Source organism: Primulina huaijiensis, chromosome 2 (genome assembly GCF_012295235.1).
Source record: "Primulina huaijiensis isolate GDHJ02 chromosome 2, ASM1229523v2, whole genome shotgun sequence".
NCBI lineage: Eukaryota > Viridiplantae > Streptophyta > Magnoliopsida > Lamiales > Gesneriaceae > Primulina > Primulina huaijiensis.
Window position 1 is genome coordinate 24,911,711 of NC_133307.1, and position 61,873 is coordinate 24,973,583.

At 33.7% G+C, this 61,873-nt stretch overlaps 9 protein-coding genes, 1 non-coding gene and 2 pseudogenes across 10 annotated transcripts; 5 read left to right on the forward strand and 7 right to left on the reverse strand.

The window, feature by feature from the left end:
* Positions 1–193: 193 nt before the first annotated feature.
* LOC140970884 (uncharacterized protein At4g37920) lies at positions 194–2,872 on the reverse strand. Its single transcript, XM_073432844.1, has 6 exons — positions 2,656–2,872; positions 2,277–2,554; positions 1,737–1,902; positions 1,135–1,379; positions 828–1,015; positions 194–746 (listed from the first exon to the last, which is right to left on the reverse strand). The coding sequence occupies exons 1-6, from the start codon at positions 2,813–2,815 to the stop codon at positions 542–544; spliced, it is 1,242 nt and encodes a 413-aa protein (XP_073288945.1). The 5' UTR covers positions 2,816–2,872; the 3' UTR covers positions 194–541.
* A 2,721-nt stretch (positions 2,873–5,593) lies between these two features.
* Positions 5,594–12,535, reverse strand: LOC140970893 (probable cytosolic oligopeptidase A). Its single transcript, XM_073432858.1, has 16 exons — positions 12,206–12,535; positions 11,790–11,957; positions 11,565–11,688; positions 11,303–11,379; positions 10,816–10,959; positions 10,472–10,702; positions 10,320–10,410; positions 9,711–9,832; positions 9,040–9,147; positions 8,692–8,937; positions 8,111–8,256; positions 7,157–7,274; positions 6,507–6,698; positions 6,319–6,384; positions 6,077–6,148; positions 5,594–5,988 (listed from the first exon to the last, which is right to left on the reverse strand). Exons 1-16 carry the CDS (start codon positions 12,344–12,346, stop codon positions 5,911–5,913), a joined length of 2,124 nt encoding a protein of 707 aa, XP_073288959.1. The 5' UTR covers positions 12,347–12,535; the 3' UTR covers positions 5,594–5,910.
* A 5,599-nt stretch (positions 12,536–18,134) lies between these two features.
* Positions 18,135–21,500, reverse strand: LOC140960526 (MADS-box transcription factor 23-like). Its single transcript, XM_073418832.1, has 7 exons — positions 21,091–21,500; positions 20,621–20,699; positions 19,395–19,456; positions 19,198–19,297; positions 18,994–19,035; positions 18,762–18,803; positions 18,135–18,498 (listed from the first exon to the last, which is right to left on the reverse strand). The coding sequence occupies exons 1-7, from the start codon at positions 21,270–21,272 to the stop codon at positions 18,340–18,342; spliced, it is 666 nt and encodes a 221-aa protein (XP_073274933.1). The 5' UTR covers positions 21,273–21,500; the 3' UTR covers positions 18,135–18,339.
* Positions 21,501–25,840: 4,340 nt separating this feature from the next.
* On the forward strand, positions 25,841–28,349 carry LOC140970885 (GDP-L-galactose phosphorylase 1-like; annotated as a pseudogene).
* A 788-nt stretch (positions 28,350–29,137) lies between these two features.
* LOC140960536 (probable calcium-binding protein CML18) lies at positions 29,138–29,775 on the reverse strand. The gene has a single exon (XM_073418841.1). The coding sequence runs from the start codon at positions 29,728–29,730 to the stop codon at positions 29,287–29,289; it is 444 nt and encodes a 147-aa protein (XP_073274942.1). The 5' UTR covers positions 29,731–29,775; the 3' UTR covers positions 29,138–29,286.
* An 862-nt stretch (positions 29,776–30,637) lies between these two features.
* On the forward strand, positions 30,638–30,719 carry TRNAS-AGA (transfer RNA serine (anticodon AGA)). Its single transcript has one exon. It is a non-coding gene; the product is annotated as a tRNA-Ser (tRNA).
* Positions 30,720–32,228: 1,509 nt separating this feature from the next.
* Positions 32,229–34,785, forward strand: LOC140970886 (uncharacterized). The gene is made up of 2 exons (XM_073432845.1): positions 32,229–32,685; positions 33,751–34,785. Exons 1-2 carry the CDS (start codon positions 32,408–32,410, stop codon positions 34,565–34,567), a joined length of 1,095 nt encoding a protein of 364 aa, XP_073288946.1. The 5' UTR covers positions 32,229–32,407; the 3' UTR covers positions 34,568–34,785.
* A 3,557-nt stretch (positions 34,786–38,342) lies between these two features.
* On the reverse strand, positions 38,343–40,761 carry LOC140970887 (uncharacterized). Its single transcript, XM_073432846.1, has 4 exons — positions 40,499–40,761; positions 39,945–40,297; positions 39,634–39,676; positions 38,343–39,015 (listed from the first exon to the last, which is right to left on the reverse strand). Exons 1-4 carry the CDS (start codon positions 40,620–40,622, stop codon positions 38,558–38,560), a joined length of 978 nt encoding a protein of 325 aa, XP_073288947.1. The 5' UTR covers positions 40,623–40,761; the 3' UTR covers positions 38,343–38,557.
* Positions 40,762–42,440: 1,679 nt separating this feature from the next.
* Positions 42,441–44,354, forward strand: LOC140970888 (protein PIN-LIKES 2-like). The gene has a single exon (XM_073432847.1). It carries the CDS (start codon positions 42,866–42,868, stop codon positions 44,225–44,227), a length of 1,362 nt encoding a protein of 453 aa, XP_073288948.1. The 5' UTR covers positions 42,441–42,865; the 3' UTR covers positions 44,228–44,354.
* A 481-nt stretch (positions 44,355–44,835) lies between these two features.
* LOC140970889 (eukaryotic translation initiation factor 5-like) lies at positions 44,836–46,519 on the reverse strand (annotated as a pseudogene).
* Positions 46,520–48,587: 2,068 nt separating this feature from the next.
* Positions 48,588–50,650, reverse strand: LOC140957826 (protein DETOXIFICATION 14-like). The gene is made up of 7 exons (XM_073415220.1): positions 50,408–50,650; positions 49,756–50,300; positions 49,573–49,659; positions 49,439–49,495; positions 49,114–49,352; positions 48,787–48,992; positions 48,588–48,647 (listed from the first exon to the last, which is right to left on the reverse strand). Exons 1-7 carry the CDS (start codon positions 50,636–50,638, stop codon positions 48,588–48,590), a joined length of 1,425 nt encoding a protein of 474 aa, XP_073271321.1. The 5' UTR covers positions 50,639–50,650.
* A 6,012-nt stretch (positions 50,651–56,662) lies between these two features.
* LOC140970890 (protein DETOXIFICATION 14-like) lies at positions 56,663–60,233 on the forward strand. The gene is made up of 7 exons (XM_073432848.1): positions 56,663–57,022; positions 57,904–58,448; positions 58,552–58,638; positions 58,725–58,781; positions 58,865–59,103; positions 59,491–59,696; positions 59,796–60,233. Exons 1-7 carry the CDS (start codon positions 56,771–56,773, stop codon positions 59,877–59,879), a joined length of 1,470 nt encoding a protein of 489 aa, XP_073288949.1. The 5' UTR covers positions 56,663–56,770; the 3' UTR covers positions 59,880–60,233.
* Positions 60,234–61,873: the final 1,640 nt, after the last annotated feature.

Consider the following 61,873-nt stretch of genomic DNA (forward strand, 5'->3'; position numbering starts at 1 on the left):
GTTGTTCAATTCAAAGATAACTTTGATGATAAATCAATGTAATTTTTTAATTTGATTTTCCCCCACGAAATTTAGTAAAAGTAATAGACGGAATTAAAGATTCGCCTTGTTTTCTTTTATGGCCGTAAAACCCACCACTGTTACTTTTCGTTATGCACGAGGGTTTTGATATGCACGAGATAAACTCCGAACAAACATTAAAGATTCTTCTTTGGATGTACTGTATTTCGGTCTAGAGGATGATATAATTTCAAGAGGGATGACTCAGGTAAGATAAAACAATAACTTTTTCTAAAATACGAAGTTAAATTTTCTGATTTGATCAGAGTAAAAGATGATCCTCATGGGCACGCCTAGCCCTTGTGAGCTTTTCTGGCAAAATCTTGCAAGTATCTTTAATATTCATCAGCACAAAACAGGTATGGATCTTACCCTACTTGCCACACCCTAAACATATGGGACTGGTCGCATGTTGCGATAGAATCAAAGCTCCAGCGATTGAAGCACCATGCTTAGCAGCAACAAGCCAGGAAGTAGTTGTTCACAACTCCTCTGAGTTTGCATCTTTTTCCATTGTATTATTGCGCTCCAAGTACTCTTCTTCGATAGTTTCTTTCAATATGAAAAGTCTCTGGATCACCACAGGTCGATTCATTTTCTTGGCTTCCCGAATTTCGGTTTCTTCTTTGTTCAGGTGGTATGCGTCGAGCATGATTTTAACCCATTTGTGCAGTTCCTTAGGTGTTCTATCATATTGAAACATGTTAAAATAATGAATGGAAATACTTGAAATATTTATCAAGATTTGAACAGGGTATGCGATTTACGTGTATATGGCATTTTCTTCTTTGACATCACGTTCATCACCAGGAGAGAAGGCTGTGGCTAGCGCTGAAAATCGCTCTTCAGGATCAACTATGTTCAGCAAATACTTGAGGAGCTTGATTTCTTTGGGTACAATACTCCTTAAACTACTTTGTGTCGTCTTGTACAAACGGTACATTATTTCTTTCACCTGTTATTTTTGACTTGCAGTACTTATTCATATAACACTAAGCATATTCTCGAGTAAATAAGAATACAGTAGCACAAAGAATGGCATTTTGAAGCCAAACGCGGTTAAAACCATACTACCTCATTTTTCATGCTTGCAGACTCCTTTGCAGATGCCCAAGCACCATTAATCAGTAGAATCAAGGATGAGTCGAGTTCTTTCGCCTTAGCAAGGCTTTTGATCTTTTCGCAAGCCACATCGATTGAAGGGGAATTCAAGATGTCATCAAATTTTTCCTGGGCGGTGTCTAAAGTGCCCACAATCTCCAAAGTGTTATCAAAAGCACTAACCGCTGCTAAGCATCTAGCACCGAGTCGGGCAACCGCTGCCAAATCATAGGAACACATGCAATGCTCTTTAGACATTGTTAGCCAAGTAGAATCATACGGAAGTTTTTGTAATAATAATAATAATAATAAAATAATCATACGGAATCTTTGAGTAGGTGACATAAGCATTTTGCTAAGGACCTAAGCTACCTCATTATATGAATCAAATATTCTGCCTAATTAAACAAATTTAACTAAACTTTAATCATATTAAGCAACTATTATTCTTATAGCACACCCTCAAAATGTTTCTCCAAAATACAGAATACCATTACTCAATCAAATAAATAAAAGTAACACAAGAAATATGTAATCTGCTATGGGGTGGGGTGTCAAATGGTAAGGCATATTACTATCTTGGTCCTCCAACCCATCATAGGTTTCCGCAAGTAAAGTGAGATGCCGAAAGAAGTCTCCTGTGAAATCCTTTCGTCGCTTTGCTACAATTGCGTTTATGTCAAGGGGACTATCTTGTACCTCCTTAAGAAGTTGAGTATGCTCTTCCATTTCATCGTCAATCTGCAAACACGCATGCATTCTTGAACAAGACCTAGCAAACAAACACTCTTTTCTAAAGCAATGCACATCCAAAGCCCAAAATTCATCCCATCAATTCTCAGAACTTTCAATTTTTCAATGACTGAACACAAAATTTGACCCTTTTTTTTGCATTCGACCCAGTACTTCTACCACCACAAACCAGCATTTGATAAAGTTCTAACAACGTGGAGTGAACTATGAGGCCAAAAATTCAATCTTGGAATGAAACCATTCAAATTATATTTACACAAATTCACAAGAAGGAATCTGGTAAAGTATAAAGGCAGCCCAAATAAGAAATCGTAATTTCTATCAAAAAAGAAAATAAAAGAAAAGCCATTCACTAACAATACCTTTCTAACTTTTCTTGACAATTCAATCAATCTTTGCTTCATTTGAGCATCATTTTCAGCATCAGCCCTCGCTTTACACCGAGTATAAAACCTTTCCCGGTATTTTTTCCACTCATCTCTGAAAATCAACAATCTCTTCCAATCTTTAGACTTAGGTTTCTCATTTAAGAACACATCAATCATCTTGTCACAAAATTGGGTCATTGTGCATCCTTCTACTACTTCGATATCAGTCTCAACATCTGCTTCTGCCTCGGTAACAGGACTGGCCAAGAACCCTTATTTAACACCAAAATAAAAAAGGAAAACTGAACATTATCCAAGATTGTAACGAAAATCGGAAAGAATCAAAGCATAGAAAAACAAATTAACAACTCACGAATATTTCTCTTTGGTTTGTGGGAAGTGGAGTGGTGGGATTTAAAGTATGATAGCATGAGAGGGGAAGTAGATATAGCGGGTAATTTAGACGAAATGGAGGGTAATTCGGCAGGAAAGGAAGCCATGACAGCTCTGAAGATTGAGGGTTTAGCTGCCATGGTCTAGCTCCTCTGTCCTATCCTGAAATTTTGTTTGCTTAATCGTTTTTGTTGTCAAGGCTTCATGGGAAAATTTAGGGAAAAGGGAGTGCGACATGGCATATTTAAAAAAAATTTATAAGTCAATTTATTTAAATGTTCTTGTGTTTTAAGTATAAATATATTATTAAATTCGATTACATATATAAATTTACTTTAAACACGTAATTCATTCTCATCAGTCATTCATTCTATTCTCATCAGTCGACTCAACCTAAATTCTCTTCGTCGACCCTTTTCCATTTCCTTTTCGGCTACAATTCTCAACGCAAATCGACACAATGACTAACAGTAATCTGATAATATTAACGTTTATTTCGATTTATTATTTATTTTCGTTCATCGATCGACTGGTTGAGAAAGAAAATTTCGATCAATTTTTGGTCGACCCAAGCGTGGACATTGTATGGTCAACCATACAGACCAAGCAATGGTCGACCATTGCTTGGTCGACCAACGACCAAAGCTTTGGTCTTTGGCCAAAGCAATGGTCGACCATTGACCAAAGCTTCAAAGAATTGGTCGACCAATTCAAATGGTCGATCAATTTTTTGAAATGGTCGACAAATTCTAAGCTTTGGTAAAAACCAAAGCTTTGGATGGTCGACCAAAGTTGGTCGACCATTGATAGTCGATTATTGTTGATTGTTGGACATTGTATTGATCTTTATAATTATTGGACATTGTAATATGTTTGATAATCATTCGACATTGTATTGAACTTTTAATTATTGGACATTGTATAGATATTTTTTATTTCGATTTAAGTATTAAGTATTTATGGTAGAATTTTGTTGTTGATCAGTTTTTTGGTCGACCATGGTGATTTCTGGGTCGACCTTGTTGATCCATGTTGATATTTTGGGTCGACCATGTTGATCTCTGGGTCGACCCATGTTTATTTTGGGTCGATCAAGGTTACTTTTGGGTTGACCTTTTTTCTAACACATGAATCCATATATTTGACAAATATGACCGATAATTACTTAATTTTGACGGATAATTACACAATTTTGACCAATGTTACATGTTTTTAACATATGAATCACATAATTTCACAAGTATATTCTATAATGTTACATGATTTTGTTACATGTTATGACATATGAGTCACAATTTTACAACTATGTTACATGTGTTTTGACATCTGAGCCACAATTTCACAATTATGTTATATGTTTTAACATATGAATCATAATTTCACAACTATGTTACATGTTTTTAACATATGAATCACATAATTTCACAAGTCTGTTCTATAATGTTACATGATTTTGTTACATGTTATGACATATGAGTCACAATTTCACAACTATGTTACATGTTTTAACATATGAATCACAATTTCACAACTATGTTACATGTTTTTAACATATGGATCACAATTTCAAAATAATGTTATATAATATTACATGTTTTAACATATGAATCACATATTTAGCTGGGTCAAAACAAAGTAGACCTTGTTGTTTTTGGGTCGAACCTTGTTGCTTTGTTTTTGGGTCGACCCAAAGGTATATATTACAAAATTTAACAAAAATTAAGATAATAAGATAATTAAAATGGACAAAAATTAATAATAAAAACAATAAAAAAACATGACAGGTTTCTTCTTGGTCAACCAAAATTATGTTGGTTGACCAAGAAGAATTTCTTCTTGGTTTGGTCGACCAAGAAAATTAATGTTGGTCGACCAACTTAATTTTGGTCGACCAATTTTTCTGAGTGGACTATTAGATTTTCTCAAAATAGAATCTGTGTCGACCGAGAAGAAAAAGAAAAAGAGAATTAATTAAGTTAAAGGGTTTAATTGATAATCAAAAGTCAACTCTTTGTTTCTTAAAAAAAAAGTCAGAGTCCTTGTTTTTTAAATATTTTCTCTCTCACTCCTACTTTTTTAATTGGCCCAGGCTTCATGTCTAAATAAATATTTAAAATATAATCAAATTATCAAACAAATTTTATTTTATCTTTTAATTTTATTAAATCAGAATATAAAGTTAACGAGTTTAAAAATAATAAAATATCTTACGTGTGTGATTCAAAGACGACCTAAATTCATATACATATTCTAGAAAAAAAATAATGATCAACGAATTTTTAAATAGAGTCATACTACATCCAATATGATTAAACAAGTATGAGAAGTTCTTTAAAGGAATTGCTTTCACATTATCATTTTTCTAATACAAAATTACACAAATTCTTGAATCTTGACACTCATTTGTTTGGAGTTGGTATCTTATGAGTCGATCTCACGGATCTATATCGGTGAAGAGAGTCTATCTATTTTATATTTATCATGAAAATTAATTAATAATTTTGACATAAAAATTCATACTTTTTCATTATTTAGATCGAGACAGATTCATTGAGATGATATCATAAAAAAAAAATTGATTTGTTTATTTTTGTGTGTATATCCCGTCACCTATAAATTCATATTCCCAAGCTAATATAAGATTTGATAAAATCCACCCATTAACATGTTTCTCTAGATGACCACCCAATCAGTTTGGATGGATTAATTTTAATTTTAATTTAGACGAGGTTATTGATTTGATAATATATATTTCAAATGATATCTTGAACATATTTGAAATTTATCATCATTACGCATACAAGCCATTGAATTCGTCACCACAAATCAAATCAAACTATTTTAAAATCATGGAATTGATTTCAAAATCTTTAATCCATATGACCCTCAAAAGATTTTCAATTCCCACAAATTTACTAAAAAAGGAAATCATACTTTAGTGACTAAAATCGCAATATCCGCACAATATAGTAATAGCACATTCGCCATAGTAACAAACAAGTAGTCTCAGCGAAAAACAAAAGGAGAATTCTGACTAAATGTAGAGAAGGGGCATTCAGATGTCTATAAATACGACAGTCACAGAACCAGAAACATTTGAATCTTGACTATGCCTTATTATTCATGCCATTCTAAACAGTGATTTTTCTCACTAAGCCCGGCAATACCAGAAATTCTGTGTTCCCTTATATCTTTAAGTGACTATGCCAAGCCTAAATCACAACCTGCTAGAATCTCATGAAACTTGCAATAATCCGTTGTGCCTAAGCAGTGCCTCTGGTGATGGCTCACGCCCTCTGAATTCCACAAACACCTGAAAGAAAACAAGCATTCCAGCACAGTCAGAATTAATTTTTTTAAAAAAGGCAGGTTAAAATGTTGAATCAGTATCATTTATATACCTCTAGGGGTGGCTTACCGCCTCCAAGAGCAAGAACTGTCTCTCGGAATCTATGGCCTGTTTCTTTTACAGCCTGTTGTAAACATCAGTAATCAGTTGGATAGATGTGGTAATTAAATATGCAAAATTTTGATGTCTATGTATTTAGCTAGGTGAATTTAATCTTTGCATATAGACAAAAGACACCGGGATATTCAAAACTACAGCTTTTTAAAAGAACATTCACAGATTTTGCAGGCATACCTCATCATTGTTCAACCCAGCATCCTCAAATGCTGAGAAAGCATCAGCGGATAAAACTTCAGCCCACTGCACAGTTTTAACATCAATTACCGTTAGAAAGAGAAGCCAAGAAGGAGGGTGTCAGTATGAAAACATGGCCGTTGGATATCATTTGTCATCCAACAAACAGAAGGCAAAAAATATTTCACCTTGTAACTGTAGTATCCAGCTGCAAATCCACCAGCAAAAATATGACTAAAACTGCAGAGGAACCTATCTTCAGGAAGTGGAGGGAGCACTTGTGTTCTTTGAGAGACCCTTCTGTCAACTTCGTAGATGGACTCTGAACCACTAGGTGCATACTTTGTGTGCAATTCAAGATCAAGAGTTGCAAATCTTAGCTGCAGCACTCAAGAGACGACAAATACGTGGCTGTCTATCAAAAGGCTACACCATCACTAAGATAGGCAGAACTTAATCGTGAAGTTAGATGAGGAAGAATGTCTAATAAATATTCTCTCTATTGATGGAAATTGTGAGTCATCATCGTAGAAGAAAAAACTCCCATGTGCAGACTTAAAACACATTTACCATGAAAAAATTTCCAGATGTTCCGAAAACATTAACTCAAAACAAAACACAAGCATACATACTACTTTTCAATCTACAAGGATGCCACAAAGTAGGCATTAGATACAGACAGAGAAGCTTTAATTTCACCACTTGAAGCAAAAGAATAGATCAAACTTAATTAACAAAAAAAATATCAATAGAGTTGTCAGACAGAATAAAAGTTGGAAAACAATTTTGAATACCATACACTTAAGGAGTGCTGATAAAGAAAACTAAGAGGCCAGACCTGTCTAAGACTCATAGAACCAGCACGGAATGTCCTGGCAGCAAGAAGCTTTTTGTAAATGTCTTCTGGAATAGCTTCTCCAGTCTCATAATGCTTGCCAATACTCATCAAGGTATCTCTGCAATAAGTATCAGCAACAAAAGCATCCATCACAACATCAAATTGGGGGTCATGATCATTGACACTTTTTAGAGTCGTAAAAATGTGAAGTGCTCCAAATAGACTTCAACTTTGGGAATATAACCAACGGTGACAGACTTTTGGAGACATCATGTTAATGCACAAAAAAAACAGTAAGACGAGGACTCTGATATTAACCCGCAACAGTGGCTTCAGAGTCGCCCAAAACCAAATGTATCCAAGTGAATTCTAGCATAATATCATTTAAATTGGTCGTGTACCACATAGCACAATTTAGGCAACAATGAAGAAAAACTTGTAATTGGTCAACAGCGGAGATGTTGATGGAAGAAATTATGCAATTACAGCCATGGTTTGCCTTCGCAGTCGCGGAGGTTGTTGTTCCAGTTCCAATTACATTTCGCAGAACGGTCGCGTTTGTTGTTGTGGTTTTTTAAAAAACAAAAACAGAATTAATTAGATGGTTTGGAAATTTTGATAAATTTTTAATGGATTTTTTTTTTTAAAAAAAGGAAAAGGTTGAAAAATTTGTAAAAAAACGTTTTGCAACGGCCGTGAAATCGCCTTTCCGTTCCGTGACAGCTATGAAAATGGCGTTATAGTTATACATCCATTTTAGCTTGGAACTTTAACATGGCAATGGCCATTCCCGTTCCACTTGCAGTGCAAACCAGATTACAGCTGCTCTTGGGAGAGAAGAAAAACAAGATGATTTTCTCAGAGAACTTGCACTAGCACGCATTCAATAAGAGGAAATGTAAATTGAAAATTAATTAAAGCCCATGGTGGACAGTTGCAAGACAAAATCCCTACCTATGGTAGCACCAATTTTCCATAAATTGGGAAGGCAATTCCACAGCATCCCACTCTACATTCTTTATACCAGCAACCAAACCTTCATCCTGCCTCGTTAGCATATGCTGAAGGGCATGACCAAATTCGTGGAAGACAGTCTCAACCTAACATTAAATTATAAAAAGCAAAATTACTCATTTAAACATATAAAGTTACAGTCTTACAGAAAAACAAATCATATCCTAATGCATCATAATCAAGAGGTAAGCTTCTTGTTTCATATGATGCCTGTATAAATGAGGTAGAATATATTCTGGAGCATAACTGGATATGTTAGAACAAATAAGAATGATTTAAGGTGTCAATAATCAGACAAAAAACTAACTTTAAATTCAGTAATCAAATAGGAGGCTGACAGGCCAGTTTTAACAAGGATAGAACCTATATTAATGATTGAATAATATTTCATCCATCATATAGGCACACAAATAGGCCTCGCTTTAAGCATTATGTTCAAATGGGTACACTAGTATGATTTCACGGTCAAATCATTTTAAGAACCAGAGTTTAGACATATGAGCAAGTATGAGCGCTTCTACCTCACGAAATGTCATAAGGCTTGGCTTGTCCCCTACTGGTGGCATTTGGTTGCAAACCATATGAGCAACTGGCAATCTAGCAGTACAACCATCCCGCGACATAACACGACTTCGACCTACCACTTCATCCATCCATGCTCCTCCTCGTTTCTCAGACGGACGAGAATATGGATCAAAATAGAAGAACGCAATTGGGGTGCCAAAAGAGTCATTAACGCGGTAAAACCGAACGTCGCTGTTCCATACCTATTGATTATAATCATGGCTATTCAGATGGAAAAAAATGCACCACCAGCTAAAAACTCTCCCTGGAAGAAAACAAAATGTAAAGAAGATGGAAAGTCATACCGGAGCTGTACCATCTGACTGTTCAATATTGATCCCAAACAGGTGTTTTGCTAGACTGAAAAGACCATCCATAACTTTAGGCAATGAAAAGTAAGGACGCAATTCTTCCTGTTGATATTATAAAAGGCAACCCACCTAAAAATCTTATTATTTGAGAAAGGCAAATGGCACTAGAAACAAGAGACGGTGGTATAAAATTAGTAAATTAAAGAAGAAGCCAAAAGCCAATGTAACCAAGGACTCTGTTCAATAGAAAATGCACCTTCAAAAACTAATATTTAAAGGGAACATTCCAACAACTGTCTATAAATTGGAAATTTCAAAATGTAGGACATCGATATATAGGAAATACTACAAAGAGACCTAAACAAGGATATAGTGAGGCCCTTCCAATACCAAAAAAATACCATTAACACATAGCAACTTCGTCCATACAAATTAGGACTACAATTCTACAAAGAAATAAATGTGCAATAATAAGACCTGTTCCCTCTGCTGCGCAGAATATAACTGTATTAAATAAAATAAGATGATAAATAATATCATTGATTCCCTAGGAAGGAAAAAAGGAGATTTAAAAGATAAAAATTTGCTTTGGAATATTACAAAAAATGTTTCGATAAGGAAGCTACATAAACATAACTCGATATTAAACCAAGGGAGCACAACACCTCATTTATTTCGTATTTAGATTCACGAAGTCTCTCACTCCAGAAGCTAATATCCCAATGGTTCAAGTTATCAGCTTCTGGAGCTCCTTGGTTCCTTGAAAAAAATTTGAGATCCTCTATATCTGAAAAGATTATGAAAGGAAAAACAAATTATCCAGTAAATGGTGATCAGAGAACAATATTTTGCTTTACAAATAACAAAAAACAATGGAAAAAAGAGCTAGAGCTACCGAAAACATAAATAAGATGGAAAATGCTCATTTTCCAAAAACTTGCATAGATTAATCTCATATTTAAGAACTAGTTTTTTCAACTATTGTTCGCTACTCAGATTTTGATAAATATTGCAAAGCATCATCATTCTTCCAATGTTTAAGAAAACAAAGAACAATTCATTTTTCTATTTTCACAAAACACAATGAAGGGTTGTTAAATTAATGTTGAAGATGGGAAGTTGGGCATGTAGCGTGTGTGTAACTCAGTATATCACCAGATGCCTTCTCTCTGTCTCTCATTTATTTTACTTCTACCAAAAATGCTAACTAAATTCCTGGAAGAAAATAAGGGGAAAAAAAAAAAGCACACTTGCATGGTTCAGAAAGGCTGTACCTTGAACAGCAGGATCCCAAGATGCACTACGTAGTTTTTCGAGGAGCTCTCCTGCCTTTTCAACAGTTGCCATCTTGGTCTCCATACTTACCTGATAAAGCTACATAATCACGCATATCCAACAGACTGATAAATAAAATAACAAGTCATACCTCGGCATAGTTATTGTACCCAAGAAGCTTAGCCTTTTCCAATCTAAGCTTCAAAATTTGGTCAATAATTGATGTGTTATCCATATCTCCACTAGAAGCACGGGTTATATAGGCTTGATATACTTCCTCACGCAGTGTTCGATTTTTAGCATGCTGCATAACTGCCATATAGCTTGGGGCATCCAATGTTATTATCCATGGCCCACTCTCTGCAGTAGCATTTTCATGTCCCTGTAATCAATAGAAAAACACAAATAATGTAATCACTAGATGAAATTATATCCAATATTTCAATTCACGAATTGGAGCTATTACTTAACTCATTGACATAATTACATAAATACCTTGGACACTGCTGTTTGTGCAGCCAACCCGAGAGCTGTAGCTGGCAACCCTTCGATGTCTTTCTTCTCTGTTATCAAATTTTCAAACTTCTTCGTCGCATCCAAAACATTCTCTCCAAATTTTTGAGATAGTTTTGCCAATTCCTTCACACTCATTTGGAGAGACAAAATTAATGATCCTTAAAATAGATAATAGATAATACTTTAAATAATGGGAAATTGAACTAAAAGCATAGAGTAACCTGGAAAAAGTGAAAACGTGAACAAAAAGTAGATCAGCGTCATTTCACAATTTATGCCAGTACAACAATAACAAATCCACTTACAATATGGAACAGGCGGGTTCATAAACTTATAAAAAATGTTCCCTTTCATAAGCTACCAATATAATTCCAGAGTTAATTTGACATTTACAGATAAGTAGCATCAAATACAATAGTTACATCCATCCAAATGGCCTCCAGCATCCTCAAAAAATGAAATATACCTGTTCAATCTTGTTGAATTCCTCTCTTTCATCATCTTCAAGGGAGATACCCCTCAAAACCGCATCCTTTAAATGTGCTGCGAAAGCAGGTCAGTGAGAACTTTAAGATCAACATTTAAAATCAAACCTCTGATGTTAACATGGAACAGTAAAGTAATCCAACCACGAGAAAGCAATTCAGTCCACACCAACCCAAATCAAAACCTCCACATGAAGATCATAACTATTGAAATACTACAATAGAATGGTTGCAAATACTTACACTCAACAATCCTTTTTCGAGCATCACTCAAGGTATCCCATTCAGACGATTCTCTAATAGCTTTGAACGCATGGTAAATAGGCTTACTCTGACCTAACTTAAGCTCAAACGCTACTTTCTCCGGCTAGATAGTAACAAAGAAAAGAAAAACATTTAGCAACAAAAATATTGTCTAAAAATAGCCATACACAATTAAATCACAAAAACAAAAGCAACAATATGCACCTGGACTTCCTCAATGGCAGCACGAAGGTCCGCATTATCTTTAACTGCCTTGATATGCGAAACCGCACCCCACACCACAGCCATCCTGTCAACTATCCTCTCCAGTGGATCCACCAGTTTTGGCCACGTAGGTTCCACTGTTCTCTCCAGTTCCTCTAGCTCTAATTCCTACAATTCCAAAATTCAATTAAAGACACCGCAAGTATAACTCACAAAAAGAGCACATCATTTTTAGCACGTCTTCATTCACACATCACCGTTTACATATGTAGCTTAAACACATAATCATCTAATAGAACGATCAAGCCAAAATACAGGAAAAATTATTAATCCCTATGTAATTGCTCAAGGAGCCTGGGACAAGTAACACGAAGTGAATCACAAATAACACAACCAATGATTTGTCAATAACTTACAAGCTGTTTGAGCAACGCGCGGATGCCGGGACGGACATGCTTGGGTAGGATCGAATCGAAGGGCGGGAAGTAAAACTCCTCCAAGAGCGGATTACTTCCGGACTCCGAATCCATTATCGCGTCACTAGAGCGAGACACCATTGATGAAGCGGAACCGGAGAACGATCGAACCGGGGGAAATGAACCGATGCGACGCTTAAAAGTGGTTGACTTGAGAAGAACGTTGGAGCGTGATGGGAGAAGGCAGAGGGAGAAGGAAGAGGACCAGAGGGAACAAGGACGGGATTTGAGAGAAGGGAAAATGGGTTTTAGGAAACAAATGGGCTGGATTGATCGAGATTTGGTTGGACGGTTGGGATCCTCATTCGATGACCTTGTGAACTCGCCCCGCCCCGTCCCGTCATATCATAGGGGTCTAAGCACATCAAAGGTTAGACTATATTACTTGTTGGGTGTGACACTGATAAATCAAATTCACAGCGGAACTAATAGAAAACCATCAAATAAATTAACTTAAAATTTCACCAAGCACAATCAAGCGAAATAAAAGACACGCAAGTGATATTAACGAGACGTGCATCTACTGCACACATAATTTTTTGATTCAATCAAACAATAATGGTGTTGGTTATATTACATTATCATAACTATATTATTAAGTTTTTTTTATCAGTTAATTTAGTTTCTTAGGAAAGCATTGGATAGGTAGTAACAAACGCTAAATTTCAATAATCAAATCGAGTATGCTGGGCTTGGCTAGGCAGTAAACGCCACAATCTGGCCCCAAAATCGGTCCAGCTCATATAGATAATATCAAATAGAAAATCCAATGAGGTCCCAGATAGTTAACATTAGTGGCGAGTTGTAGCTTTACCAGGCCAGGGCCTCATAATCTCGGGGCATGGTGGTTGGTTTGGCCCATTGACAAATACAGGGCTAATAATTTAAAAGAAATTGAAAAAGGTGGATTGACCTATTATATCCAAAAAATTTTAAACAAATTTAAGGAGTGATTGATCTCACTTTTTTGAAGACTTGAATAAATATCGAGCTAATGTATTAGGTGGTTGATCCCATGAATATAACTCGCATCTATTATTTTTTTAGACTAAATATGTATTTCATTCATATATTCTGAAATCATGGTTTGCAAAAGAGCTTAAAAATAAAGGGCGACAATCCCTAAATTCTTTGGTAGCATTAAGATAATAATAAGCATGAGTAGCCAATGATTGTGGAACATGGTTTGCAGATGTTCGGCAGAAACGGATTTCCCCATTTGAAGCCTGTGTGCGTTGGTTGATGATAAAAGAAATAATCGGTGCTTCCGCTGCAAACTGGGACAGCTTTGAAACAGCCAATACCACGTTAAGTGCATCTGTTTCAATGATGACATTGGATCAGTGATTATGCATTGCTATCAAAATGGCCTCTCGAACAGCTAGAAGTTCCGCAACAAGAGGGGAGAATATCCCCGAAAAGCTAGAAGATCCTTTGCAGGGTTTGGTTACATTCTATGTTCGGATATATTCATGAACATATTTTATATTGAAAAGAATCCTTTGGTCCAACCGGTAATCAGTAGAAGAGCAGATTACATATCTATATTGGAATATGTAAGATTGAGAGAATAATGGAGGTCCCCCACCGGACAGGATACAGCGCTGGCAATACCCTTCTTTGTACTCAAATGATCACATGCTTCCTACATAACTTGTCCGACCCCATCCCCCTACTATATAATAATAAAATTATTATTTTGTAGTTATTCTTGTTTATGGTCGAAGATTAACTAAATCAAAATAACTCCGCTTACGTAAATAATAAGACATTGATTGATTTTTTTTTTTTAATTCAATATTTGATTCTAGTTTTGTAAAATATTAGTGTCATACATCATTGTCTTATACGCAAATTGAAAAAATTGCAGTAAAATTTATATGAAAAATTCCAATTAGTCAAGAAACTCATGAAAGTCGCTCCTACATACATACATATAAATTACTCATCACTGTTACCCTTTGTCAAGGATGGGGAAAACTATCGATGAAGACAAGCTAGGAATAAGTAGACGCATGATAGTGCCTAGAAATAGTTTTATGTAACCGGTGTCCTCATCCCGTAGAACAAAAAAAAGTTGACAAGTTCCTAGAATACGGAAAACGCTAAATTTTATGTCGGGTAAATATATAGTATTTTATTTTGAGATTGAATTAAAATAATATATAAATTCGGGAGAATAACGGTAATAATTGTTTGATGGCAACAAAATTATTTTAGGTCAGGTTAAAATAATAAATTTTTTGTATATGTACCAATTTAATTATTTAAAGAAATTTGTAAATGAAATGTACATTATCAATAACTCATGTACTTAAATAAACTTTGATATTTAAATTACAATTAACAAAATTTATGATAGCTCATGCATTCAACCGAGTACCAACTAGTAATAAATACTGCCTTGTAAGGTTTCAGCAACGAGTCCCTACATCTCTTCAAAAATAAACATCTATGATTGGGTGAAAAAGATACATAATTCAACGTATTATAAAATCATTATATATTTATTTAACCATTTTTTTTTTCCATTTTTTAACGAGAAATACACAATGCGCATTTATTATTTACTATAAATGCAGCTGTGTAAAGTCTAGCTAATTTCAAGCCTAAATTAATCACCAATTAATGGCGCGACACCTTCGTCAATGAACAAGGATTTGGAGGCAGTCTTGTGTTGAGTATAATACCTTACCTATGTCGAATATTAATGTTAAAATTTGATGTATTACATTACTAGCAAATATAAGATAACAAACACTTTAGAAACTAAATAAATGAATTTAAAAAGATATAATCATTAATTAAAGATTTAAGTTTTAGACCAAGTACTAGATAGAGTAATGTCGTGAAAACATAAAAATAAAGATATCAAACATACCAAAAAATATAGGAAGACCAAAGTCACTCTTGTTACTTTTCATTGGAGGTGTCAAAATGGACTAGACTCGTTTCTTTCCCATCATATAAAATAGATGAGTTGGGTTGACAATTTTTCAATCCACCAAATGATGGCTCCACCCTCCTAACGAAGGGTTGTGGGTCAGCTCGCTCTAACCAGCCAAATTGCAGATAATCATGCTAGAGGGAATTGTCTCGCTATCTAAAATAAGTAAGTTGGATTGGTGTTTTTCCAACCACCTAAAAGGCGAGCGGACTGCCCAGCCCCTAATGGTGGGTTGAGGTGGGTCATGGGTCGGTAAATCCCGCTAGTCCGTTTTGATACTTTCACCTTTTATGGTCATTTACTTGATTAATGAGGAAGTCACTCTTATCAACTATATTTAAACTAATTTATTTTTTTTCATTTCCAGTTTCACGCCAATATTTTTCATGAAAATGACTAAAATTTTAAAATAATCCAAATGAGTGAACTACAAATATGAAATGTGAATTGACCAACAACATGACAAAAATAAAAAAACATGACAAAAATATATTTTATCTCAATAAAAAATTGTGTAGTACAGTATACACTGTTATATTTAATTTAATATTCACATATATATCAGATATTGGATAATACATACGTGCCTGTGTATGTAAGGATTTCACACTTTTTTTTTATGAGAAAGTCTAAATAAAATAAACGTGAAATGGTAATTAACTAAATATGTCATGCAAAACACCATCTGAAAATTGTAATAAGAAAAAGTAATGCTATATATATACCCAAATTAATACAATAATTTTTACAACATAAAAAATTAAATACAATAATTTCATTTATCAAACTTTACGATATAATAACAAAATCTAACGATATAATTGATGTAAATATTTTTATTTTTAACATTATTTTTTTTAAAAAATAGCATCTAAAATTATCAATCAAATAAAAAATCTAAAAATATTAAAAACTGGATGCCGAAAGCCCCAAGTGAGGATAAACATATATCCCCCAAATCGGATGCTACATTCCCTCCCCACAACACTCAAATTCTTATCTACATTAACAAACTTGCCAAACCACCATCGCACTCTCTCCTCTACAATGGGCGGCGGCGAAGTACTCTACCGGCGGCCTTCCTACCTCGCCAGCTGTATGTCACCGTCGTGTGTCCCCGTACACGAAGACTACTCCCACATCACCCCAAGCCTCGACAAGGTCGGCGGCGGCCTCCGCGACCGTCGCCTGCGGAAACTCCTCCGTAAGATCGTGAACGAAAGCAAGATCAGCATTATTGGGCAGCACAAGCCCCTCAATTTCCAGTACGACGCCTTAAGTTACTCCCAGAATTTCGACGATGGCTGCCATAGAGATGAGGAGATGTACGCGCTGTCGACGAGCATGTCAAGATTTTAGGCGGTGCCTCCGCCGTTCCTTGTGTATATACGTGGTGATTGGTATTAAACTCTTGCTTCGAAATATTTGGATCAGTACTTAGATCCACTGCTTTTTCAAGAGGGTTACATATTATAACTACATATACTCGCATTTATAATGTGACGCTTATTCTCCAAATTTTATATGAACGAAACAGATCAAAATTACTCTTGTTTGATTAACAAAAAACTCATATACAGTCCGATCCATGCCACTCGGATTGAGTTTTAGAAGTTGGATCTTTCTTGAAATTGAGTTTGTAATTGAAAATAAGTAGTAGGACAGCTTTGTTCAACGAAAACAGATTCCAACAAGAGCCCGCATTAGTTTAAAGATCCGATTGTTAACAACGTTCTTCCAATTGTAACTGGATTTGGTTTAAAAAGTTTTGACACGACAACCATCGTACTTACCAATCAATAAAATATCATTCATTAAACAAAAAAATGTATAATTTAAATATGTTTAATCACAATCAAAATAGTGACAGAGTCATGAATAGAAAGGTGGGTGAACTATCAGTATAAAATCATCGACGTAGGTGCTAAATTTTATCATTTTCTCGCCTTTTGAGAAGTACCATTGAATCTTGATCTGAGCTTTTTTCTGAAGAAAGTAAAAGCTGTAATATCTGATTTAGTTGAAGTAGCACCCGACAAACCTATTAATATCATGATTTTATACAAATATATTCTATTTACAAAGTCCAAAAAATAATAGTCCAAATTTTGCTTTAGTCACGACAACAGTATAATTGATATATAGTCTACTGTGTCTTAGAGTTATCAGTATGTAATTTCGTCATCTTTCGAGTCCATAGGAAAATACACACAAGAACTTAGAAAATATTAATAATAATAACAATAAAAAGACAAATGACGTTAGTTTATATAGGGGTAATTGTTGGCATGTTTTTATTAGTTACTAGTCTACCCACGTTCTGATTTTTTTATTTAATTTGATTTATATTAATAAAATCATAATTGTGTAATTTGAAATGATAAAAAAAAAATAAATAACAAAAAAAGAAAACTTCAAATTTGTCTTTATTATCTAGATTTTTTAATAATAATAATAATAGATAAGTTGTTTGTACTATCTGACCTAATTGTATAGACTTGTTTTTTTTTTTTATAAAGATTTAAGAAATTCACTAGAAATAACAATTATACAAACAACTTTTCAATTTTACTATTATTTAATTAGTGTTTATATAAATGGCTTGTTATCTTTTCAATAGTTAGTTAATTATACGACATCAAATTAAATAGCAGTATATTAGTAAAGCAATAGAAAAAATATTTATAATATAATAAAGACAAAAATATATATAAATATTGAAACATTCAAGAGGAGACTCCATCACACCGGATTGGCTAGCTAATCTTGTTACACTAAGTTAAAGTTTTTTGTTCAACGTATCGCAAATCTGTGGAACCATTTACTTTTGGCAATGCTTGAAGTACAAAACCAAAAGCAAAAGGATTATTATCTGTTTTAAAACGAAATCATATTTTTAATCAACACCAGCCATGTATAAAATACAAAAATTCAAGAGGCTCATATTACACCAGATTAATTAGCTCAACCATAAGCAACGATATCCAATGTGTTTTCATTACTAGCTAGAGAGGTTTTTTTTTTATTCAACTTGGTAAATCCATGGAATCATTTTACATACATATATCGACAATCGCATGATCTCCGATAAATAGGACATGATTATATGAAGTTTCATACTCGAACTTTACCTTGATTTTCTTGATGTTCTTAATGCTACTCCCGAACTCTGTGTTGCGGGGCTTAGTTGAAGCTCCACCAATCCATCCAATTCCTTATTCATGGTGAAATTGTGGGGAACAATTCCAGGAATTCCATTTGCTGCACATAAATTCCCTCCATATGCCTGATACATATAAGAGTTGCAGAAAAATTAATCGATCAATTTCTCATGGGTCGCACAAGATTTTAGAGAGAAAGACGGCGCTTATACGTGTTATGATTTATGGGGGTTTTAATCGAATACATAAATTTTCAAACAAAATATACTGCGCATGAAATTGGATTTTTTTTAGAGATGGAGATATCTTCATGCATGTATTGATAGCACAATTATACGTTTCAATTTGCATGGTTATATAAATTGTTAGTTTAGCAAGATTTACGTACCTTCTTATAGAGCTCCACATTTTCTTGATGGATGAGAGTTCCCTGAAATTAATCCAAAACAAACAAGGTTATGCATTGATTGGATAATCACTTTTTTCGATTTCAAAATTTTGTACATAATTGTAATATTAAATCGTCTTCACCTAATTAATGCTAAATGCTATAATACTATAGCTTAAACATAACCAGAGTAAATTTGTAATGCTAAATGCGGGATATATTTAAAATTTACCTTTCTACGTAGCTCATGAATTTCTTCTGTCAACATCTGTTCCTGCATATGCAAACCACATTACATTATCAATATTGTATAAGCTCTATATTCTTTTTAAAATTAATATAATTATATATTACGGTGGATAAAACACACACAGACACACACATATATATAAAACTCAAGTCCTTTCAATTAAAATCCAAGGGTTTGAAATTCGACTTTTTTAACGCGCACGCCCTTCAAACTCATTTCCAGTTGGTTTTCTAATCTTTGTAGTTCTTCCACATTCAAGCCATGAAGTTCTTCTCCCAACAATCTCCTGTCATTTCCATGGTAAATAAACAAAACGAAAAGTACATTATAGTACGTAAAATAATTTCATAATTACTATTATATTGTTGGAAGAATGAATTTACCGATGATTATCTCTCAAATCCTGTAATTGTTGCTTTAGAACTGCAGTCTCCCTTTGCCAAAACTAACAACCACAGTTGCACTTGCACTTGTTAATTCATAAGCATGTAGGGTGGAAAATTGTATCATTCTACAATTACAAATCAAAACTGGAAAGAAAAAAAAAAGGAGGACAAAATAATAAACGTAATTAAAAACAACAGTGATCATGTAACTTGATTAATGCATATGAATGCGTAAATATAGACTTGAATCACGTTTATTTCGTATAATTTTCAATTAATCGATTACAAATTTTTAATTTATAATTATTTCGAATTACAATATCTACTTGCAATTATAATAATAGTATAATTGGCAACTTATAGTGCTGGAATGTACATCAAGAATTTTCAGCAGTAAGTTGATAGAAAGAGCAAATTAATATAAAAAAAGTGATTTTCATGTCGTTTTTCTGTATGATATTTCAAATAAAGTTGGAAAAATGGAATGAATTCAACAGACTTGTAATTAGCTAGGGAATGTAATTAACTTTTACACTTACTTAATTTCTTTCCCATTTCCTTCGTCCAAGCGAAATTTTTTACATTACAACTTCTTACATTATCCATGACATACACTAGATTAAGTTGAAAGAAAACTAGCCGATCGATCACCCGACTTAACGTATTTAGTTGAACGAGTACATAGACGCTTGGAATTATTCATCAAATACATTTAACGCGAGATTATAACTATAGCAGAAGGTTTATAACCGGTACATGTAGAGAATTTGGCCGGATTCAAAATAACACTCTTTCATGTCCTAAAAATTCGAAATGGATACGGTGTTGTGCGCAACACGGTGCTGCGTAGTATTGATTATATGTATTATCTCATTAGTAAAAGAGGCTAAATATTCTATTTAAATTTATCTGGATTAGTTTTGAATTGATTACAAGAACAAATCTAGTTGGTTTAATCCTATTGTTTGTTTAGCTAAATTTAAACGAATCTAGAAATGTTAACCATACACAATGACTTCTTTAAAAATTTCACTAAATAATTTTGGAATAGGATCGAACGTAAAATGGTCTAGCCTCGTATTAATTTAGTTTCAAATGCTTCTAATCGGATATCGTCGAACCCTTAATGGATCGCAAACATCGTTCGCCATAAAATAGATTCAAATTGGATTTAAATAAAATGCCTCTGATTAACAATAGATGTGAGCCTTAAGTGAACATACCTCGATTTCGGAACCTGGATTAAGCAGATGATAGTGTTCCTCTTTTGTTCCATTGTATCGTTCAATTATCGATTTCATGCTGATAAAATTCAGAAATCAAAATGAAGGAAAAAAATCTGTAAATTTGATTATTATTATTTTCAATCTATATATGTGCACATTTTCGGTATGAAATAAAATTTTGAATCTGCTCCTACTTCTGTTTATTCCTAATCGAGACATGAAACCGTCATATATATGTTTGATAATCTTAAATATGATCTTGATGCAGGATTATAACTTATCCTTTCTTATTTTGAATGTTGTACTAATTTTTCCGCTCTGAATAAAATTCATACAAAAAGTCGAAAAATCTGATTGCTTTAAAATAGAAAAGCACACGCATATCTTTGTCGACATAGTAATTTAAGTCATCATAACATGAAACAAAGCAATAACAATCTCAAAACATTTCAGAACCAGTTTCTAACCTGGAGTTTGAAAATTCATTCAATTTTCCAGTGCTTGAAAATATGATGACTCCAACTTCTGCATCGCAAAGGATTGCTAGCTCCTTGGCCTTCTTTAGCAACCCACTCCTTCTCTTGGAGAATGTCACTTGCCTACTCGTAGAATTATCAATTCTTTTTATCGCGATTTTTCCTCTCCCCATCTTCCAATATCAAGATCCCCAACTAGGGTTGCAGGCTTCTCTGAGAAGGAAGTTAGATCTAAACACAATTAGCTCTTATATCCAATTATTAAGAGTAAACTTTTCAATATAATTTTGATCTTTTTTGAGCTTAGAAACGAAGGCTACGCAATGAAATAAGGTAATTAAAAGAACTTTGTTATCATAGAGCTTCGAATCAAAGTCAAGCCCTTTATAAAAACATATCAATTTTTTTCTTTTTTTTAACTAAAAATTGTCCTTAAAAAGTGGGGTATTGTGTATATTATAATTGTTAGCCACTCTAGGATCAATGGCGCCGTAGCTTATAAAATATTGACACGTGGGAATCTTAGTCTTTCCTTAATATTTCTATAAAGGGAAAAACTTTATTCCCATTTAAGTAAATTTACGAACCTTAAAAATGACAACCACAGTACAGTGAGTTTTTGGCTGATTTTTGGGACTTTCACGTGAATAAAGTTCAGCTGCGCCTTTATATGGAGTATTATATTTGTGCTTTAAGCAACCAATATCAGGATCAAAATTAAAGAAAATTCTGCACCAAAAGACGTTTGATGTAATAAGTGAATATTTGACCAGTGGTCATAAGTTCGATTTCTCATATCAATACCTTTTCCACGTACCGAGCATCTTGCACAGAGCTTGTCCAAATGTGGTTTCAACTTTCATGGCTTGAAGGTTATTACGTTAACTCGATGGTTTACCAAGTACACAACGAAGAGTAACGAGTGTATGTTCTCATATCATAAAAAAAAAAAAGATAAATTATATGTTGTATCGCTAGAACTTCACCCAACGTATTGTCAATTATTAAAATAAAAATTATGTTTGTCTAAATATTTTTGAAATTTTTTTCAAGTTTTTCATTTAAAATTAGGAAATTAATTATAATCTTTCCATCCAATAAAAACATTTCTTGAATCGATAACGAATTTATTATTGTTCATATCTTACATGATCTTGTGCATATAATCAATGATATAATTTATCAAAACATTTACAAAATAATATTATCTCCCTGGCCGTACCAAACCAACCTTATCAGTTATCACTAAAAAAATTAACAATAATTGAGACCATGAATTAAGAAAATTCTTTAACGTTTGATTGTCAGATGTTTGATACTCAAAGTTGTGTTTTTAAGATCTGCATTATTTTTTCGGAAAAAAAAAAGATCTGCATTATATAAATTATTTGTTTATTCTTTTTAAAAGTTTGTGGAGTCTTTAAATATATATAGGGGCACACGAAAACGATGTCCATTATAAAAAGGGAAAGTCCATAAAATAATATTTCTTTTTATATTACACAATCATAGTATTTCTCCTAATTGGCTGTAAAGACGAATTTCTGTTGGCTGAACCCAACGTAATTAAAATTTGTTAAACCAGTAAGAATCTTCAGTAACGAGGGATTATTTCATGTTATATTTGGAATATTTCTCTTTTATTCAAATGTCAGTCTTTGAATTATCAAAATATAAAAATTTGAAAAACTCATTTAATCTAATAGTATTAGAATATAGAGAGTTACGAGGCCTAGCTCGCTAGGGTTTCCAGGGATTACGGGTTTTGAAGTACGCGAATATACAGGTGTCAAGTACGCGAATATACAGGTGTCGATCATCAGAAAATCATATACTCAAGGACCAAAATGATAATATTTTTAGGCTACGTTTGGTTTGGAGGATAAAATAAACTAATGATTAGTATGTAAATGATACAAGAAATTATTGTGATAGAAATATAATATATAATGTAAAATTGTATTATGTTTGGTATGATTTTTAAGTGTGGGATAATTTTGAATTTTTTGATAAAATGACAAAATTGCCCTTTTTTTTTTTTTTTTTTTCCTCCTTTACTCCGGCGGCGGTGTGTGATGGTCGACGGAGACGGTAGTCGACCGGCCGGCTACGGCGGTGGTCGACCATCAGTAGGCGGTGGCCGACCGACGGCGACGGTCGACCTGCGGTGGCTGCGGTATTCCGACGGTCGGCCAGCAGTAGGCGGCGGCGGTCGTCGTCCGGCGGCGGCGGTCGTCCGGCTGTCGCGGCGGGGTCGGCCGGCAGCGGCGGTGGTCGGTCGTGGCGGTGAGTTTGAATATGAGAGAAGAGTAAAATTGAAAAAATAGGATGGATTAAGAGTTGGATAAATAATCCTAGGATGTGAGGAGTGATTATTTTATCACACCTTATACAACCTAATCATTTATAGGAGGGATTGAATTGGTTAAATAAAAATCGTATCAAACGCTTGACTAAGTGGGTTTAACAATCATAAACCCACCTAATCACATGAATCAAACGCCCCCTTACAATAAATTGTTTTATGTTTTCAAGTAAGTTATGTGCTTTCAAGATAAGTTTAGAGAGAATTTAATACTTCATGTGTCTCTAATTTAATATGATAATGTACGTCATTTTATCAAAAGTGTTAATATTAATAATGCAACTTAAATATTTTTAAATTGTATAATAACTCAAATATCACGTTTTAATTATTCTCATAGCATGAGTAATTTGCACACCAACTATTATCTATCGTTCGCTTTGATTAATTTTAAGTGTCAAAATTTAGTGGAGTATTAATTTATCGAGTGTTGATTTATAGAGCTTGTATTGTGTTGCTTAAATTTTTTCACAAAAAAATGTAAAATTATTGAGGTGTAAATTTTTTATTTAACCAAAATTTTGCTAAATCTAGAGATAAGAAAAAAAAATATTAAAATTAATTTTTTTGGTTGTTTTGTATTATTTTTTACAAAATATTTTGTAAAAGTTAATCTCGAGATTTTAAAAAAATATATGGCAGTTAAGCATGTTTTAAAATAATAACTAGAATATATTAGTTTCTATTGCCTTCTTTTACTTTTCCCAATTCTATTTTCAAAGATAAGACTTAATCCCGACAACCTAATCTTCCCAAGAACGGAGATGTCGACGCTTTTTTCTGATTCATCAAACCACATTAGTGATTTCGACATAATTTAATAATTCTTGATTGTATTTAATAGACAATATCTTTTATATGATATATACAAGTTATGATAACAAGATAATAAAGATTAAAAATGATTTAATTAATAATTAAAATTCCTAGCAAAATTTGCTTGTTCTTCCCCTTACCCATTTTATTTGGTATCTGAGAATTTCCCTCATTAGCTGATCAGTCTTATAATAAATAATATTATTTTCATTCGATAAAAATTACAAGATTTCCCCTAAAAGAAGGGTTAGGATATAGTTACTTAACACGAAGTTATTAAATAAGTGATTTAGATATTAAATTTTAATGACTGGACTTAATTTATTTTGACGGTGGTAATTCACAAAAATAAACATAAGTGTTTTTATGGGACTGTCATCATTCGAGTGCTATTTGAGAAGATGAGTCTATGTTACATCGGAAGATATACTTCTGGTGTATTTGCTGTAAAATAAAAAAAATATTGATGGACTCCGATTTTTTATTTTAAAATGAATTGATCGACTGATCGTCGTATACAAAAAAGTAGGAGTAAATATACCAGTGCACCATAGATTTGAGAATACGTCAGAATCTTTCTTTAAGATATTTCTTCTTATTATTTCAATTTAAAGTCGAAGCAGCCTACGATATGGAAGTATGCCCGCATTTTACTTTGAAAAAGGACAGATGAGAACTACTTCTATTCTACATAATAATGTCAATACAAAAACTTGTGTGAGACGGTCTCACGGGTCGTATTTGTGAGACGGATCTCTTATTTGGGTCATCCATAAAAAAAATATTACTTTTTATGCTAAGAGTATTACTTTTTATTATGAATATGGGTAGGATTGACCCGTTTCACAGATTAAGATCCGTGAGACGGTCTCACATGAGACCAATTTATCTTCTACTATTCATTCACTACATTTTTTGCTTTATTCAAATAGAATAATGGAAGAAAATCCACAAAGTGTGTTTGGATGCAAAACAAAGGATACAATTTGATCAGACCACACGACATAATAGATCAGCCACGAATTTATTCATCAATGGTCGGTTTATACATGCATGATCTCAATTTTTCAAGTATTTTTTAGAAGAAAATTAATTTAAAATTTTTTATATATAATGCTATAAAAGAGCTTTTTAAAAAAAAAAAAATTAGTTAAGAAATTGAAGTAGAAGTCTGGAAGCTATATTTTTGGACGATGGTTTAAAGTGGGCCGGCCAACAATCCGATCAGCTAAGCCCATAATAACAAAATGTGGATAACTTGATGAATAAGATTCTTTACTGAACAGAACTAACCCAAGATTTCAAAATCTTCAATCCAAATCCAATAACGAATCTTCTACTTTATTTGAATTTTTTTTTAGTTATTCTATTAAAAAAAATTTAGTGCCACGCTAAATACTCGCCTTCAAAAGAGTGGTGAGGAGAGAAAGCAGCGGAGTACCGATCGGCCCCCATATCCTCCATTCAATATACAAATCCAGAATTAGGACAAACCCTCAAATCTTCTTGTGTTTCATCCCAATTTTGTAGTACTTTGATAGAATTTTCGGTGGGGAAATTTTCAATCACGGCTCTATTTGGATTCATCGGTTGCCACTTTGAAGCTTCAACGGTTGAACGATATCAGGAAGCGGTGGCTTTCAATTGTGCATTGGACGACAAGCACAGGACCCATCTCCTCACGGAGGCCGGGGTGCTCTGCCCTCGGAAGGCGGCTGCCCCTCTGATCTTCTCTTCCTCGCCGGCGGAGGCTGCGTTCCTTTCGTCGACACCCCGGTTTAAACTAATTGTAAAGCAGTGAATCTTCGTTTACTATTGTTGATTTTAATTTTCTTTCGGGATAGAGATAGAAATGTTGACTATAAAGAGGGTGCAACTGTGGTTTCAAACTATAAAGAGAATGCTCCATTGGAGGACCACAAAAGCGTGACGCTGGGCTGCGGCCGCAATTGCCTCGGAAGCTGCTGCTTGCCGGGTATTTTCTTGGATTAAATATTACTGTATTTATGACATTATTTGATAATAATTTCTAGATTTTTTGTTGAGCTAAATTAATTGTATTGGGAGTTCAGCGAAAGAAAATCACGAGCGTATATTACTCAAGTTGTATGATGATTTGCTGATGTGCTTCGCTGAAAGGTTGCTAGGGTCATCGGTAAAAAAATAAAGTCAAATGTTTTATTAGGACAGTATCTAGCCTCTATTTATTTATTGCTTATGAGGAAGTAGCAAACAGTAGGAAACCTCTTGATAAGTCTGAGTTATACTTAGATTACTTATTTACTTTTTTTCCTTTTCCAGTTTCTAAGTTACCCGTATACAAGTTTAAGAATCTTGATCATTCCATAGTTGCGGAAGATAAATGTGAATTTTGTGATGGAGGAATTTCTCAGATGTCCTTTTTAAACAATTTTTTGTTAGGACAGTGGGAGGATCGCATGAGTAGAGGACTTTTTAGGTACGACGTAACATCCTGTGAGACAAAGGTCATTCCAGGGAAGTATGGTTTTATTGCACAGCTGAACGAGGGGCGCCATCTCAAGAAACGTCCGACAGAATTTCGTATTGACAAGGTCATCCAACCCTTCGATGATAGCAAATTTAACTTCACTAAAGTGGGGCAAGAGGAAATGCTCTTTAGGTTTGAGCCAGGCACCGGAAACAAATCTTACTACTGTGCCAGTGCCTCCGCATCAACCCGGGAAAGTTCACCCACAGTGGTTACGATTAATGTGAGTTTGTTTTACCACATGACTGAAATTGGTAAACATCGATGCCACATGTTTTGATTTAAATAATTTGTGCACTTGTTTTTCAGGTGAGCCCGATAGAGTACGGGCATGTGCTTCTGATTCCTTAATAAATTGTGCACTTGTTTTCAGGTGAGCCCGATAGAGTACGGGCATGTGCTTCTGATACCCCATGTTCTTGATTACACGCAACAGAAGATTGACCCAAACAGCCTCCTGCTTGCTCTTTGCTTAGCTAGAGAAGCATCAGACCCCTTTTTTAGAGTGGGTTATAACAGTTTGGGTGCATTTGCCACGATCAATCACCTTCACTTTCAGGTGATTAAGCAGCATTGTGTTTTGTTGGGGATTACGTGTAATATAGCTCTTAAGTTTAGCCACTTAACGATCATTTCAGCATCTATTGTTTGTAGGCATATTACTTATCAGTACCTTTCCCATTAGAAAGGGCACCGACTTGCACGATAATGAACAGCAAGGGATTGAATGAAGTTGGAGTGATGGTTTCCGAGCTACTGGATTATCCTGTGCGAGTTTTTGTTTTTGAAGCTGGATGTAAATTGCGTATGTTATCTGACGTCGTCGCGAGTTGTTGCTTTTACCTGCAGAATAACAACATTCCTTTCAATATACTGATTTCCAATTTTGGCCACAGGGTATTTTTGCTACCTCAGGTGATTTTTCTCACGAAATCGTTTGCAATTTTCTTGTTGTTCAGAAAGATACATATCAAACATATATATGATAAAGATACCATTCTTAAAGAAGTTGAGGCTAACTTTTGACTTTCTTAATGACCATTATTATGTGCTAAGTGTAAAAATTGAATATTCTTCTCTTCTATGAATATCCAGTGTTACGCCCAGAAGCAAGCACGTGGAGAAGTAAACCACAAACTTTTAGATACTCAAGTTAACCCAGCCGTTTGGGAAATGAGTGGGCATATTGTGCTGAAGCGGAGAAAGGATTTTGTTGAAGCATCTGAAGAATACGCTTGCAAACTACTCTCTGAGGTTTCTCTACCAGATGACCAATTTCTTGAGGCGAAGGAGCATATTATTGAGGTAACCAGCCGGCTGTCCCAAGAAGAACCTGCCTCCATACAACAGGAGAGTGACTTTGTTACTTCGTATCTTCCTCAAGATTGCCTTGTCCTGCTCTGAATTTCTTAAATTTTCTGCTTGGCTCGCTAAATTGTAGTTGTTATTCTCGTTCTTTTGTTCTTCTGCTCCCGTGTTTGATCTGTGGCTTGAGTGGCTTGTTAAAGATATTATGAACTGGGAAACGAATGCTTTTCTTATAAATATTTTCTTTTGTCTGATGCTGATTGCATTGCCGGTTGACAGACAGGCAATTAATGAAATGGTTCTGACAAAGAAGCTAGTAGAAATTAAATTCGTTATTTTTTTGTTTGAAAAAAGTGAATGCCCTGGCAATTCAACTGGCTCTGTTTTAAGTTGTTTGCCTTTATTCTTGTGTTTGATGGCATGCATATACCAGTCTGCTACTTGGAAGACAGATTCTCTAAATATGTGTTCTCTTGTATGCGTTTAAAATCGTTTATATTTGTTTAGAGCCCAAGTTTCGGATATTGGTGCTAGTACTCTTTGGGTTATTTGATCACAAGTCATTTTTTGAAATGAGCTGTGATAGTCGAGATTACCTGAATTTTATCGTTAGGAGGATGCCAAATTGGATGGATCTATAATATAGAAAAGTTTCTCAACTCATGAAATTCCTTTTTACAGTATTAAACATTAATCCTTAACGAAGATACGTTGTCAAAAGATCAATGAATCTTTGACAAACCCCCATCTTTATCTCTTAATTATTAATATTTTATGGTGTTGGCAAGTGGCTGAATGCCACTCAAGATTCCACGTACCAAGATTCCGAAATCCAACTTTCGTAGATATTTTTATCATCTTCGGGCCATTCAGCCATTTGCCAAGTCCATCTAATAATCAATTTTGTTAGATGTTGCAAACAATCTTATAATATGTGGATAAAAACATTTTTTTTTTTGTATCAAGAATGATCTATCGTCTACGAAATATATTAACTCTGGATGATTATATCTATCGTATGTACGTACGAGGGTAGTGAATAAGGTGGATATATATGGTTTATCGAATGAAAAAGCAGAAACCCCAACGAAAGTCTGAGACTTGCAGTATCTGCGCAAATGTATATATATTGGTTACAATAATTTACGTGTATGCATGAAAGTTAAACAAGAAACTGAACTGTCAGTAATCACGAAGATCTTCCCATCATCCTTTTGAACTCGTCGAAGTTAACGCACCCATCACCGTCGACATCAACGGAGCCAATCATCCTCCGGCAATCCTTGAGCGAGCACTTGTCCCCTAGTCGGCCGAGCACGTCGTGCAGCTCACTCGCCGAGATCTTCCCGTTCTTATCCTTGTCGTACAATTCAAACGCCTCTTCCAGCTCCTTGTTTCTGTCCCCTCCGCGGCAATGGAACGCCTTAAACTCGTTGAAGTCTATGAATCCATCGCCGTCGGAGTCTAGCTCGGACATCGCGCGTGCCGCCTCGTCCGCGGCGGTGGTGGCGGAGCCGAGGCTGGTGAGTATGGCAGTGAGTTCCTGTAGGGAGATTTTACCGTCGCCGTTGGCGTCGTATTTGTTGAAAATTTGCTGTAGTTGTTGGTGCGTAAGTGGTTTTGCTTTCTCCATTGCTTTCTTATTTTCCTTGTGCCGTGGTTTTCTATTGTGCTTTTGGGTATTTATAGCCCAGAGGGTGGGGGGTAACGTGGCTTGAATACGCGTGGAGAATGAAGCGAATGTGATTTTTAATTTGGGTTTATCGGTTAAATGGANTTCTGCGCATGATGTCCGAAATCGACACCGACGGAGATGGCTTCATTTCTTTTGATGAATTCACAGAATTTGCCAGGGCGAATAGGGGACTTTTCAAAGATGTAGCAAAGTTATTCTAGTCCTTGTCATTTCACTAAAAATGATCACGGGATTAACTAGCTTTTGGAAATCAGTTAATGTCTCGAAATTCATGTTTCGTTATGGTCGTTAAGATATATATAATATTGTATGATATAAAAATTTTCATCCATTCGATGTTTGGTAAGTTTCGCTATAGGTAAAATATATGGCGTGAATGATTCTTTACACTAACTTATATATACATATTATGCATCAAAAGTTTATAAAATATATGTTGAGAAGAAAATATGTCTGTTAAATCTATAAAACCTAACATTTTTAACAAAGAAAATGTAAAAGTTATCACGGACAAAGTTAAATCGTGTCGAATATTTGTTTTATTGATCATGAAAATATTTTATTAGCATTCAAGGTTATTTTTTCCGAAATAATATAATCCAATTTGTATTTGACAATAATTGACTCGATGGTTTAATTATGGGTCAATAGATTGAACCAATGATTTCCTGCTTTGACTGTGTTAAGTATCGGATATCGGTTATAAATTATGCAAAATAAAGTTTTCAGCTACATTATTTAACTTTTTTAATCTGTGCTTTTAATTTTTATAATAATTCGCCTAGTTTGATTGAATAAAAAATATTTTAAATATAAATATTTCTTAGTCACTCTAGCAAGCATCGTGGGCGTGCCGGAGTGGTTATCGGGCATGACTAGAAATCATGTGGGCTCTGCCCGCGCAGGTTCGAATCCTGCCGCTCACGTTTTTTTTTCTCTTTTCAAAATAATAACTAACAATTAATTCTACTTTATTTAACTATTATTATTATTATTTATTCGTTATCAATTATTTGTAACTATGTTGTTAAATTAGAATATATTGTAGGCAAAAATTTGTGTGAGACGGTCTCACGTCTCGTATTTGTGAGACGGATCTCTTATTTGGTCATCCATGAAAAAATATTACTTTTTATGCTAAGAGTATTGCTTTTTATTGTTAATATGAGTAGGGTTGACCCGTCTCACAGATTAAGATCAGTGAGACGGTCTCACATGAGACCCACTCTATATTGTAAATATCAAATTATTTTTTCAGCTATCCGAATGCTTTTTTAATTATTATTTATCTCAACTAGTCCTCAAAATTGGTTATGAATTTTAGTTTCAACACATGAAATAACACGAAAACTATAGTGAGACAGTCTTATAAATCAATTTTGTGAGATAGATTTCCAATACATTTCATGAAAAAATATTATGGTTATACTAAAACTATTACTTTTCAATTTAATGTCACGAAAATAGATATTGAGACCGTCTCACAAGAAATCTACAGAAAAAAAAATAAATGTTGATTTTGAGGTCAAAATAGTTTGTTTATATGAAATACAAGCTTTATTGGATGATGATACAAAAAACTCTAGCTTAAACGTATTTGAAAAAAAAAATGCGACGAATCAAACTTTAATCGTATTTAAAAAGTTTCCTGATTTACTTCGTGCCAAATATATAAGCTCAAACTTGATTTATAAACGTAAATTATGGAATTTAAAGTAAAACAAAATGAAAAATGAGATTATTATTTTATTTAAATTTGGATGATTTAATATCTAAGTATAAATCCATATATTTTTAGATGAATGTTTTTTTAACGGTAGTACTAAAAGAATACTAATCACATGCGCCTCAATTCAAAGTGACAAAGAAACTCAAACAACAGAACCGGTAGTTGATTCGTTTGTGAGATAATTCATATCCCAAATATATTCCCTATTTTTATATTACTCGACTAATTTTGTCTTGTATATTTATTTAATCAAGTTTAATATTGTTTTGTGCCCACTTTCCGACACTGTTATTTAGTGAACTTGAAATTCGTTCTAATTAACATTAAATTTATATAAACATATAATATGTAGATTTAAAGTTTATAATATTATTTTTCTAAATAACAAAAATATAATTAAGGAGAAGTTGGTGAAAAATTTTCAATCAAAATATTTCTTTGGTTTCACTCCCTACTCATAAAATTGTGGTACTATGTCATACAAATTTTGGTACACTTCATGTGGAAATGTGGTACAATTCATGTGAAAATGTGGTACTAAAAAAATATCCAGAGACTGAATACAAAAAAAAACGACGGTTAGAGACTGAAAGCCAATTTACCGAATAATTAAAATGTATGTATTTGAAATCCTTCAAACGCAATCTCAAGGAATTAGACATTAAAGCAACCGAACTAACTACCAACCTAAACTGGCCCAGACCACAAAAGAAGCCGTTGTTGAAAAAGCCTCCACCCTTATCTAACCAACCCTACCACCCCTGTAACCGTTGCTTAACGCCTCCGCGCCTTTTCTCAACGCCTACGCGGCTACGCTTCTCTCGTCTCCAAATCTTCTTCGGACTCTTACTCTCTCCAAAACCCACAGCTAGAAAGAAAGCAAACATGAGATCAGAGGCTGATTCTGAAACTGCGAATTCGCCGTTGTCTTCTTTATCGTCATCCCCCGTCAATCAGGCGCTTCTCCTAGTTCAATCCGACGATCCGGAGTTGCGGCTGCGGGCGGCGAAGGAGATTCGAAGGTTGACGAAGACATCGCAGCGGTGCCGCCGTGTTTTATCTGGTGCAGTGGAGCCGCTTGTCGACATGCTCAGCTGTGACTCAGCTGAATTTAAAGAGGCAGCCCTCGCCGCACTGCTTAACCTCGCCGTCAAAGATGAAATGTAAGAGCAAATATATGCTGCGTATTGTAATTGATCGTGAAGTGTGCTGCCTTTGGCTGCTCCGATTTTGAAACTGAAGTTGGTATCAAGATTGTTTTTTGGAATGTAGTTGATATCAAGATTTTGAATTCGATTAATTGTTCCATATTCCTAGCTTTCTTATGTTCGGAATTAGGTATCTGTTCAACGTACCCCTATCTTTTCTTTGATAATCTTTAATTTCGCTCTTCTTTGGTACTCTGTTAGTAGATTGTCATCTTGTTCCTGTAGTTTGATCATGTTGATTGATTAATGCTTTATTTTAAAAGATCTTTTATTGTTCTCGATCTGTGACTGGTGCTGGAAAATATTTAATACTGATTGAAGATTAAGCAATATGAACACTTCTCAGAAGGGCTCAATTGCTACCTTTAAGTTCACACTTTCTTTGGTACCCTGTTCCCGGAGAAGATAATTTATTGTTCTCTTTGATCAGTGCTGGCAAAAATTAATAACAATTAGAAGGCTAAACTATATTATAATGTGATATTCCTCAAAGGGCTCTTTCTTTAACAATTGTTCTGGTCCAAATGTACGGATATTTCGAGTACAAATAATCAACAAGCCGTTTCGTGTCATGTTGGAAACAGACCACACAGAACATGCTGTGGTTTTTCTTCTAGATTTACGAGGACTTTTTCACAAGGACAACATTTTAAATTTAGTTTTTCTCTTTTTGTTTTTATGCCCTTCTACCAATAACCAAAATTTCATTTTTAGTGTTTATCAAATTAAAAAAAAAAAAAAAAGTTCACTTCGGGTGAAAGTGCGAGTTTTTAACTTACATAATTTATGCAACCAAAGTTGAAATTTTTTCCACCGCCCAGACAGTCACAACCAGTGTTCTGTTATATTCTTCTGTTTCCATGCCATGTTCATTGAAGAAGATTCATGAATCATAGTTGTCGTGTTAACCAAAAGTTTGTTTCGAAGAAATAACTGCTCCTATTTTATAGAACAGAAATCGTCGAGGCTGATCTTTTCAAGTCTAACTTACCGCGTAATCGCGTTTCTCCCTATTTACAGGAACAAGATGAGTATAATTAATGCCGGGGCCTTAGAACCAATTATCTGCTTCCTTCACTCGGAGAATCTGACTTTGCAGGAACATGCAGCTGCTGCTTTGATTACTCTTTCTGCCTCATCTGTAAACAAGCCAATAATCAGCTCTTCTGGTGCCATCCCTCATCTTGTGGAAACCATAAAAGAAGGCAGTCCACAAGTTAGATCCGATGCTATAATGGTGCTTTACAATCTATCAACTCATCAACAAAATATAAGTCTGATTCTTGAAGAAGAACCGATTCCTTCCTTAGTTGAAGTGCTCAAAACTTGCAAGGAATCTTCCAAAACAGCGGAGAAGTGCACCGCTCTGATCGAATCCTTGGTGAGTTTTGATGAGGGAAGAAGGGCTTTAACATGCGAAGAAGGTGGAATACTTGCAGTAGTTGAAGTGCTCGAGAGCGGGTTACCTCAAAGCCGAGAGCATGCAGTTGGTGCGCTTCTGACAATGTGCGAAAGCGATCGGTCAAAGTACCGAGAGCCGATTCTGAAGGAGGGTGCGATACCAGGACTTCTTGAGCTCACTGTTCAAGGGACGCCTAAATCTCAATCAAAAGCCCAGATACTTTTGCGACTGCTGAGAGAGAACCCTTATCCAAGATCTAATCTTGAACCGGATACACTAGAGAATATAGTGTGCAACATCATATCTCAGATAAGTGAGGAGGATCAATCAGAAAAGGCGAAACAGATGCTTGCTGAGATGGTGCAAGTTAGCATGGAACAGAGCTTAAGACATTTACAACGAAGGGCCTCGATGGTTTGCACTCCCCTTGATTGAAATTCCATCAGGTGTGAGTGACCATGGATTATTGCCCTCTCTCTCAAAAGGGAAAACAAATAATTTGCTTTGTAATAGCACAGATGCAAGTCCGGGCATTCGTTATGGATGCCGGGTGACTGGTAAGTATTGTCATGTTTATTTATTTTGCTTAAAAGAAAAAGTAATACTAATTGGGCGAGGCGAACTTTTCAACTGTGACCATGTCGAGAAATAACACGATGCAGTATGCCCCCCCTTGTGAGTTTCACCCCTATATGTGTGGTATGGATATTTTTATTGGTTACGTATTACCATATATTTCTCAAGTACCCATATCAATCGCGAATTTTCTGGAGTATTTGTCTTCCTATAATATAACGAAATTTTAGCTCTTAGATCGTTAACACATGCTATCAACTTTCATTAAAACGCGTCACTTCATTAAATTAAATAAAAGTATCCATCATTAAGAAAATACAGAAGACATTATTGTATCCTGAAACTTATCCATTCATTTTCACCGAAGACAATAACTAAAAATATAAAATATGAATATAGTAAAAAAATATTGCATTTCAATTCACTAATAATATGATATATATTTAAAATTGCAATTTCATTATATTATATATAAATGTGAGACAACTTTATCATTCTTGCAACATATTTTAATTTTCGAAAATTATTGTATCTCGTATCCGTGGTATTACGTATTTTGTATTCGTGCTAAGTAGGTGGCCACTTGTTTTTTCGGTTGGAATCGTAATGAGATTACCGAGAAAAACGTCAAGAGAAGTTTATATACTATTGTTCGAATGTGATTTTCAATATATTTTTTTATATATATTGTTGATATTTATATTTAATTTAAACACATTAATATTTTTAAAAGTACGATATATATTTTATATTAAAAGGAAATAGTACTATAATTCTCCCTTTCGTCCCTTCCAAGATCGCCTTCAACAGTTAGGCGTATAGACCACTCAACACAACTTCCATAGATAATAACACTTCCAATTTGGCCATTATAGTTGACTTTAAGTCAATCGATCGACTCCACTTTTGATAACTGGTAAAACACGATAATCTAGTCTAGTCAAAAATTCATTTTTTTTAAAAAAATGAAACATTGGGGCATGTATTCCAAATACTTTTATAAATTAATCATAAATCTATATGATAATAAACGCCAAATCATGATAAATTAGGACCACACAAACAAAAAATGAAAGCGAAATACAAGATAATCCGAAAAAGGTGATGTAATATAAAGACTAAATATATATTTTTAATTTTATTATATATTTTTCCCCATATTATTCTAGGTACCATCTATATATTATAGTGGCATTCTTGAATTCTTGTTAACTAATTTTGTATTTAAACACGTAGAAGACTAAGTGCCTTCAAGTATCAATTTTTTATCTTTTGGGTTTACTTAATGCACCTAAAAAAATAGGAGCCGCGGATTCTCAAAATATAAAAAATAAAAGGGTGTCAATCAAACTTTGTCGTAGAATTCCCAATATTGGCAAATTCACTAAAAAATGTAAAGAATATCCATTCAATGTTATTTTAATAGTTGGCTACCTTTACTTTACTAAGTGCTCCAACTATATATTTAACTTCACAATTTCTCAACACAACCTTAATCACTTTGCTTCATCCTCCATCACAACGGCCGACACCTCTTCTTCTGTGATCTGCCCATCTCTAATCATGGCAAGACCTATGCCACTACTCCTAACACAGAAAATCCATTTATTATTACCAGGATCAGTCACCTTCTTGATATTTTTAGCAGCAGTTCTTTCTGTGTTTTCCGTTGTAACTTTTCTGTGTGGCTCTCACGGAAAAGAGAAGAAAACTGTGAGATTGGGAGGTGAAAAGAAGCCTGTGATTCGAAAGCTACACAGCGGATTAAGCAGCAAAGCTCTGCTGATGGCGAAAATGATTTCTTGGAGAAAAGTGCAGGACGATCAAGGTGAGGAAGAAGAAGAAGACCCCGTCTATGGCCATGATCAGGATTTTGAGGGAGACGACGGAGATGACGTCGTTTGGAAGAAGACCATCATCAAAGGAGAAAAGTGTCGGCCTCTGGATTTCTCGGGAAAGATTTTGTATGATTGTAATGGAAATCTTCTTCCAAATTAATTTGTTTTATCATTATTATTATTATTGATAATTTTTATTGTTCTATGAATATTGCATGTGTTTAATTTGAAAAGAAAGTGTTTGGACAAGAACTCTCATTAGACCTCACGAACTAATTTGTGCGTCAATTTTTTATTTGAGTTATCAATTAAAAATTATTATTTTTTATGCTAAGAGTATTATTTTTTAGTGTGAATATCAGTAGAATTCATCCGTCTCACAGATAAAAATTCGTGAGTCCGTACTTATTATTTATTTTATTGGCATAAAAATCATAAAATTAGATTATGAGAGTTCCTTGCGTTTTGCCCAATAAGTCGTCACACACAAATGTTCAAAAAAGAGAAATTTGAATGCATATTTTTAAAAGAAGTTTCTTGCAAGATGATAACAATAATTAATACTATAAAATAAAACAAAACAGAACAAAACAAAACGGAAAAAGAAAAAAAAATGCAGTGGACTCGGAAGCTTATAGAGCAGACGACCCGAGTCAATGAACGGGTCAAGTGGGCAGCACGTTTATAAATTACAGTCAACCTCGCTTGTGACTTTGTCAATACTAGACTTGACTCCACCATATATANTTTGATCTTTATTCGTCAACAGATCAACCATGTTCATATTTACAATAAAAAATAATATTTTTTAATGAACGAACGAAATAAATTATTTTCGTATCGTAAAATTGAATCATGAGACTGTCTCGTATAAGTTATAAATCTTTTGAAGTTGGAAATTAGTTTCTAAAATATTAGCATTTTAGAAATTACAAGTTCATGGTGACATATACAAAGAATAAGTCGTGGTTGGGTAGCACTGGCGTGTACAAACCCCAACTGTCTACCAAATCTTTATGAGGTTTAATTACAAGCTACGGCCACCCATCGCTTCTCTAACCCAATTAATGTACCACAGACCAATACTACGATATTTTACTTCATCCACGATTCCGTCCAAATTTGTAGGTGAAAGCAAAGAGTATATCAGTCTTATTTTAACTTTTAAAACACACTTTCCATATTCTCTCTATTAATTCGCGGTTGTTTAGTGCATTACCAACTATTGGATTTTGAATGAAAATTTATATTATCAACTATTGACATAAACACACTAGAAAGATGTGTTAATACAAAGTGGACATTTATCGAATTTGTCGCTTCACACATTTACCAAGTAATACTCGCGTATCTCATTTAAGTGGACATCATACCAATATCAATCATTTTTTTCATCATTTATAAAAATAGACAAAAGATATTTATGCATAAAAATACTTAGTCCTTTGGCACACGATAGATAATAGTTCTTAATCTCGGTTGGAAAAATTATTAAAAGGGACATATTGTAAAGCAAGGTATTTGCATATTCATCCTTTAATTGTAAAGTTACTTAACTCGCAAAGTTTATCTTAAGTTTCTGTTAAAGACAGTGTTACTTGAATACAAAGTAATCGACGATCTAAAATTAGAATAAGTTTAAACAAAATATCTTTCCGATTATTTTATAATGAATTGAATTATAATAATTCAAATGCATTGACATGTTGGACATAAATAATTATTTGCACAGTAATCGCTTTGGTGATTATGTTGCGGTAGAGAGTAGTACAAAAGAATGCATATAAAAGCTTCAATAGTATATGCAATACAAGTTATTTTATAAACTCATTTGGAATGGAGTGTAGTTTACATGCATCTTTGTGTAGGAGTGACAAAAAGGAAAGGGCTCTATAAAATCAAGTCAACAAATATTACTCCATCAGAATAGGAAGCAGCTTAAAACAACCACAATATAGCAAGATTGCTCTCAATATTTTAGTCTTTGCCTCGTTCCGACCAACTTAAGCTTTCAAATGGAAGTTACAGAATCACCGTCACTACTTTCACTGTCGCTACTACTGCTTCCGCTCCCACTTCCACTTCCACTACCACTCCCACTGCCACTGCTCTCACTTCCGCTACTACCACTTGAGCTAGAAGTCTGGCTTTTTCTTTCTTCTGCATTGACCTGTGCTCTCAGTGCTTCAGCAGCATTCGGACCCTTATTGGCTTCATCGTCACTGACATCAACATCGGCAATCTCATCATCTGTATCAATCGGTATATTGATATCAATGCCAGTGTTATACTCTTTTACACCAATAGCACTGCGATCAGCTGCTGCATTATCATCATCGTCCTCGTCAGCATTCATTATATCCAACTGCTCCTCCAGGTCATCCTCATTCTCATGGTCCGGTGATGAATTTGGAGGCTTTGCTTGGGATGCAGGATAATCAACAGGCTTTTCTTGTCTTGGTTTTGTATCTGGTTCAACAATAGCAAAAAACATCACCACCGGATGACGAATATTCTCAACTTCACCAATTTACGAAGATCATCCCCCCACATGCCGATTGAATTTCACATTAATAAAACACGATTTGGAAAACAAAAGAGGATGTCTAACCTCATAAAAAGGAAATATAGTGCTACTTTCATGAAATTATAATCTTAAGCTTCCTCAAAAGAGTACAATTGTTAGACTCATCAGGAAGGATTATCACATAATAAAGTTGCAGAAATAATATTAAAGACCAAATCATAGCCAAGCAATGAAAAAATCACGTTTGCCACACCTAAACATCTCCCGAAATAATATATACAAACATAGTGCATCTCATCCATGTAAGGAGGGAGACGTAAATATTTTGCTGTTTTTCATATTTTGTGAGCGAAGTCATGTGAATTTCCTTAAAAATCAGGAAAAGCATATATATTTTTATTAATTCTAGAAGGATAATTTTATCATTCGAACATAAAGCATATTTTTATGCGCCCCTCAACTATAGGATCAATCAACCATATGGCTTTTCCCGTTGGTTAGTGATAGGCGGGAATCACGACCATACTCTGTCCACAAATTCTGGAGTAACAAAAACATGCCTGAGTTCTTGAAGTCCCCAATGTCAATTCGTTCCACTTCAACCTGCAAGATTATATAAATAAAAAGTTTCAGTCGAGTTCAACATCAACAAACATTTTCAGTCATCACAACACATCGTTCAGAATCAAAATACACATCTTCTTTTTAAAACCACTTTTATAGATAATAAAGGAACCATCCAACTGGGATATTTAAAGTAAAGTTTTCCTAGTGAGAAGACAGTGCACTACAGCCATTTCAAATCTCAAAACTGAACCATAATATTCATATGACAAAACAATCAACAGAAGAGTTACGAGAGAGCACGCACCGGCATTGCATGAATGGCATCTTTAAACGTGGGTTGATGCTTCACCCCTTTCCCAACAGGTGGTGGACTTGCATCAGAAAGTCCAGCTGATGCAGCTAAAGTGGCTGTGGATTCACCCTGCATCCGGTTATGCCTCAAACGCTTAACGGCCCTGTGCAACCGCTCCAATCTGAAGGATTCACCATCAAAGAAAAGAACGGCATCATTTTCCTTGTAATCCTCGCTTATACCCTCAAATGTCACCTTGGGTTTCCCAGGTTGATTATTCTGAAACTCAACTGTAACCTTATTATCCTTGCTCTTATGCAACGTGCCACGCTGGTTCTTATCAATTGAAGCTGGCTTGAATTCATCTGAGATATATAATATTTTTTTAAAAAAAAAAAAGAGAAAACTCAGTATTCAGCAAGGAACCTCAATACAACATCAGAACCAGTAGGGAATAATTTTCATCTTACCAACATCTCAGCAAAAGAACAATGTAACTTAAAAAATGAACCTTGCGTAAAGGGAAAACATTAATAAATGGTTGAATCAAGCCAGTAAACACATACAGCGAAGAGTGCAGAACTTTGAGGAGTGATGAGGATCCTTCAAGGAGGAGCCCAGTGTCAGATTGTACCATCGATCGGCTTGCGGCGCAGTACTGGGCTCATTACTGCTGTTGATCCCAGCCATTTTTGTTGCGATTACTTCCCCAAATCCACAACAGCCTTATCGTCTAGGGTTTGAAGAGGGGATTGGATTGAAGAAGACACAAGATCATGGATGAGGATAATGTTGTCTTTTTACCTAGGACACGTGTCGTTTAACGGATAAGAGGAGGGTGGGATATCATGCTATCTCCAACCCATAAATCTATAAACTGCACTAAAATAGTACAATTTCTGCACCAAATATAATATTCATCTCCAACCTATTTACTTTAAATCTTCCACTAAAAAGTATATTCTAAAATATTTTTTATTTCCTATTTATTTATAAATTTAACAATATAATTATAATTAATGTTAATATTAGTATTATAATTATAATTTTATTTTTATTAATAGTTAATTTTATTTATTTGATTCTTATATATATTAACTCTAATATTTATAATATGAATTAATACAAATGTTTCATTATTAAAATTGACATAATTTTAAATAGATAATTTATTTTTAAACTTAATATGAATCCAAATTCAAACATGTGAACAACTATATTCCTCCCACAAATGATCAATATTCGAATTTGTATTGCAATTATTTATTATCTTTGTATTTGTATTTCAATTGGGTATTATAATTTTAATTTCAAAATTTTGCTGTTTGTTTTTCTGATATTTTATCAATTATATATTTACGAGAGTTAAAAATATCAAAAATAAAATAAAAAACTAGAAATATTTTTATAAATTTTCTAATATAATTTTTTTTAATTTTTATTATGAATTATATTTTATATCAACATAATTTAATTTTACTCATCAATTATATAATATTATTATTAAAAATATTTAATACATATTTATATTAATTAAAAAACATTAACAAAATTTAAAAAAAAAAAAAAACCCAAACCCAGCGCCAAAATGGCGCTGGGTTTCTCCTCTGCGCCGAATTTGGCGCAGAGGAGGGAGGCTGAGCCAGTTTGGAAAAATGGCGCAGCCTCCGTTGGAGGCAAAACCCTGCGCTATCATAGCGTGATAGCGCATGGTTGGAGATGGCCTCGGAAAGCTCATTTGTATGATTATAAATATAAATTTGTGGGTCACTTTAAATAAAACCCTTTTTATGATATTAATTTATAATTTTTTATTCAGGGTTATTTTGGGTATTTAAACAAATTTACAAATACAATCTTTTATTTACATCGAACATATTACACATTATATTATTATTTCATAGTCATACAAATCAAACATATTATAAATATCACGCTAATTTTTTATCCTTATTTATCATCTATTTATCACTCATATAAGAGAGCCGTCACTTTTCCTATCTACATATGCACTACTGGTAGTTTAGAGTGAGTCTCATGTGAGACCGTCTCACACAAGTTTTTGCCGGTAGTTTAACTCAATATTCAGTAAATACTTTAAGTATTTTTTAATACTATAATTGTTTGCGAGTTTAATCGCGGCTTAAAAAAAATACCACATCATATTATAACAAAAAAAATAGTTGGAATTATAATATTTAACTGATAATTTTATAGCATTGAAAAAACATATACATCAATTTGAATATATAATATATCTTAAAATTTTCATTCATTAAAACACAATATAAAGATTTAAGTAGATTTGGGAGAAAATACATAACATGCTTTGACATTATTTGTATACAAAAATAATTTAGTATAAGGACAAAAACAATTTTTTTAAATTCATAAAAATATAATTATATAATTTAAATATCAAGTTAGTTAATAATTGATATTCGAAGTTTATTTTTTTAAAAAAAACATATGTCCACGTGCGGATATATAATTTGATTATAGTTAAAATATAATTGAAATGCTGTCTCCTTGTTAGCTAAAAGGGTGGAGAAACTATTGGCTTCTCGCTGATCGCACCCTAACTCCCGGAGTACTTCCAAATCCCCTACCGAACACGAAAGCTCTGCGTCCTTTGAAGAAATCCTTGTTTTCAATTTTTTGAGTTTTTTTTCCAGATTCAATGATTTAAATTTATTGCTGTTTTGGATGTTATTTTGCTTGTTGATGTTTCAGGAGTTTGGTTACGGTGTTTTGTTTCGAATTTGCCTCAGGGTTTGTTTCTGCTGAATCTCCTTATTGCCCCATATGGAAGTCTCAAAATCTGTTTTCTGAATTCCCGTTGTCGATTAGGGTTTGAATTTCTGAAATAAATATTGTGGGAGATTTTGTGGGGTTTGTTTCTTTTTCTAAAAGTTTGATTTTTGGAGTTTAGGATGGAATCCATTTTTGCTCAAAATCAGAATAGTATGCACTCCACTAGGGAAGATCTTATACACTCCATTCTTCCGTTACTGAAACTCATCTGTCTAACTGTTTTTGGGTTAATTCTCGCTCACCCGACAACGCAATTGGTTCCAAAGGCCACTTTCAAGCTTCTTAGCAAGCTCGTGTTTGCATTGTTCTTGCCTTGTGTGATTTTCACTCATCTCGGGGAAGCTATAACTCTGAAGAATTTTGTCCGATGGTGGTTTATACCTGTTAATGTGATTCTTAGTACTGCTATAGGCTGTGTTCTGGGCTTCATAGTGGCAAAGATATGCCGCCCTCCTCCAGAATTCGTAAGATTTACAGTTATTATGACGGCGTTTGGAAACACGGGCAACCTCCCTCTTGCTATTGTCGGGTCCATTTGCCATAGCTCCGATAATCTATTTGGTCCAGAATGTCACACGAATGGGGTAGCTTATGTATCTTTTGCTCAATGGGTTGCTGTTCTTCTTGTCTATACTCTGGTTTACCACATGATGGAGCCGCCATTGGAATATTACGAGCTTGTTGAGGATGATCTTGAAATTCAGGAACATTTATTAACGAATGATTTTAGCCGGCCACTCGTTGTAGAAGCTGAATGGCCCGGAATGGAAGATAGAGAAACTGAGCACTGTAAAACTCCATTAATAGCCAGAGTATTTGGGAATGCATCGAGCATTTCTCAAATTTCTATTCCGGATCCTGATTCATCGGATGGAGTATGTTCACGTCCTGGGAGTCCAAAATCACTCAGATGCTTAGCTGAGCCACGAATGGTTAGAAAAATAAGAATTGTTGCTGAGAAAACTCCAATCTCTCACATTCTTCAGCCCCCGACATTTGCTACATTGTTGGCTTTTCTGATTGGTATGATTCCGCCTATCAAATCTGTTCTCTATGGTGATAATGCTCCACTTGCATTCATCACGGATAGTTTAGAAATATTGGCTGGAGCGATGGTGCCTTTGGTAATGCTCATTCTTGGAGGGATGCTTGCTGAGGGTCCCAACGAATCAAAACTTGGAATCAGAACTACAGTCGGCATTATTGTTGCGAGACTCTTGGTTCTCCCCTTAGTAGGCGTAGGGATTGTTTCTTTGGCAGATAGACTAAATTTTTTGATCCATGGGGATATGATGTATCGATTCGTGCTTCTTTTGCAGTACTCGACACCGAGTGCCATCTTGTTGGGAGCAGTGGCTAGCTTGAGGGGTTATGCAGTAAAAGAAGCTTCGGCCCTACTCTTTTGGCAACATGTCTTCGCTGTTTTCTCACTGGCAATGTGTGCCATAGTTTACTTTAAGATGCTGCTTCCTTATGCTTGAGCTCTGTTTTCTACTACAATAACTTGTGTGTGTGTATGCTATAGTATTTAATGGAATGAAGAAGGGCGTGGACTTTGCCTGCTAAGCTCGTGTTTAACGTTGCCTTTATTAATCTTTTAATTGTGAACCGTGAGGAGAACGAGCTTTTTCATATGAATTTAGATCGATTTAGGATCCCATTCAAGCTTGAGACTCTACTTAATTACATCCCCAAGCCAACCTATATAGAGCAAAACACCACATCTGAAGTTTCTACTTACGCTTAAGATCAAATAACGGAAATAATTCTAAGAAAAGAACAACCAGACTTCAACCTACGAACCTACGAAGTTTTACTTTCTCGAGAACCAAAAGCAAGGCGACAAAATAACAGTTGACCAGCACGACACCAGCCAAAAAACGTAGGCTTGGTGACGGAGAAGATGAGGGTGAGAAATACAAATTGCCGCAGAGCTGGAAAGGGAAAATTTTAGGCTGAATCTACCAAGTTATTTTTCTGTATGGATCAAATCCAATTTACCTCTGAAATTTTGGGGTCAATAATATATTACACCAAATACAACACAAAAGAGAATATATAACACATAAATATAACATTAGAAAGAGAAAACACAAAATGACAAACATGATTTATTCATAGTTGGTCGTCCAGTTTAGAATCAGCATAGAGCCTGTAATCTAAGTAGAACAAAAATACACAATGCTTCTCCAAACAAGGAGTGGAAATTTGGTAATTTTCTCAAAATTCACGCAATTTATTCATTCACCGCTTTCCGACTCGGCACTTTGGAGCCAATCAACAAAGGGTTTAGCATTCTTCCGGAAAGGCGAGTCCTTGTTGCTTCCAACCGCTCCTTCCTCGTACCACTGCACGATACTTTCTTCGTCCAATACATCAGCATCATACAGAGCTTTCAAAACAAGAGCCACTTCCTTCATAGCTGATGGGTTCTGCTTCTGACAGAACTCCTCAATAGCTCGAAGCAGAAGCAGCTGTGAACCCTCACTCTGACCAACAGCAGCAGCAAGATAATTCTTCTTCTTTGCAACCACCTTCGCAAAGCCTTTGTCAATTCGTGCAAAAAGTGCTTCATAAAGAGCAATCATCACCTCCAGGGGAGAGCCCAAAAATGATCTTAAAAGGGATTGAAATGCGTTGACACTAATTCCCTTGTCAAGCCTTGCTTTCATCTCCTCCACAAGATTCTCGTGAATCACTCAACATCATTGACCATAGATTCATCAACTGCAGATGAAGCAGTTGCTTTGGAAACTTTTTCTTTCTCGTCAGTAGAAAGCATCACCATGCCAGCTGTAACAGAACTCAGTTGCTCATGAACGTGTTGGCGAGCAGCTTCCAATGAAGTATCAGTTTGCCACTGAATATCATCCTCACGTTCATCATTCTCTTCTCTGTCATCTGTTTGGTTTCTGGGTGATTTGTGCTCCTCATCAGAGCCTCCAGCTTTCTTTTTGCTAGAGCTTATTTTTGCAAGTCCTTCCTTGGAAGACCCTTTCTTCTTAACATCTTTCTTGAGCTTATTCTGCTCCTCATCTGCAGCCTCGCCTTCCTTGAGCCGCTCCTTCTCAGCTCTCCTTAAAATTTATTTTCCTTGGAGCCCTTCTTTGGTTCAGGAGGGTTCTTGATTATAAATGTCGCGAGCTTGTCCCGCATGTCCACATTTGAAACGAAACCACAGGCAGCACATTTCATTTGAATCATCTGGTTTTATCAAGATCTCGGTTTCAGGGTTCCCACAAGCATAGCACTGGACATACTTCTTAATAAAAGTTTCAAGAAGACTAGCAAGCTTGGCAGTATCATGGGCTCCATTCACAAGGGCAGTTCCAGTTTTCTCATCAAACTTAGATTGAGCTCCAAGTTCACAACCGAAATGTTTTGTAGCGTAGGAAGCCGGCCTTGCTAAAGCCTTTGCAATGTCAACCATGTTCACAATGTTAGTTTTGATGCCATTACCACGACCCTCTATCTTGGTAATCATTTTGGGCATCTTGTATCTGTAAAAGGCATCATCACTGTTGCTTGCACCTATGTTTTGCAAAGCCATTTTTGCGCCAACACAAATAATCAGATATAAAAGTTCTTATGTTACCAATAAAAAGTGTCTGGATTCAGTAGATAACATCATCCAAAGACTTTGCAGAACGAAAAGACTGATTGTTTGGGAAGAATTAAGGTTGCGGTCTGCTGCAACCTAACAATCCAGTGTATTCCAGCGTCGAGCCGAGATGCATACAGTCAACTTCTTTGAATTTTTTTTTTTTTTTTTGGGGGGGGGGGGGGGGGGGGGGGGGGGGGGTTCTTTCTTCTTGGTGAAGGGCAATATTCTCCAAGCAGCCCGACTGTTCCGAAACAGAGACCTGCCTGTTCGGACATAAAAGAGGCTGCAACTTGAACAAAGTTCAAAATGATAATCTACAGAGAGCAAATGAACCTGAAAGCACGAAAACCGCAAATTTTAAAAAAAAAAAAAAAAGAAAAGAAAAATGGATTCGTAGACAAATAGAAATCTCACGTAAACTCAACAGAGCATTAGCTTCCAAAACTCTACCGAAATAAACCACAGAACAAGACAGATATAGAAACTAACAGAATTTAAAACCCACAAACCACAAACCAAAGGCAATAAAAACACAACATTAGCAACGAAGTGAGACAAATGGACAATGATAAAAATTCATTAAACGAAAACAGCAATCTAGTAAACAAAAATTCTTTCCATCCACACAGAAAAATAAGTCAAAAGCAGCACAAACTTGAAGGAAACGAAAAGTGGGTTACGGAAGGAGCTATACCCTATTGCAGAACAACCCAAAAATACACGGAGGATAACAGGAGGGTCGGCCGAGTGAGATGGCTTAAGCGCAAGGGTTCGGACTTGGAATCAGCAGATGTGCTTTTCTTGCTGTGTGGGCTAACGGCTTAAGCGCAATGATATGATTTCAAACCCGGGCCCCTCTTTTAATTTTATTTCTGCTTTTTTCTCAAATGTTATTAAATATATATTTTTAATTAATTATTAGTAAAATATATGAAACTTTATTTTTTTAAATACTATTATTAATTAATAGAAATAGGAAAGAAATTACTTAATTAATATTATGAGTAAATTTTCTATATTTTGTTAATAATTTTAAAAATGTGAGTTAAAAATTAAAAAATAAAAATAAAAGGAGGTAATTTCAAGGCCGTGATTCTTACTACAAATGTTTAAGAATTTTGTTAAATTAAATATTTTTTTATCATTTATGTTATTTAATTAAAAAAAACAATGATTCTTATCCTTTATATATTTTTAGTAATGGTATATTATTATTATTCCAACAGAGCAAAGGAAAGCCAAGTTTAATTTTTTCTTTAAAAAAAATCGAATTTCGACTTTGAAATGTATTTATTGATAAAATAGGAAGTTTTATTAGTTTTAAGTTATTGAAATACTCAAGATTGATTATTTAATAGATATTTGATGATGATAATAATAATAATAAAAATACATATTGGAATTTGATTAGTTAAGTTTTGACTCTCAACAAGGAAAACACGTTTTCAGCATAGTTGAAGCCTTACTACATCACCAAATACCAATTGCTTTCAAACATGTCTACTAGCAAATGAGCTTTATGACTAGGAAGGGCCAGTAACGAAATAAATATTTTGGAAATTCAATTATTTTAGCAAAGAAATTTTAAAGAGGAATGATAAAAATTCCCTTTCAATGAGTAATTGTTTCGGACTAAATTTGACATTTCATATAGGTTCTAATGCTATTATAAAAAAAATTAGCTTTTATTTATTTTCGAAAAACATGTTATATTTATATTAATATGGAACGGGATATATTGATGTTTAATTTTAACATTTTTTATAGAATGTAGGGAGATATTTACCTTATTAACTTATATCTCACGTAACTGTTTGAATTTTCGTTTACGTAAAAGTATATTCTGGATTAACTTGTTGAGTCAAATATTGAGCAACCAAAATTTAATGGTGCGATATTCCATTAAATTGTAAATTATCGTTAAGATTTAGAGAAACATTTAATTTACGAAAAACTAATAAATAGCAAAATCATTTTATAAAGCTTAAAATGAATATTGATAGTTGGTGAACTTGATCCATAAAAGCACATGAAAACACATGGTCTTTGAATGATTGAAAACAAAGTCTTGACAAGGAAAAACAAGGATTTGGAATGCTACAAAGATACAAACTTTAAATCTTAGATCATATTTCAATTGGTCAATTATTTCTTATTATATTTGGTCAATATAAAGTACACAAAAAATTGATATAAAATAAAATTGAAGGTGTACACATACATGCATCTACCATTATTCAATTGCTATTTTGGATGTTCTCTCCCTCTTGATGTACCCTTTCCTCGGCTTTTGTGGCCTGGACGGATAACCAATGCAAATATAATATAAATGGTCGGAAAGTATTTGCAACCTTTTTATATTTTTCTCAGTAAATTTAAAAATCTAGAATCTGAAATTTATTTGAAGAGAATTGATGAAGGAATGTAGAGCGAAACCTGTTTTTGCCAATTGGTGAAAGCTGTAACAAGGGATAGAATGGTGGATTGTAGCACAGAAGCAATCACTATTCCGATCCAAAGTCCCTTTGCTTTTAAATGAACAACAAAACCCAAAACCACTACCGATGGAATTCCGACTAGATAGAATGCCCCCAAGTTCACATAAGCACCGATATGTTGCCACCCACTCCCTCTAGCAATTCCTGATGCACAAAAAATGAACTTCTTTTAGGCCAAAATTTATTCTTTCTGGATACTTTTTCATCTCTTTGAAGATCTGAATGACTCGGTGGCAAATGTAGCCAAAAACCATACTAGACGAACCCGAGATGACTGCTTGTAAGCTATCTGTGACAATAGAGAGACAAATCAAAGGAGTCATGACAGATATGTCATGCACCACTTGTTTCTCTTTGCTAAAAGCTCGGCCCAGGATGTGTCGGCTGCAGAAGAGAGCTATTGTTACGGCTGTCGTTTCTGTGGCAACAAGAAACATGACGGCCCAAACTGCAACTCGAGCCTTCTGTGGATTTCCAGCACCCAATTCGTTTGAAACCCGAGTGCTATAAAATATGACAAGACGTGTATTATCTTGGTATTTATTAGAAGTTATATATAGAATATTTACAGAGATAGAATCGAAGCAGACCTCGCTGCAACTCCGAATCCATATGGAACGGTGAAGTGCAACGTTGAAATTGTCAGGCTGATAAAAACAAATAAACTTCAAGATCATATTACTTGTCATCGGTCGAATTAACAGTTTTTATCCATAGTGCATACCATATTGATAATACTGATGTTTCAAGTGTCGGATTCGGTAATAGACCAGACAGCAAAACAAGCACTTCCATTAACCACCATTTCAAGCTACAAAAATATAAAACCACAGTCCACAATTGATAACAAATTTAGAAACTCTGTGAAATTATATAAAGAAGAGGATATCAGAGAAGATGAGAATACCAAACCATCACTGCGGAAGGGATCGCCAAACGAAAGAACTCTCCCATAACAAAAAAAGCATCAGTTGTGAATGTCAAACGCGTGTTTTTGCATGAACGTGAAAATTTGACGTATATTGCAAGCATAAGCACATATAACCAATTTGAAACAGAGAAGGCCATAGCTGCACCAATGGTTCCTAGGTGAAACTTATATATGAAAACCCAACTCGCAGGCACGTGGGAACATAGAACAGCAAAGGAACTTACGACAATCGGAAAAATCAAGCTCTGAGTCTGCAAATATCTCACGAGAGGCTTAGAAATCGCAGCTCCGATCAACCCAGGAATGAGCCAAATAGCGTATTTTCGTGCTTCCAAAGAGATAGTAGGATCTTGTCTCATAAACACAAGTATTTTATCCGTGAAAGTCCACAGAAGACAGATCGGTGCACAAACAAGAATCAGCGAAAAAATTGCAGCGTAAGTATATCTACCGAGCTTGTGGTATTGCTTTGCTCCATAAGCCTGCCCACAAAGAGTCTCTAGACCGCCAACCAATCCCGACTAACAGTACGTTCAAAATTTCAACAAAAAGAAGTAAAATGGCTGTGTTAATTTCTATTCGAGTAACATATTTTCAAGAAAATGCTTATCAGCAGAAGGGTATTCACCAGAAGACTGAATCCCGTGACATTGGCTACTGAAGTGGCAATGGCAACGCTAGATAACTCAAGCTGGCCGAGTCGTCCCACCATCATTATCGACACAACTTGCAACAAATACTGCAAAATTGTGACCATCGCCATTGGTGCAGCTATATGACCAGCTTTCTTAGTTTCTCGGACGAAAGCTCCCCACGTCGTGCTCCATTTCTTGGCTTCCATATCTTCTTTCAAGCTCATCTTCAAAATAATAACTCCTGCTAAAATTTGGCTTTTGTTTAACTTGGTTTGGTTACAAATTGATGATATGTCTAACTGCATATAATGTAGCAGTATCGGATGACCATAAGCTACATTTATACAGTCCATGGTATAAAACGTTGGATAAACGAATATATGTTTTGATCGAATAAAATATTAGATATACGAATAATGAATTCATATATTTTGAACGAAGAAAATCATTGGAGACTCACCAATATAAAGTAAAATGAATTTTGCCTTCCAATTAAATGTTAAGTGGTAAAAAACTCAAAAAAAGAAAAAAGAAAAAAAAAAAGAACAGAATACAGATCAGTGTAGCAGCTAAAAACCCATTATGACTTCAAAAATATTATCAAAATCCCCTCTTTTTTGTTCGAATTATTTAATCGAAAATTGCAATTTTATTGCAGATCATGCATCTAGAATTTTTGTTCCACTGTAAAAGGTTAAACTATGTTCCAAAAGTCGCAGTCAAAAGACACGACCACGTTTGCATATTATTGAACCCCGATTAGTTTTGACTAAACACACCAAGAAAATGGACAAAAGAGCAGCATAATATTGGTACAAATTATAAATCTCTCTATCTGGTGATAAATTAGTTTTCTTGAAATCGTGGACTTCCAATTGCTTCGCTTAGCTAAAACTCAAAAAAGCTCATTTAATCTGTATGAAATTCTTGTAGATATCTTCAATGGAATCATAGTCCAATAAATTATTACTTTATAATTAGTATAAATTCGTCGACGCAATCGAATGAATCCGAAATCCACTGTTTCAAATACCTCAGCCACGGTCAAAGAAGAAAATTATATAAGGGGTTTGACCTGCGATCGACCCAGTCCAGTCCAGTCCAGAAAGACGCTAATTGATCAATGTTTTGGCCCAAAAATACAAGGCAATGTAACATTCCAAAGCGTCCACAAGAGAAGGCCAATATCTATATAGGACTGGACCGTTATTTTCAACCATCCAATAGGTCGATCTAGGATTGTGGATTGTGATACTAGTGAAGGAAGCTCGGATTTATCCAAGCCACTCATGAATGACAGTAACATTTTCGGGTATAAGCGTAAACGAACCAAATCGAATTGAATATGACAAAAATTTGAAGGATTGAATTTGTTATATTCGAGTTTGAGCTCGATTCGAAGTTCGAAAATTTTAAAACTTTTGTTTCGAATTAAATTTCGAGCTCGGCTCCACGAATCCAAACATGTTCGCGAACTATTTGAATTTTTGCTCGAAAATAAGTACTCTAAAGGTTCGAAATTTATTTATTCAATATATAATTATATTTTATTAATAAAATACTAAAGCTCGTGAGAGGCTCGCGAATTATAGAACAAAATAACTTGACATCTCGGCTCGAAAAAAGTTCGAAAATATTTGAATTCGATAAGTTCGAATACGAGTCAAATATTTTTTGAACCGACTCAAAAAGCTCGCGAATTAGCTCTATTAGTTTACACCCTTATTTTTGGGGTAACGAGATGCTACACCTAGGAAATTCCCAAAATCTATTCAATGGTTAATATTTTTTATTAATATATGTGGGGTTATTTTTCTTTGGATTTCACATTTATTGATAAATATATTAGAAAATATAATTAAATTTATATTTCAAAGACATATAATTTGAGAAGTCGTTATTAAATTTACTGATAGTTATTTTAGATTAATTATATTCATTTAGAATCGATAGTCATTTTCTAAACATTCAATTCACTTGATTGGAAATTTTGTCGCCTTCTTCCAAGCAATATGTAATGACAGTATAATGCTCATATACTATATTGTTATTATTTGGCTTTTGTATTTTAGTCTATGAAGTGTTCAAGACAACTTCCCAAATTTATATGCCAATCTCTCTTTGATTTTTTCACTTGCTGATGTGATATGGTACGTAAATATTTGAAGAAGTCTTGACTTGTCGTTGTTCTCTAGAAAGTGTTTATCTTGTTGTATGTAGCCAACCTCTTATTAAAAATATGCCAGAAATAAATTATATAAAAAGAGTTTCAGTATAAAGATTTTTATTAATGCGTAAATCGATTGTAAAGATGAAAATATTTTTTAGTCTAATGTTGCGACACGTTTCGATCTTATATTATTTGATAATTTTTAGAGTTCATTTTTTTGTCAGAGAGATTTAATTATCATATCATCATGTCAGATTTCAGACAAAATATTAACATTTAGATGATTAGTCTAAAATTAACATGACATTATTAAAAGAACGTCAATGTCAAACACAACAAATGTGTTGGGAAAAATTTGTGCTAAAAATAAAAAAAAATTCCATTATCTTTGTCTCTTTCGTTACGACTTTTTGGTCCCCTTATGTTATTGGTTTTATGATTTCGCCGCTTGGAACTATTAAGGCCATCTCCAAAGATACCATTTTGGTGCAGTTTACATTCCTCCAATGGGGGCTGCGCTGTTTTTTCCCCTGCGCCAGGTTTTTTTTTTATTTAATTTTTTTATTTGTATTTATTATAAATATTTATATAAAAAATTATTTAAATTACAGTGTAATATTTATTTTATTATTTTAATAATTAGATATTTAATCATAAAAATTAAAAAATAATAAGTGTTGTTTTTTAAAATATTTACTTATTTATGTTAATTATTAATATTTAAAAACTTATTTGATTTAATGATTTATAATTAATATAATTTAATACAAATACAAAAAAATTAATATAACAATACATTAAATAAAATATGATAATTAATACACATTTATTAATAATAAAACATTAATAATAATTAAAAATATATTAAATAAAATATAATAATTAATATATGTAAAATAAAAAGAATATTCTCGAAATATTCTTTTTGGTGTAAGATTTGAAGTAAATGAGTTGGAGATGGATGTTGTATTTGGTGTAGAAATCGCACTATTTTAGTGTAAAATTTACACCAAAATAGATTTTGTGGTTGGAGATGACCTAATAATACCACTCGCGGGGAAAAAATTCGTGATATGGTAAATAAATATATAATCATAAATTGAAGGGGGTAAAGCTATAAATTGAACCAAATCGAATCAAATTATAAAACCAAACCAAGTCGTACAGTTTCAATCGATTTTCAAGTAATTACGGTTTGAATTAACTTTTAAATCAATGAAATCGAAAAACTACTTTTAACTCAATGAAATCGTAAAAATTATTGGTTCAAGTTTTTTCATAAAAATAAACCAAACAAAAACCGATTACATTAATATATAAAAAAAATCATTTGATTTTTTTAATAATTTAATGTGATTTTTCTTGAAAATAAAAAAACTGTATTGGATTTTTATTTTATATTATATCATTAATTAGCTTTGTAATAGCTAATTACATTAATAATTTATTTATTGCAGATCAGCACAACTACAATCCTGAAATTTTAGGTTTTTTCGTAAGATTCAAAATTTTGTGACATGCACAATTATTTAATATATGATTTTTTATTTATAATCATTTTAGTCCACGAATAACTAAAACGTTAATTCAAATTCCAAAAATCATCAATTGATATTTTTCTAAAATATAATATCTAATATACTAATCATTATGAAACACAAATCTTAAAAGTGGTCACTTTAATTAGACCAAGCGAACCAAACCGAAATTTATGGTCTGATTTGGTTTGATTGTAAAAAATTTAATGATTTGATTCGAAATTTTGTAAAATCTATATAAATTGATTCGAATTTTTATCTAAAATCGAATCAAAACCTATTAGAACTCGCCTAGGTGGTGTTCATGACTCGTGCGTCTACTTGGAGGGGATAAAGGAACAAATTTATAATTGGAGAATTCAGTGGATGTCCACAATTTGTGAACGAAAGTAGTCCATTATTTTTTATTTTTGAAGAACAAACAACTCCTTAATTTAATATTCCGATGATTCGACAGCGGCAATCAGAGTCGTATTGGGAGAGTGAGTTATCCTTTCGGTCAAATATAAATGGACATATTTGTATTCATATTTGTACGGTTGCTATTATCACAGCATAATATGGACAAAATTCTTAATAACTCATTAAGTTGGGGAAAGTAATAAAATCGTTGTCGCGTTTTCTATTCTAAATTTGAGAGACGTGATATGTTTGTTTCAGATCGACAAAACCCATTAATTAATCAAAATAATAATAATAAATAAAACTTTGGTAAAATTAATTGAGATAATTAGATTTTTTTATCATGAAATTTTGTATTTTTAACAATTTTGGTCATGTTCACGAGGATTCTATACTTTAATTCATGTAATTTGTATTTTTTTTATTTTTGATCATGTTAACAATATATTTGTATTTTTCTTCATGTAACTTGTATGTTTTTTTGAATTTATTATCTTGTTTACCGTTAAAATGTATTTTTAGTTCTGTAACTGTTTTTTTATGGACATGGAAGTTGATATGAATTTTTTAAAGGAAATTTGGATGTGTCGTGATTTTTTAGAATATTATCGGAAAAAAACAAGGACTCCAGTTAAAAAATGATCAAAAACGAAAAACAAACATGCAAGTTACGAGGTTATAATTGCAAATCAAATCATTAACATGATTAAAAAAATATAAAAATATATATGCAAGTTACATGACTACAAATACAAATTCACTCTTAAAATGATAATAATTGAAAAAAAACATGCAAGTAAGAAAAAAAAAAGCTAATTTATTGTCAAAAATAGAAAAATTTCAAATTACTTGATCAAATATGTAAATTTTCTAAATTAATTTGGCGAATTTTATAAAATACAGTAAATGATTTTTAAATTTATCCCGAATTATATATATGTGTTGTAATCAATTGTTTTCATATCTGGATCGATGATCGAACTGATATACCTTAAAATAATTGTTCAACTAGACAATCATATCAGAATAATGTTATATTATATAAAACGATAATACAATATAGTAAATAATATGTTTTAAATTACAATAATCTTAAATTTGTAAATAAAAAATAATAAAATATATTTACCAAAATTTAAAATATAAACAACAACATATATATAATCAAAATATCAAATGTAATTATATATATTTTAAGAAAAAGATTACAAATAAAATAAACTATAACACAACTAAAATGATATTTTTAAAATTTTTAATACAAGAAACAATTAATTTTGTTTAAATAATTCTTACAAAAAAATTCTAAAAAAATAGTGAACTAGTTCGACCCATTTTGACCATTAAAACGAGTTTTAAATTTGATTAAGATCAGATCAGTGATTGATTATAAATCAAACCGATTGGTTCGGTTGCTTTTGAAAACATTGATTGTAATGTAATGATACTTGCAAAAAGTCTATTCAACGGGTGCTTGCCTTTTTTCTGGTCTGTTTCCGAGTGTTCAATTTGTTATTTTCTTTTCCCTATTTTTCCCAGCTTCTTGTATATTTATTTAGACTAAATTGGTTAAATCTGTTATATGCCCCTTCTAATTTTTTTTTTAAAAATAATTAAAGCTTAAAATTTATATCGAGTTATTTTTTTTAAAAAATGTGTTGAGTTTCTCCAAAATTATTAATTATCGAATCCTTCAACTTTAAATCTCATCAGCTCCATGAAATGTATTTGCATAAAACCCTCCAGGCAAAAACTTGTGTGAGACTGTCTCACGGGTCTTATTTTGTGAGACGGATATCTTATTTAGGTCATACATGAAAAAATATTAATTTTTATGTTAAAAGTATTATTTTTATTGTGAATATTGATAAGGTTGATCTGTCTCACCTGAACCCTCCAACTCCATTGTATTAAAAACGACAGTCCTCAAGTTTTGACTCAACATCAGTCAACCAATAATGGTGTTCTACAAGCACATTCCTCCTCATTCCACAAGTAATCGATTTGAATATAATAAATTAAATATTTATCACAAAAAAAGAAATATAATATTATATATTTGTAGTAATCAAAACAAAATTGATTTATATAAAAAATGATAAAAATTTGTCAACTCATTCTTGTGTGATTAAAAAGAAGAGCTATACGATGTCTATATAAAAGTACGATCAATCGGCATTTTGTCATCTGGAAATTCCCCGAGGCACTTCCTCTGCACCCAAGAATAACTTGAGAAATTATTGGCAATGGCAGAAGAGGAAGAGCCTCTGCTCGTATCTGAAAACGGGGATCGAAAAGCTTACTTTACGGCAAGGGAGAAGTTCGATAGAGAACTGAAAAAGATGTGTTGGATAGCATTTCCAATGGTGGTAGTGTCTGTATCACAGTACATGTTGCGGGCTGTGTCGATGATGATGCTGGGGCATCTCGGCGAGCTTGCTCTTTCCAGCGCCTCCATTGCTACCTCTCTCACTAACGTTACTGGATTCAGTGTCATTGTAAGCTCTGTTTCTTGTGTTCTTTTTTATTTTTCAGATTCTTGGTTATTGTATAAAAAGGAGGTTGTGACTCGTGGGTTGTTCTCCATTCAAATCAATATGCTCTGAAGTTTGATACTGTTTGATTAGTTTGAGAAGAACACAAAGAACATGCTTTTTGCTTTTCAAGATTTCGTACATGTGTTATCTAACTCTTCAGGTTGGTTCTTTACTGATGAAGCAACAATATTATGCTTTCCGGTTGTTGTCTGGGTTTGATACTTTGATTCCAGATGTCCAAAGCGCGGGTTTTAGACAAAAATTCGAGGGCTAACCTCATTTGGCTGTCAAATATCACTTATTCATCAATTGCTTTTGTCTGTTACCTTTAGTGAGAGGTTCTGAGTTGATGTGATGTTCTTGTGACTTATTTAACCACCACGAGTAAATGAGATTGAGTTGCCACGAAAAAATCTGAATACATAGTTTATAATTAACTAAACTATTATGAATTCTAATAGAGATGGGATCAAGATTTCGATGCATAATTCGAATGCGAAAAATTGGGGTGGGGGTGAGTTTATTTCTAAATACAGGGTCCATGGTACAATCAGCAATGAAAACCTAACAAAAGGACGTCGTTTGTATTTGATTAATCGAAACTATAATTAAATCAATCTTACATCTTAAGATTTTAAAACAAACAATGAAAAGTTTTCATTGTTTGTTTTAAAATCTTAAGATGTAAGATTGATTTAATTATAGTTTCGATTAATCAAATACAAACGACGTCCTTTTGTTAGGTTTTCATTGCTGATTGTACCGCTATGTATAAATCGTGTGAGTGATAAATCAAGCAATTACACATATATCATAACATTTAATTATTTATCTCGTAACAGCATGGAATGGCTTGCGCATTGGAGACACTCTGTGGACAAGCTTATGGTGCAGAGAACTATAAAAAAGTTGGAACTTATTGTTATGGAGCGATAATATGGCTCTGCTTGGCATGTTTACCCATTTGTGTTTTATGGGTTTATACCGACAAGCTTTTGATATTACTTGGCCAAGACCCTGAAATGTCTCTAGAAGCTGGCAACTTTTCGATTTGGCTCATCCCTTCACTATTCCCCTATGCTATTCTCCAGTCTTTGGTTCGCTTCCTGCAGATTCAGAGTGTAATTTTTCCTATGGTCTTTGGTTCGCTCGCAACACTATGTATTCATTTGCCTCTTTCTTGGGCTGTTATCTTCAAGCTAAAGTATGGAAATGCCGGGGCCGCACTTTGTATTGGTATATCGTATTGGTTGAATGTGATCTTTCTTGGACTTTATATATATTATTCTTCAGCCTGTGAAAAAACTCGACCTTCTTTCTCGAAGGATGTGTTTCAAACAATTGGCGAGTTCTTTCAATTTGCCATCCCGTCTTCTGTTATGGTTTGGTAATTTACCGATTAGCTTTCAACTTGCACTTTCATTATTTGCATCTATAGTTAACTGGTATTTGTGGTATGAATCTTATCCACAGTAAATTAATGTTTGTAGCTTGGAGTGGTGGACATTTGAGATAGTAATATTACTAGGTGGACTTTTGTCGAATCCAAAGCTAGAGACATCCGTGTTATCCATATGGTAACTCTTACTATTTATGAGTTTATATGGTGAATTTTTAAATTTTTGTGTAAATCTAACTTAGTGATGACTTGTCTTTGCATCAGCTTGACAATTACTTCTTTGCACTATCTTGTACAATATTCTTTTGGTGCTGCTGCAAGGTCTTGGCTTAATCTTTTTGTACTCAACTACTTAATTTATAGTTTTGAGCTAAATGTAATGCGTGACCATTATTTTCTTGTAGCACTCGGGTTTCTAACGAACTTGGAGCTGGGGAATCAGAGACAGCTCAACTAGCCGTCTCTGCTGTTCTGGTTCTGTCAATAGTAGAATTCGTTGTTGCGAGCATCACCCTTTTCCTTTGTCGTTATATCTTGGGCTATTTGTTTAGTAATGAGAAGGATGTTGTCAATTATGTTAAAGATATGACCCCTTTTCTTTGTGTCTCCATTGTGATGGACAGCATACAAGCAGTCCTTTCAGGTGATTTTCTGAACTTAACATCCGGCCTGTCAATTGTTATCTTCTGCTTCACTTGGTGCTATATTCCCGATTAGAATATTTGGATGTTTTCTACACGTCTAACTACATTACACTTTCTGATAAAGCATTTATTTGTAGAACATTTAAAAACTGTACCACATACCAAGTGTTCTACAAGATTCGAAATGTGATTCAATGGTTCCCTTATATGAGAGTTTGGCCTATGTCCTCTCTTATATACTGTGTAACTGTCTAGATGTTCATTATGTCTGTCATGGTACTTATATGTTAAATGATAAACGACCGGATATTGTTGCAGAGCATTAAACACCAAGTTTAGCGGAAGGTTTGAAATCAATGGCTGTTGTTCGTTTTGTTTCGTTGCAGGAGTAGCTAGAGGCAGCGGATGGCAACACCTAGGAGCCTATGTTAATCTCGGGGCCTATTATCTTGTTGGAATTCCTGTTTCACTATTACTAGGATTCGTTTACCACTTTAGAGGAAAGGGATTATGGAGCGGATTGTTAGCAGGATCAACTGTACAAGCCTCTCTGCTGGTCTTGATTACATTCCGCAGTGATTGGAAGAAACAGGTATGCCAGTAAAGTTGTTAGAAACACTGGTTATTGCTCTGTCTCGTAAGGTTCAGTATCCAATAATCTGAAACATTGCGGACTTTGTTGATATTGTAGGCAATGACAGCAAGACAGAGGATATTCGAGGGGAAGATACCGGCTCGTGATGGTGGTAGAACAGTCTATGCAGAGGAAAGATAATCGAACGCAGAGTCATCGGCTTGATCTTTGCTTGATTTGAAAGATTATGGATTCTTGGATACGCGCATAAGAGCCAGATGCAAGCTCATACTCTCGTTGGGACAACCCGGGATCGTTGATCTAACTCTTGAACTCAGTTCAGTTCATAACCAAGTATGATTTTGATCATTCAAGAGGACGAGGAATATAGTAAGGGAAACGTTTCTATGTATAATAAAAGGCCTCAAATTTTTGGTGTACCAATTTGGGAACCGAAGTTATATAGCTCTAAATAAGTTGAAAGTTATTTTCAATTGATGGATAGAATTATTTATGAAACCTAGTGAGTTAATTATGAACGGTTTCAAGTGTAAATTTGTTTTAAATCTCTCCACCCAAATTTAAATTTGTACTCAATATTTTTCAAAAAAATTATACGTTTGCTATTTCTTATCCAAAAAAAAAAAAATTTTACACTCTTTTAACCCAAATATTTTTTTGGGATAAAAATCGATGGAAAATATTAAAATTATAATATTAATATATAATATTTGAGTATCAACTATTTTAGATCTGATATATATTACAATTATTGATATTAATGAAATATTTATATTTTCAGATAAAAATAGCAACAAAACATTAAAAATATGATAATAATAAATATGGTTTTTGAGTATTAATTATTTTAGATTGGATATTAATATATTATTAATTTTTTAATATTATATTTAAGTTAATACTCAAATATTATATATCAATATTCATATTTTAAATGTTTTGTTCTCAATTTCAATGTTAAAAACATATGACCTATAGATAGTACAGAAATATTTTTTGTGGATGCACACATTTTTTTCCGGCAAGAACTCAATTGCAAGATTTAATTGAATAGCCCTTTTCAAGAAAAATCATGTTCTAAAACCAATAATTTGAATTTGGGGACAGTATATCAAGTATACACATAATTTGTTGCAAAAATTTTAAAAGGTTTAGGTTCCATGCACAATCAAGACCCATACTTCCGATGGATGTTTCGATTCGCCAATACAAACTCCGCTTAAAAATGAATATTTTATCGTTTCCTGCTGCCACTGACTTAATACAGCGTTTGTTTGTTTGTTTGTATGTTGTTTTTTTGCTTTTGAAACCATTATCAATAAATAATCGGCAGTAATTGACGAAATATAGCTAATATATAATTATATTCATATATTACATAAAAAATGTATTAATAATATTATCGACCTAAATTTTCAAGAGTTTCCAGACAACTTACGACCAACCCTAAAAAGAAAATGGAAATAGAACACATATACATGCCATGTCCGAAGATATACAACCCTGTTATATATATATATATATACTAAAAAAATGCACGTGCGTTGCACGTGAGCAACTAAATTGCTGGAAATATAAGTACGAAATTTTGATAATATTTAAATGAATTAAAATATGGCTAATAGAATTTATTAATTGCAACAAATCAAACCACAAAATCAAAAATCATGACCATAGACGGTATATGAATCGGAGAAGTTATCTAATCCACATAACATACTTTTCAATATACTTCTTGGTTGATTTTGATAACTCTACAACTCTTTGTCGTAGTTTGTTATAATATACATATAACCATTTTGATATACTCAGCAAGTATATGATCGTCTTAAACATCTATTATGTTATTTAAAATCTTCATCTGGGGTCTGACATGCTCATAGTTTACTTCCCTATCAGGACGTTTTTTCGGTTTTCTACATTGTTTTTATCCAGCAATCTTATTTTCCAAATATTTATTTTATTGTTGAATGATTTTTCAGTTTTTGACAATCATCAACTATAACTCATAAGAATAAATGTTGTTTTTAGTCGTGATTGGTTTTACTTGTAACTGAAAGTATGTATAACCTATATATTCTTCAACAACATAACCAATGAATGGTGCTGTAATTTCTTCAAACATCGGGATATTTGAAATATCATTTTTATATATTTAGTATAAATATTATCAA

Excerpts from the sequence above, each read along its gene's own strand:
- LOC140970884 (XM_073432844.1), bottom strand. The coding sequence starts at position 2,815 with ATGGCAGCTAAACCCTCAATCTTCAGAGCTGTCATGGCTTCCTTTCCT. Across the intron at positions 1,903-2,276 it reads TGTCAAGAAAAGTTAGAAAG|ATTGACGATGAAATGGAAGA; the intron begins GTATTGTTAGTG and ends GCGTGTTTGCAG. Across the intron at positions 1,016-1,134 it reads CTGCAAGCATGAAAAATGAG|GTGAAAGAAATAATGTACCG; the intron begins GTAGTATGGTTT and ends CAAAAATAACAG.
- LOC140970893 (XM_073432858.1), bottom strand. The coding sequence starts at position 12,346 with ATGGTGTCTCGCTCTAGTGACGCGATAATGGATTCGGAGTCCGGAAGT. Across the intron at positions 6,385-6,506 it reads CTGGATACTACAGTTACAAG|TGGGCTGAAGTTTTATCCGC; the intron begins GTGAAATATTTT and ends AAAACTGTGCAG. Across the intron at positions 6,149-6,318 it reads CTGGGTTGAACAATGATGAG|GCTGTAAAAGAAACAGGCCA; the intron begins GTATGCCTGCAA and ends TGTTTACAACAG.
- LOC140960526 (XM_073418832.1), bottom strand. The coding sequence starts at position 21,272 with ATGGGGAGAGGAAAAATCGCGATAAAAAGAATTGATAATTCTACGAGT. Across the intron at positions 20,700-21,090 it reads AATGAATTTTCAAACTCCAG|CATGAAATCGATAATTGAAC; the intron begins GTTAGAAACTGG and ends GAATTTTATCAG. Across the intron at positions 18,499-18,761 it reads ATGTGGAGCTCTATAAGAAG|GCATATGGAGGGAATTTATG; the intron begins GTACGTAAATCT and ends TATATGTATCAG.
- LOC140960536 (XM_073418841.1), bottom strand. The coding sequence starts at position 29,730 with ATGGAGAAAGCAAAACCACTTACGCACCAACAACTACAGCAAATTTTC.
- LOC140970886 (XM_073432845.1), top strand. The coding sequence starts at position 32,408 with ATGAGATCAGAGGCTGATTCTGAAACTGCGAATTCGCCGTTGTCTTCT. Across the intron at positions 32,686-33,750 it reads CTCGCCGTCAAAGATGAAAT|GAACAAGATGAGTATAATTA; the intron begins GTAAGAGCAAAT and ends CCCTATTTACAG.
- LOC140970887 (XM_073432846.1), bottom strand. The coding sequence starts at position 40,622 with ATGGCTGGGATCAACAGCAGTAATGAGCCCAGTACTGCGCCGCAAGCC. Across the intron at positions 39,677-39,944 it reads ATGCCATTCATGCAATGCCG|GTTGAAGTGGAACGAATTGA; the intron begins GTGCGTGCTCTC and ends ATAATCTTGCAG. Across the intron at positions 39,016-39,633 it reads TGGGGACTTCAAGAACTCAG|ATACAAAACCAAGACAAGAA; the intron begins GCATGTTTTTGT and ends TTGTTGAACCAG.
- LOC140970888 (XM_073432847.1), top strand. The coding sequence starts at position 42,866 with ATGGAATCCATTTTTGCTCAAAATCAGAATAGTATGCACTCCACTAGG.
- LOC140957826 (XM_073415220.1), bottom strand. The coding sequence starts at position 50,638 with ATGAGCTTGAAAGAAGATATGGAAGCCAAGAAATGGAGCACGACGTGG. Across the intron at positions 49,353-49,438 it reads GGATTCGGAGTTGCAGCGAG|CACTCGGGTTTCAAACGAAT; the intron begins GTCTGCTTCGAT and ends CATATTTTATAG. Across the intron at positions 48,648-48,786 it reads TCACCAATTGGCAAAAACAG|GCCACAAAAGCCGAGGAAAG; the intron begins GTTTCGCTCTAC and ends TTATCCGTCCAG.
- LOC140970890 (XM_073432848.1), top strand. The coding sequence starts at position 56,771 with ATGGCAGAAGAGGAAGAGCCTCTGCTCGTATCTGAAAACGGGGATCGA. Across the intron at positions 57,023-57,903 it reads TTACTGGATTCAGTGTCATT|CATGGAATGGCTTGCGCATT; the intron begins GTAAGCTCTGTT and ends ATCTCGTAACAG. Across the intron at positions 58,639-58,724 it reads ACATCCGTGTTATCCATATG|CTTGACAATTACTTCTTTGC; the intron begins GTAACTCTTACT and ends TCTTTGCATCAG.